Source organism: Adiantum capillus-veneris, chromosome 22 (genome assembly GCF_014529385.1).
Source record: "Adiantum capillus-veneris isolate H3 chromosome 22, ASM1452938v2, whole genome shotgun sequence".
In the NCBI taxonomy this organism is placed as follows: domain Eukaryota; kingdom Viridiplantae; phylum Streptophyta; class Polypodiopsida; order Polypodiales; family Pteridaceae; genus Adiantum; species Adiantum capillus-veneris.
In genome coordinates, this window is record NC_140952.1 from 8,604,813 (window position 1) to 8,676,901 (window position 72,089).

The 72,089-nt window shown below is 40.1% G+C and overlaps 1 pseudogene; it reads left to right on the forward strand.

Moving 5' to 3' along the window:
- The first annotated feature begins 23,602 nt into the window (after window positions 1-23,602).
- On the forward strand, window positions 23,603-24,218 carry LOC147428887 (uncharacterized; annotated as a pseudogene).
- The last annotated feature ends 47,871 nt before the right edge of the window (window positions 24,219-72,089 follow it).

Below are 72,089 nucleotides of genomic sequence, written 5' to 3' on the forward strand. Positions count from 1 at the left end.
ACCTCCTAAAGAGGGAAAAAATGCCCCGACGGTCCTAGTGTGTTCACACACATCACTACCACATGTATATGGTAACAAATCCCCCCTGGAGTGATGCGGTGAACGAGAGCTAGCACATGAGTAAAGGGAAGTGCCATGCCCTGAGGACAGGATCAGTCCACAAAGGGGAGTAAGCCCAAAGCTTTGCGGAAAGCTTCAAGCTTCTCACGAGACAATGCCTTTGTGAAAAGATCTGCAAGGTTGTCCTGTGTTGGCACATAAGCCAAGCTGATCTCTCCTGCTGAGAGCCTCTCCCTGACATAGTGGTAATGCACCTCAATGTGCTTTGTGCGAGCATGAAAAACTGGGTTCCTCGCAACTGCCAATGCGCTCTGACTGTCAGTGTAGATAGTGTTGGCAGTGTCCTATCCAACACCCAAGTCAGCCATAAGGCGTCTGAGCCATACACAGTCAACCGTAGCTGTGAAGACTGCCCTGTACTCAGCCTCACAACTCAAAGTGGCCACAGTAGGTTGCTTCTTGCTCAACCATGATATACATGAACTGCCAAGCATGAAACAAAAACCACTTGTGGACACTCGCGTGTCAAAACAACCAGCCCAATCTGAGTCCGAAAAAGCATGTAAGTCTGGCGGCAATGATCCCCCCTTGGGATAAAACAAACCAAGATGTAAAGTGCCACTAAGGTAGCGGAAAATCCTCTTGACAGCCTGCCAATGCTTAGACCCTGGGCTATGCATAAATCTGCTGACCTGCGAGACTGCAAACTGAATTTCTGGCCTCGTGTTGCCTACATAAATGAGGCAGCCAACAACAGTTTGGTAAAGAGTGACATCAGCAGGATCGCCAGCATCATGTAGACTCAACTTCAAACCTGTTTCCATGGGAGTGGCAATAGGTTTGCAATCCTCAAGTCCAAACTTACATAGCAATGTCTCTATGTAACTTTTCTGACACAAGGCAATACCACCATCACACTGCTTAAACTGTATACCCAAGTAATGATGCAACAGCCCCAAATCTTTCATCTTGAAAGTAGCATTCAAATCAGCCTTAAATTCAGCAATATGTCTCTCATTTGGTCCAGTGATCAGCAAATCATCAACATAAAGAACCACAATGAGAAATACATCATCCTCACGGTTTACATACAATGTGCTTTCTGTTGGACTGTTACGAAAGCCTCGTTTAACCAAATGAGTGTCAGCTTTCTCATACCAAGCACGAGGAGATTGCTTCAACCCATACAAAGCCTCCTTACATTTGCACACTTTGTCCTCTTGTCCTTTTATGACAAAACCGCGAGGCTGCGTTACATAAACTTCCTCAAATATGTCACCATTTAAGAAAGCAGTAACAATGTCTAATTGATGTACATCCCAACCAAAATGAGCTGCCAATGCACATAGAAAATTCACAGTAGTCATACGACAAGTGGGAGCAAAAGTCTCTTCATAATCTATGCCTTTTTGTTGTGCATAACCCTTTGCAACAAGTCGAGCCTTATGGCGATCGATCTCACCATCCGACTTGCGTTTCAACTTGTAAACCCACTTCGTACCAATGGCCTTTTTGCCAGGAGGCAAATCACATAAAGTCCATGTGTCATTCTCTATAAGTGCATCATATTCTGATTTCATGGCAGCAATCCAATTTTTTGAATTCTGTGCTTCATCAAAAGACAGAGGCTCCTCAACATCATGTAAACTAGACACAGCCAAAGCATAACAATCTGATGCATAAGATGCATGGCGAGAGCTTGAACGAGTACGACTAGATAAAGGTGCAGCCAATTTACTGTCACGCAAAGTGTGCACCAGCCATTTTGGCATACCTCTAGCCTGCTCATTTTCAGCCCTTTCCTCAAGTACATCATGTACATCTGCATCAGTAATAGGCTGTTCTAAAACATTTTAAGAAACCCCCATAGGCTGTACATTTGCCTCATTGGAACTTACATTCGTATTTCCACCACTGAAAAGAGGCAACAAAGTGTCATAAATGTCCTGTGAGCTTACATTACTGTCTCTAGTACATGACAGCAAGGGCTGAACAGAGTCTTCCACAAACACTACATCCCGTGAAACGAGAATACGTTTTGTTTGCGGATGATACAACCTGTAACCTTTGCTTTCAGCACTATAACCAACAAAAATACATTTGACAGCCTTATCATCCAATTTTCTGCGCTGCACTTGTGGCCCCAAAGCATATGCCAAACAGCCAAAAACACGCATGTGCTCAATAGAAGGCTTTCTATCATGCCATGCTTCATATGGAGTAATAGACTGCAAAGCTTTCGTAGGACACCTGTTAAGTACATAAGTGGCACACATGATGGCCTCAAGCCAAAAAGAATGCGGCAAAGCTTGACTTTTGACCATACATCGTGCCATTTCCGTTAGTGACCTGTTTTTCCTCTCAGCAACACCATTTTGCTGAGGTGTATAAGGCACTGTACATTGGTGTTTTATCCCATGACTAGCCAGAAATGCATTAAATTCATGAGACATATACTCCCCCCCTCGATCGGAACGGAGGGTGTCCATAGTACATTTTGAGACATTTTCAGCCATAGCCAAAAATTGTTTGAAGCACATAAAAACTTCGGACTTCGCTTTAAGCGGAAATACCCATGCATGCCTGGAGTAATCATCAATGAAAGTCACGAAGTACAGGTAATTGCCCAAGGACGGAGTTTGCATGGGCCCACAAACATCACTATGCACAAGCTGCAACCTGCATGTGGCCCTAGCTGAACCATCCTTTGGAAACTTAGAACGCTGCATTTTACCCAGAATACAGCCTTCACAAACATGTTTGACAGGTGCTTCAAGAGGCGGCAAAGAAGCAACCATATCAGATTTCTGCAAACGCAACAAACTGGCAAAATTCAGATGACCAAAATGTGCATGCCAAAGTTTTGCATCTGAAATAGCCCTTGAATCTGCAACAGCATTTGCAAAATTTTGTCCACACTTGTCATACAAAGTGAGCTTATACAGCCCACGGCACAAAAGCCCAGATGCAACAATTTCATCACCAAAACTGAGATCATGAACTGTACATCTGTCATCCACAAATTTGACTACAAGTCCAAGTCTAGCAAGTGCGGATACAAACAAGAGATTCTTCTTGATCCCAGGTACATAAAGTGCATCAACAAGTGTGAAGGAACTGCCATTAGCAACAGTGAGCACAATCTTTCCAACTCCCTGAACTGGATAAGAGGTGTTGTTGGCACAAGTGACTGAATTCCCATGAGGGACAGACTCGAGAGAGGTAAACAATTCACGATGTGAGGTAATGTGCTTTGTAGCACCACTGTCGAAATACCACACATGTGAATCTGCAGCAACTGACAAGCATGCATCATGGACAGCAGGATTGTAAGTGCACTCTGCGCTAAAAGCCCATTCTGCATCAACATCAGCATCACAATCTCCTTTCACAGAAGACTCAACAATGGCTGCATTTGTAGTGGAACCAGCATTTGCAGTGGAACCACCCTCTTTCTTCTTAGCCTCTTTGGCCTTCAACTTAGGACACGACTTGATCAAGTGATCATTGGCTTTACAATAATGGCAACGCATCTTCTTTTTGCCCTTATCACCAGAATTGCCAGACGAAGTGCTGCCAACAGAAGCATTAGGAACAGAATTTTTGCCACTCGCAGCAGAACCATAAGAAGTGGCTGCATTACTGTTACCACCCTTTCTTTGAGAAGCAATAAAAGCCTGTTCAATTGCACGCTGCCTAGTCCTGTTTTTTCTAGAAAGTGACTCTTGCAACAGCAATGTGCATAATGCATCAAACTTGACAACTTCAAGATTTCCTTGGGTCATCAATCTCCAAGTACTAGCAAAAGTCTGGTAGGAATCTGGTAAGGCATCAAGAACAGTCTGCACAAGGGAACTGTCCGAAATGACTTCACCTGCAGAAATGAGTTGCTCATTGATATCCTTGACACTAGCAAGGAAAGTGTCCATATCATCTTCCTCATGCATAATCTTCGACTCTAGCTCTTTACGCATCAAAGCAATTTTAGCCTCATTGCGGCTTGCATAAAGACCTGCTAGAATATCCCAAGCCTGTTTTGCAGATTTTGCTGAACGGATGTGAGGAATAATGGTGCGCTTCACACTCAACGCAATCAATGCATGAGCCTGCACATCCTTACCATCCCAACGAGCTTGTTCTGCCGTAGGCAAAACAACTCTAACAGCTGCAAGTAGTTTGATAAAGAATGTCAAGATGCTCGAAAGTCCTTGATAAAGCTTGATGCAACTATGGACAAAGACAACTATCAAAGTCATTTGCGTACATACAAGGCATTGATTCAAAAGAAGAGAAGAAGATGGGAAGTAAAGCAACAAGAATTTCAAGTCCAAGAAAAGGCACATGCATGTGGAAGATTTCAGAGAAACTTGAGAGGCAAGCGGGTTGAGAATTTTGGTAACTTGAGTCTAGTGGATATGTACACACATTGTAGGCAATTATATGAGCAAGAAAATACTGAAAAAATGCCATTTTATGGTTCACTCCCATGTATGCCGTCTTTTCTTACTATTGAGGATGTATGCGGTGGGCTTGAAAAGTTGGCCACTCGCAAAGCGGGAGATCTTCAAGGTATCAAGCCGGAGATGATCAAATGGACGGGAGATTTTACCCATGAGTGGATGTGTGATATGTTCAACCTTGCACTTCAACATGGTATGCCTTATGATTGGAGTACTAATTGGGTTAAGCCTTTGCATAAAGGAGGGGATGTAAAGAATGTAAGCAACTACCGGACTATAATGATTGGGTCTATTATGGCAAAGTTGTTTGGGTGCATAATGGAGATGAAATTGAGTGATTGGGCTGAAGAGAATGACAAGCGTGCAAAGGGACAAGCGGGTTTTCGTCGATGCCATAGCACCATTGATCATCTTGTCACTCTTCGTGTTCTCATGGAGGAAAGTCGGTTGAAAGGCAAGCGATTGTATTGTTGTTTTGTGGACTTTAAGAAAGCCTTTGATATGATTCCACGTAACAATTTGTGGAGAAGGATGGAAGAACTCCAAGTGCCAAGTGAGTTTATGCTTGCGGTTTCTCGAATCTATGAGAAGGTGATTTGTCAATTGCGCATGGGAAGAGAAATTTCAGAAATTTTTGTAAGCACTATTGGGGTTAAACAAGGATGTCCATTGTCACCAACTCTCTTTGGTCTATGTATCGATCAATTGGAACAAATGGTACTTGACTTTATGCAAGAAGAAGGCATTGAAGAGGTCACTATTTGCAATGCAGTAATCATGCTTTTGTTGTATGCGGATGATGTAGTGCCTCTAGCACACACTTTAGAAGATGCACAAAAGCTTATGGTTGTCCTTGAGAACTTTTGCTTGCATAGTGGGCTGATTGTAAATGAATCCAAAACAAAGGTTATGCTTGTGAAAACCAACCATAAGGAGAAGCCATGCATTGTGTACAACAACGAGACACTTGAAGTTGTTGAGAGCTTTAAGTACCTTGGCCTTGAGGCTCCATCCAATCACAAGTGGCATGAATGTGCTATGCGTCGTTTGGAAGCGGGAAAGAGAGCATATTATGCATTTGAGAACATGTGTAATGCGGGAAACATCAAGTGTTGGGTTCTCAAGAAGTATCTTTTTGATGCATTGGTGACACCTGTTCTTCTTTATGGAGTTGAAGTGTGGGGCGGGAGCATCTCAAAGTCTACTTGGAAAGAGTTTGAGAATGTCCAAAAGCGTTTTCTTACAAACTTTCTCCAAGTTAAGACACAAACACCATATATGCTCTTACTTCTTGAGTCGGGATCTCTTCCAATTGAGGTTATGGGCATGGAAAGGATTGTGGAGTACATGATAAAGATGCGTCAAAACCCCTCACATCGACTTCCTACAATTGCATGGGAAGCAAGCAAAAAAGTTCAAAAGACGCATAAAAGCAAGATCTTGAGCACGGGATGGATGCAAGACATAAAGAAGTGGTTTGGGAGATGGGATGCATTACACTTGCTACATGATGCTTCAATTGACTCTCAAGTGAATGAAGCTTTTCTACAACGCCAATGTATTACGGCTTGGGAGAAATCCGGTGGGTCACGCTTCATACATTACACCACCTATATTGCCCCCAACTACAAAACCATGTTCTTCGCTGAGAGAGGAAACCGTACTCACACTTACATGCTTGAGCCTATTCCCTTGTCCGCGATACGCACTATCGCAGCAATTCGGCTTAGCTCCCATTTCCTTCGATGCGAGATAGGGCGTTGGGGCAATGGAGAAGAGTCAAATCGATTGTGCACATTATGCTCACTGCAAGTTCGAGAGTCTGAGTACCACACACTACTAGAGTGCTCAGCTTTTGATCACATCCGAACTTACTTCTCTCACATTTTCAGCCATAACTTAGACCTACACACTTTCCTCTCCCAGCCAAAGTGTGGGCTCTCCATTGCGACTCTCATCACTACAATTTTGGAGCATCGAGAGTCACTCATCAGCCATACACATACTACATCACATGTAACTTTGGTCCCATAGGTCATATTTGACCTCCAAGGACGATAATAAAATCTATCTATCTATCTATCTATCTATCTCTCTCTCTCAGATGTAGGTGTTATGTCGCGAAAATCAATTCCCATTTTGTAGGAGTCGTATCGTAGATTCTGTACGATTTCTCTAGCAAAATCTCCGTACTTGTGCGCATGCTCATTACATATCCTACGCTTGAGTAGGATTTGATACTTGCAGAGCGTGCACGAGCATGCAATCTTTTCTTCCATGTTAGTTGATGACGTTGCCATCTACAATGATTATGAATGTTGTTTTAATATATATACTCCTCACAATGTAAACCACCTCGCATTCTCTAGCCTTGCCCGATCTCCGTACACCTCGGTCTAGAGGTGTACGGAGATCAGGACCACCGAGTCAAAATCTCGTCTTTATTGGTCAAATCCTATATGGGTAGACACATACGTGCTCTCCCAGGTGTAGATGACAATGCATGTAGCGGGCAAAACCCCTTTGCCTCTTTTAGTTCCATAGTTTCTTCTAGAGGGAGAGAGAGAGATAGAGAGAGTTTGTGTCCTTTTCACACAATTGGTCAGCCAAGATAACTCTTTCACGCTGACTTTCTCTATCTACTACTATCTCTCTCTCTCTCTCTCTATCCATCTCCGTAGTTATCTCTAGTTAATTCTCTCTCTTTCTCTACCTCTATCTCTTGCTCTCTCTCTCTCTCTCTCTCTCTCTCTCTATATATATATATATATATATATCACTCTCTCTCTCTCTCTCTCTCTCTCTCTCTTTCTCTCTCTACTTACCCTCTCTCTCTCTCTCTCTCTCTCTCTCTCTCTCTCTCTCTCTCTCTCTCTCTCTCTCTCTCTCTCTCTCTCTCTCTCTACGTACCCTATCTCTCTTTCTCTCGATCTAGCTCTCGCTATCTCTCTTTCTCTTTCTCTCGCTCTCTATTTTCCTATCTCTCTCTCTCTCTCTCTCTCTATTTCTTTATTTTCCTCTCTCTCTCTCTCTCTCTCTCTCTCTCTCTTTCTCTATCTCTTTTCCTCTCTCTCTATTTTCCTATCTCTATCTCTCTTTCTCTCTTTCCTATCTCTTTCTCTCTCTCTCTCTCTCTCTCTCTCTCTCTCTACTTCCCTATCTCTCTCTCTCTCTCTCTCTCTCTCTCTCTCTCTATTTTCCTATCTCTTTCTCTCTCTCTCTCTCTCTCTCTCTCTCTCTCACTCTCTCTAATTCCCTTTCTCTCTATATCACTCTCTATCTCTGTATTTCTCTCTCTCCCTCTCTATTTCCCTCTCTCTCTCTCTCTCTCTCTCTCTCTCTCTCTCTCTCTCTCTCTTTAATTTTAATTTCCTATGCATACATTTCTCTCTCTCGCTCTCTCTTTAATTTCCTACACACACACACACAAATCTCTCTCTCTCTCTCTCTCTCTCTTAATTTCTTACACACACACACATACATTTCTCTCTCTCTTTCTCTCTTTGATTTCCTACACACACACACACACACACACACACACACATTTCTCTCTCTCTCTCTCTCTCTCTCTCTCTCTCTCTCTCTCTCTCTCTCTCTCTCTCTCTCTCTCTTTAGTTTCTTACACACACACACACACACACATTTCTCTCTCTCTTTGATTTCCTACACACACACACACACACACACATTTCTCTCTCTCTCTCTCTCTCTCTCTCTCTCTCTCTTTCCTACACACACACACACACACTTCTCTCTCTCTCTTTCCTACACACACACACACACACACACCGATCTCTCTCTCTCTCTCTCTCTCTCTCTCTCTTTTTCCTACACACACACACACACACACACACACACACACAATGTAGCTTGTGTGTGTGTGTGTGTGTGTGTGTGTGTGTGTGTGAGAGAGAGAGAGAGAGAGAGAGAGAGAGAGAGAGAGAGAGAGAGAGAGAGAGATAGATAGATAGATAGATTTTATTATCGTCCTCGGAGGTCAAATATGACCTATGGGACCAAAGTTACATGTGATGTAGTGTGTGTATGGCTGATGAGTGACTCTCGATGATCCAAAATTGTAGTGATGAGAGTCGCAATGGAGAGCCCACACTTTGGCTGGGAGAGGAAAGTGTGTAGGTCTAAGTTATGGCTGAAAATGTGAGAGAAGCAAGTTCGGATGTGATCAAAAGCTGAGCACTCTAGTAGTGTGTGGTACTCAGACTCTCGAACTTGCAGTGAGCATAATGTGCACAATCGATTTGACTCTTCTCCATTGCCCCAACGCCCTATCTCGCATCGAAGGAAATGGGAGCTAAGCCGAATTGCTGCGATAGTGCGTATCGCGGACAAGGGAATAGGCTCAAGCATGTAAGTGTGAGTACGGTTTCCTCTCTCAGCGAAGAACATAGTTTTGTAGTTGGGGGCAATATAGGTGGTGTAATGTATGAAGCGTGACCCACCGGATTTCTCCCAAGCCGTAATACATTGGCATTGTAGAAAAGCTTCATTCACTTGAGAGTCAATTGAAGCATCATGTAGCAAGTGTAATGCATCCCATCTCCCAAACCACTTCTTTATGTCTTGCATCCATCCCGTGCTCAAGATCTTGCTTTTATGCGTCTTTTGAACTTTTTTGCTTGCTTCCCATGCAATTGTAGGAAGTCGATGTGAGGGGTTTTGACGCATCTTTATCATGTACTCCACAACCCTTTCCATGCCCATAACCTCAATTGGAAGAGATCCCGACTCAAGAAGTAGGAGCATATATGGTGTTTGTGTCTTAACTTGGAGAAAGTTTGTAAGAAAACGCTTTTGGACATTCTCAAACTCTTTCCAAGTAGACTTTGAGATGCTCCCGCCCCACACTTCAACCCCAATTTTTTTTGGTCGAAATACGCGTTGAAATACGCATGGTAACATTAACCTTTTGACAGGCATTGCCACACGAATTTTGACGCCTCTATCGACGAGTAGCATGCCCGTCGAAAGACGCGTGGAAAGGTACGATGCGTTGAAATGTGGTGCATCAAAATCTGGGTGTTATGTTGTAGTGTGCAGCACTTGTGGAGTAGGATGTAGGTGATCTTTGGGCTTGAGCTGTTTATATAATTTGTAAGAGATTAAATTTGCTTGAGCTCCAGAATCAAGCAATTCTGTCAATTCAACTTGATTGCTACCCACTTTGACTGCAATTATTGGTTCCACTGTGTCTTCACCAAAATTCGTTAGTCAAATAGCATTTATTCGCAACGGTGATCACTTTGTTGTTGTTGTCGTAGAAGTTTTCTTTTTGCAATGCGTTCTTTTGCTTCTGCTTGGGATTCTTCTCGTACCCTCTTTTTCTCCTTCATCCGTTGTTTTTCTTGATGGATTTGTTGAAGCATATCCTGTGTTAGTGGTAAATGATACTTTTTTAACTGACATCCACTAATCCAATTTGACATTTCTTCTCCTGCCAATGTAGCAAGTTTGACAGCCCCACTTTGTGATAAGTCACTAATCACAAAGGGTCCCATCCCTCACTTTTTAAGTTTCTTGGCATGTTGCTTCAAAGTATAAACAAGTACATAATCACCTGTTTTGAACTCTTTCGTATGTACATGCTTGTCAAAAAACTCTTTTTGTCTTCTCTTTTTAGCATAGATCGAAGCTACAGCTCTCAGTCAAAGTTCATCTAGCTTTTGAAGATCATCTATTCTTGAAGAGAGCTCATGCCCTGTCCATTCTAAGCGTTTCGCTACTCGTAGAGTTGGAACTAAAAACTCTATGGGTAATATAGCGTTTAGACCAAACACCATGTTATATGGTGTTGTTCCGATTGATGTTTTGTAATCTACCTTGTATGTCCATAGTGTTGAGTGTAACTGTTGATCCCAGCCTGTCCTTGACTCTGATACAATTTTAGTAAAAACAGTACATAGTGTTTTATTTGTGGCCTCAGCTTTTGTCCATTTGCCTGTGGATGATATGGAGCAGATTTTCTATGTATGACCATGAATTCCTCTAGCAGATATTCAATGACTTCATTAAGAAAATGTGTTCCTCGATCCATTGACAATTTCTATTGGTAATCCGTATCTTACAAAGACATTCTCATACAAAAATTGTGCAGTGGTTCTTGCGTCTGCTTTTTGTGTTGCTTTGGATTCCACCCATTTTGTGAGATAGTCCGTAGCCACAATGATATATTGGGTATGGGTGCGATATGCAGGGGGTGAAATAGGCCCCAAAAAATCAATGCCCCATTTTGAAAATGCCCGTGCCCCCATCATTGCCCTTAGTGGCATCTCATCTCTCTTTATCGGCACCGTAGTGCACTGACATGCATCACAACGCTTTACAAACTCCTTAGCATCCATGTGCAATGTAGGCCACCATATTCCTGCGGTTAAGACAATTTTTGCCGTCTTATTGCCTGAAAAGTGGCCTCCACTAATTCCTCCATGTGCGTGTTCAAGAATCAGCAGGTATCCGCTTTCACTTGCACAGATTCTAAGTTGATTGTCCTTTCCTCGCTTGTAGAGTTGATTTCCAATTAAATTAAAGTCGCGAGCCTCCAGCTCTATAGCCCTTTTTTATGCTTTTGTTATGTTTTCAGGAAATGTCTTTGTTGTTAAGAAATCAATGATATATTGACTCCATGCAGGTGCAATGTTTACCTGAAACAATGTCGCGTGATCCACCGGTCGTTTGACACTACATATAGTACAATTGTTAACATAAGCATGTGTGTTAGCATACATAGTTGGCCAATAAACTCCTAATTGTTTCAGTTTTTTTTGTGTATTTTCATTGTTGAACAATGAAATGCATAATCTTGGATGTGTGCTTCTTCAAGATAACACTCAAATTCCTCTGGATTTATACATAATCGTAGAATTTGGTCCGAGCCTTTATGGTACAGTCGTCCTGGAATCAACTGAAGTTTTTTGTTTGTCGAAATGTTTGTTGTTTGGATCTGTCTTATCAAATCTACCTCCAAAGGAAAGAATGCTAACAATTTCCTGAGATCATTTGGGTATCATTTCAATATTGAAAAGATAAGCATCAGGTATGTCATCGTCTACTCCTTCAGGAGCTTCCCCATTTTGCAGCCTTGAAAGATGATCCGTCCGTAGATGAGTTTTACCCTTTTTTACTACCACTGTGAAGTCAAACTCTAGCAATATAATAAACCAACGTACAATTCTTTCAGTATTGCATGGTTTATTTACTAGATACAAAAGAGCTTGATGATCTGTGAAGAACACAAATTTTTTGCGAGCAAGTAATGCCGAAATTTCTTTATAGCATAAATCATTCCTAATCCCTCTCTTTCAGTGGTGGTGTAGTTATTTTCTGCACTATTTAGCTGTCGGCTCGCATAACAAACTGGGAAATCCATTGTTCCGTCTGCAGGTTGAGCCAGAATACTCCCAATTGCATATGCAGATGCATCAATGTGAACATGGAATATCTTTTTCCAATCTGGTGCTTTAAGTACATGTGCTGATACAAGGTTTTCCTTAAGCTTTTGGAATGAAGTTTCACACTCCTTAGTCCAGTCGAAACTGACCTATAAACGATACAGAGGTTGTGCAAGGACTGCATACATATATATGAATCTTTGATAATATCCGCAGTGTCCCATGAAGGATTGTACTTGTTTGGCATTAGTAGGCCTGGGCAAGTCTACTATGACTCTTATCTTGTCTAGGTCAGTGGTTATGCCATTTCTTGAGACAATATGTCCTAAGATGCGGCCTTTCCTAACCATAAAAATGCACTTTTTCAGGTTGAGACAAATTCGATATGTTCTGCACTTCTCAAATACCATTTGTAAATGGTCAATATGTTCTTCTCGTAGAAGAGAGTGGACACAGAGATCATCCATATATATTTCTAAGAATATTCTTAGGTATTCTTTGAACGCATGAGTCATTAACCTTTGGAAAGTAGCTGGTGAATTGGTTAGGCCAAAAGGCATTACTCTATACGCATATGTTCCCCACTCTGTGGAAAATGCTCTTTTGTGTTGATCCTCTATTGCAATTGCCAATTGGTTATACCCTGAAAACCCATCTAGAAAGGAATAAGCCCGTTTCCCAGCCACCCTCTCAAGCACATGTTCTGTGATGATCGGCAAGGGATAATTATCCCTTATTGTGGCTGCGTTCACTTTTTTGAGGTTCACACACACACACGCAGCTTTCCGTTATTTTTGGGGACAACCACAATGGGTGACACCCAATCTGTATACTCGATTTCATAGATGAATTCAACATCCATCAGCTTGTCAATCTCCTCTTTGATTCGTTTAGAGAATGTGTCATTATATGTGTAAGGACGCTGTTTGCTAGGTTTGGCATCTGATTTCAACGGAATTGTATGTTGGCATATCGATGGATCAACTCCTTTGAGGTCTTTGTAGGACCATGCAAACACATCTTTATACTTCTTGAGAAGTTGTGTTAGTAGTTCTTCTTCTTCAGGCTCTAAATCAGTTGCTATATAGACACGCTGAGGCTCTTCGCTTGGCGCAGCAAGGTCTATCCGTTTTACATTATCCGGCCCATCGTAAGATTCCTTGTTTATTCTTTCCCTTATTCGTGGTGTCATTATGATTTTTCTGTCCTGGATGGTGAATTTTCGATAGTGGGATGGTACATTCATGTTTTCTTTTTCTGACTCCTCTTTACATCACTTTCTCCCTCAGTAGTCTATACCTCTCGTAACGACCGTTTTAGTTCTTGGTATTTCTTTTTACGCTCCATTTTGGTCCACTCTGGGTCTTTTGTTTTTTCCTGTTTTGGTTGTTGAGTTTTTTTTAATTTTGTTTCTGTTTTAGTCTTCCGTGCTTGTTTTATTTCCTCATGCATCCTTTCCCTTCGAACTCTTGAGAATCTTCATGATATTTGGTCTTTTACACAATCCTCTACCTTGACAAGCATGAGATAGTGAGTTTTATCTTTTATCCTGGGCATCAGGCTCTCTAATTTTGTTTTTTGCTCTTTTTTTTCTATAGCGTTCCTGGCGTCTAGGGTGTTGATTTGCAAAATCATAAAACTTGATATTTGCTGTTGTCTCCCAACGCTCGCTTGAGCTGTCTGAACACTTGTTATCTGCATCGTTATTTAACTCTAGATGCTCAGAGGAGTCATAAAACTCTTCTTGTTCTGGTGCATCTACATTCTCATCTCTTGCTGGTATAAGGCTTACCATGTAATAGGGTAGCACATCATAGCCATCCTTATCGCAAAATTTTATCGCAGGGCTATCTGTAATGGTACAAACATCCAATGTTGCTAGTATGTGTTCCCATTCCAGAGGTTCTAAGGCATCTTCAGGAAAAGGTTTCGGAATGTAATCCTTGTCCTCAATAGCTCTTTCTAAGACGCATTCCTCTCTTTTTAAGCTCCCACAATGTGAAGCTCCGCACATCTATAGCTCTTTTTTTCCCTAACCATGCTGGGAGTTCGGACCCTGTCAATGTAGCTGAATCAAACTGTTCCACTGGTGTCTGGTTCACATCTTTGTAACTATAAAAGGTATATTTTGGTTGTAGTCTCGCCATGTCTGAGGTATATATGGTCGTAACCCCAATCCTGGACCATCTTTAATTGTCTCATGAATGGTCTTCCCAAGATGATCTCGTAATTGTTCTTTTTGTCGAAATCAACTATTGCAAATGTATGCTCATACTCGATTCTGCAAGAGGTGACAATTACTTTTTCTAAAAGTCCTAGAGGCTTTTCCATGAACCCACCTGCCAGTTGCAATTTCATTCTGGTAGCTCTCAAAGCCGATTTTCCCCATTTTTTCCAGATTTCCTTGGGGGCGATAGCGACTCCTGCTCCACTGTCAAGAATAGCTTTGGAAACTACTCCTTGGAATTCTACAGGTAGTGTGGTATTTCCATCTTCTCCTTCGCAATATTCTCCAACCTTGTTTAAAGGTACTGGCCTAGTGTTTAGTTGAGGCTTGTCCAATTCTCTGATCCCTTCTTGAAGCTTCGAGGTGGGCTCTTTTACTCCAAATTTTCTAAGCATTTGCCTACGGTGGTCCAACCTCAGAAGTTTGGCTAATGTGATTGTGCATGCCACAGGGGTGGTCAATAACTCAATCAACCCTTGTGAATCCATCACTTTGTTGGAAGAAAGTCTTTGAGATGGGATTGCTCTCACCTCATACTTAGCTTCATACTCCCCTAGGTAAGAGGGTAGAGTTTTTAGCGAGTCTGGTTGGCTGTGCCCCGAACTAATTGAACCCTGGTCTCCCCCTTGTGAATACATATCAAAGTTCATTTGTGATCTTGCCTCAAATTATTCAATGGGAGGTAAGATCTCATTTTTCTCCTTTCTCGTGCTATTTATTTGGTGGCTCACCCTGTTAGCTTCATTGGCGTCATGGACTTGCTTTCACAGGTCATCTAGACTGTTACAATCCTTACCCATTTCTACCAATGATTTAGGCTGAAAACCATCAATTGTCTCATCTGTTGTATTTGGCACTATGATAGGTTCTCTCCTAGACTCAGAGGCAGTCGTGAGTCTCTCCTTCGTGTCTACTTGTTTCTCTAAAGTTGGTTTAATAGGGGTTGGAGCTGGTACCTCGTGCCAACTTGCAGGTTTACCAAGCGGGTTTTCTATCAAGGATTGGGCTGTTTGAATCATCTTTTGACACATTTCCAACCTCTGTTTTTCTTATTCTGCATATGGATAAGTCATCCATCTTTGATCTTGGGTTTGGTTGTTTTTGAGTCTGGCTTCGTATGCTTTTAAAAGTGCGTCTAACTGCCCATTTACTTTTTCTGCCAGCACTGATCCTCCTGATCCTGCACTTTTGGGTTCTACTATTTCCTTGGGCCCTATGGTTGCCGCAGTGTGTGAGCTTAGACTAGTTAGATTCTCTAACTGCTCTAATCTATCCTTTGTGTGTTTTAACTCCTCGGATAGAGCCATTTGCTCTTGTTCTCTCCTAGCTCTCATACGCGACTTTCTAGCTTTCCAAGTGCTTCTATGATTTTTCATTTCTGTACTTGGGATAGCGGTCTTTGGCTCTTCAATTATGGGTTCATTTGTCATTCTTTGAGCTTGGGCTCGTGTCACTGCCTGAATAGGTATTACTGCCTCGTTTTCTGACCCTCCACTAGAAGGCACTGCTTCCAGCATGTTCAAAGTAGTTTTTGCTCCTTTGCTAGGGTTCTTAGGGAAATCAGGAATCAAATGAGTAATTCCACACTCGGTGCAATATGCATTGACTCTAACAATTTCATCATGAGGACAGTCTCTTAGCCAATGGTCTCCACCACACTTGTAGCAGGGTCCTTTAGGCTGTTGAGGTGCTCCTTGATCTCCTCTTTATTGGTATGCATGCCTCTGCCCACCCATGCCTCCGTTGGCTATGAACAATAGTGTTCATTCATCCAAGCTGTATCTTCCTTCTCCTACTACCTGTGCAGCTGTTGGTGGTCCTGTACTTCCCATCATGCTCCAAGGTTCTGGTGTTGGGGGTTCTTCCGGTGGATAATAGACATGATTTGCTGCATATCCATTGGAATCTTTGTAATATGCATGCATAGGTACCAAAGCCTTCTCTTCTGGTTCGTTTACTGTTGGTGTGTATCTTATGCCGACTGGTCATAATCCTGGTAGGGGTGGTTGTTGCCCCAATATAGGTTGTGGTATTTATACACCTACAGGTCCTGGTAGGTTGCCTGCTTGATACCTAAGCATCGATGGAAGTTGAGGAGATGCTACCTGAACTTGGGGAGCATATGGTCGCTCTCTCACGTATCTCTTGTTAGAATAACATTCCTCTGTCACATGGTTTGTCCATTTTTGTTCAATAGCACACCACTTTGGCTGTTTAGCCTGAGGCTTGGCATACATATTAATTTTTTTTAGCACTTCCTTCACAAGCTACTTCTAGCTTACATCTATTTCTCCTTTCGGTGTTGTCTTAGCGAACTTGCTTCCACTTTGTTTTGAGGATGAGTCTTCATCAAGATCCTTGAATTCACATTCCTTGTAGACCGCATAATTTTCTACAAGGTAAAGAGCCTCCTTAGTTAATTCATTTAACGTTGTGCTCCTCTTCATATGTAAGTCATTCTGGAGATCTGTGTTTCTTAGTCCTTGAATAAATATAAGTATAAGTCTGGACTGAGTTGGCGGTTCTTCCACATGGCAGAACTTCACATATCTTTCTAGTCGCAGGGCTGCCTTTTGCACTGATTTTCCTTCTTTGTGTTTGAATTTATGGATTTGTGAGACTGTATTATGAGCTATCCCCCTTTGTGAGAATTCCTTAATAAACTCGTCAAACACCTCCTCCATAGACTCAAAGTCTCTACACTCCATAGAGTCAAACCAAGTAGCAACATCCTCCTCTAGGGTAAGTCCAAACCCTGCAAATTGGGTAGGGAAGTCTAACACCTCTTCAACTCTAATTACACGCACAAAGGCTGCTACATGATCCCTAGGATCTCTATTTCCCGTGTATTTCTTGTTTACCCATTTCTGCACCTGAGAAGGTCTAATTCTACGATGGTCTACACATCTCATCATTGGTTCTCCTCGTCCTACTCGATATACCTCCTCTGGCCTTTGGTAGTGGGAGGGTTCCTCTCCTAGAGGTTCCCCTAAGCCATAATTTCTGATGGTTTTTACAAGAGGTGGTTCATCTCTTCGAACTCGTTCTATGGGTTGTCTTCCAGGCTCTGTCGCTCTTGAGTTTTTGGCTTACTCTTGCCTTGATACTATGAATAGAGTGGTGGTTCTTGTAAATCTCTTAGCCCTCGTGCGGCTGGATAACCATCTCGGTTTCGGTCTTGTTCTAATGTCGCACTTTGTCGAAGCCATGCTTGCAATGATGGTTGGGTTGCTTGTTGGTTCTGGTAGTTGAACGTCTATTGTCGGCTAGAATGTGATGTTGCGTTGTACTCTTCTGAAAATGGATTTGTCGACTTGCTAGGGGTATAGGTGAACCTTGGCACTTCTTTGGGGGCATATGTTGATGTTACTGGAACTGTTGCCTTTTCTACCTCCTCTGGGAGGATACGTTTGTATTCTCACCCGTATCTATCAACAAAAATGATATCTTTCCCCATCGCAATTTCATAAGAGAATAAGTAAAGAACCTTGTCTTTGCTTAATTTGTTTGGGTAGGGTTCTTTGCATCAAAAATAAGAGACTACTCCCTCGCTCTCATGCTTGTAAATTCCCACATTCTCATTATAGGTAGAGACCCTGGTTGTTTTTATCATACATAAAAAGAGCTCCAGGTCGATCAATTTTTGGAGGCAGTTCTTGAGTTTCTAAGACCATTTTTCCTTTTGCCACATTATCCCCATATCTGTTGTAATCCTCAGGGTTACTAACTATCAGATAGTGGTTCCCCTTTTCGTCTTGGAATCTATCTCCATCATCATAGACTCGAATTATCTCCAGTCTCTGAGCAGGTCTTTCTTCTATACAAATACACTTGCGTCCTCGATAGTCAGAATAAACTAGGGCTCCCCTAGAGTTTATTTCTTCTACAAAGATTATAGTGAACTTGGCATCGTTCAAAGGGTTTTGGGAGGTACTTCCTCCTAGCATTGGTCCTTCACTAGAGAAACCTCCTGGCTGTTGACTACCCATCATGAAGAAGGACTTATCTGATGAAGTGTCAGTATCACTACCCTCCTCAATGATCGGTGCTAATGGATGTAGCCTTGCCTGAGTTACACTCTCCTCAGTGGACATTAAGCTACCCTGATCACCTGCCACTTTTTGGTCTCTAAGAATGTGTTCCTAGTCTTAAATTCATCAAACTTAGCAATGCAATTTATCACAAATCGAACCACTCACCTGGCAAAGGTTTAGTTTACGTACAACTTCTTGCCTTGCCGCTGAATATACCTATACACAAGCGTTTAATTTTGACAATCGAATCAAAGCATTTAACCGCTAGAGGTGGTATTAGTAATGATTGGTATAATTGGACGGTTAAACTCAACCAATATTGTAATTTATACACTTTGGATGTTCTTGATTAGGTCTACTAATCTGGAACTGTACTTCACTTGAATGTTTGTCAGGTTTGAAGGGAAAGTCTTAATTCAGTCTTTGCTCCGTCAAAAGGTCAAACAAGGTCCAATTTTACTTTTGAAAGAAGTTCTGGAACTCTTAAGTCAATTGGAACATCACTCTATATCCACAGTCAGATTTTCACTTCAATAAGCCCCTGTAGACATCCTACGCGTAGGATGTCTACCTGCTATGTTTTGGCTGAATTTTGCACTATAGATTCCCCTTGATGTGCTGAGTCCACAGCTGTTTTTACTTTTTGATTTGGAAACTTATAAGCTGGTCAATTGATCAGAAATCTGTTCTAGCAGCCTGATGTTGGTCGGACCAGTCAAATCAACTCCAATTTGGACCAAAATTGACTAGGAGGCTTGCCTCAGGCTTTACAACACCCTGCTATGCCTACAATCAGTTTTTGACTTCAATATCATGTAGTAGACATACTACGCATAGGATGTCTAACTGCTCAAAATTGCTTCAAATGCAAACCAAAGACTCCTCTTAAGGTGTTGATCACTTTGGTATGCTCAAGTTGGATTTGGAGTGCTAACTCACACAGAACACATACTACATGTAGAATGTCTAAGTGATCTGTTTGACCCCAAACTTGAGCCACAACTTCCCCTTGATGTCAACAACCCAGTGCTATGCTTAGATTTTAGTTTGGATTTCAAAAGACTCCAATTTTAGCTATCCTAGCCCTTTTCAGTCAAAAATGCTAAAGTCTGCTTAAAACCCAATTTTCTCACCCAATTGAGATGAAACATTTCTCATGCACTCAATAAATCATGTAGATCATGCTCATGCAGCCATCCTATGGTTTTGGTCTTAAAACATTGCCTTGGCACAATTTGGGTAGGATGTCTGGCAATTTCTTTTCTTTTGGCCTTATCCTGTCAAGATATGGTAAAACTTCCACTTTCCAGGTGAAAATAGGGTAAAACCTATCTTCTAAACACACTGGTCAACTCAGATTTTCAAAATATCCTAGGCGTAGCATGTCTACTGGCTTAAAATTTAATTTTTTTCTGACAGAAGTACTCCCTATGCTCTGCAGATCTTTTAGAAATACTCACAGAAACTTTTGAACTTCACTTCAGCTTCTAACACTCTTTTCCATCTTTTACAACTCTTTGATGAGCCTAATCAGCAAATATAACATGTATGAAGTGCTCCAGGTCATAAATCATGATGTCCTACTTACCCTACTCCTACTCATCATGTGAGATGGTGATTTAGGTGTCTCAGTTGCTTCCTGGCCTCTCTGAACTCTCAAGATATCCTTTCACCGCATCTACCATTCCAACTCCTACTCTCTACACCACAACTTAACCAATACCTAAAAATACCTAAGTCTACCTGAGTCTACCTAAGTCGAAGGATCTAGGCCAGACGCTTGCTCCCTAGACTCCTCCTAAGACCTAGAGAGTCCTCCACCCTTTGATCCTATCTAAATGTAAAACAAGACTCTGGCAAGCCAGAGAATCCCTATCCTCAAGAACTAGTCTCGGTCACCTACCTAGGGTTTTCGTCCCGGGCAGTGGCGCCAATGTTGGCGGATACGCCACGACGAACGTCAGCACAACGAGAACTCACCTAACAAGATTTGTCAGCTAAGGACAAAGCTCGACCCTCAGGCGCGTGGAAGTAAGCATAGGGTGTCAACCTACACTCGACTACTTCCTACAGAGGTCTCTACCCAATGTCTAAGCTACAGTCTTCATGAGTACATAAGAGGAGATTTCCTACGACGTTTTCAAGAGCCAAATACCCATCAAACATTCTCGAAACGCCACAGAACTTGAAGGAAACCCTATTAACACCAATAGGTTGCTCTCCCTAAGGTCCATGAACCAAAACCCCAACCCTAAACACTTGGTGCAAAATCACGTAGGATGTCTGGTAGAAATTTGCAGGTTGTCGTTTCCAAAAACTAAAGTGCCTAATGTGTAGCTCTACTCAATGCAAACGCCTGGATATGCTGGAATGCAAAAACAGACAACGTATGCTCACTGAATCACTAGATATAGCTTGTGGGTAGATCTCGCGAAGCCGAAGCGTACACCCGCAATGTAGGTGTTGGCACGTAGCTCTCTTCGGGGGCAACACGTTGCACTTCTCCGCACTCGATTCCGACCACCGGTGCGCACGTAGCGTCAAGATAAAACTCTCACTCTCTCTCGTACACAGAGTACACTCACTCACACAGACAAAACTTATAAATGACAAAAGGATCTTTTCGCATTAAGGTCAAAAGTGGTATAAATACCTTACAATCTCAAACCCTAATGTTCTAATTTAACCATTCACTGAGTGTAAATGTCAAAAATGGGATACAATCTGGAAGCTTCTGCAAGCCCCACTATTTACAAAGGTAAAATGAAGGTTTTTCTCAATTAAGGAATAATTACAAAAAATAATATCCTGCCGGGCAATCATCTTCCGTTGGGTGTGTCCAGCCGCTAACACCGTTAAAAATAGCCCTGAGCTTCTTGGACCTGCCCAAGTTAGACATACCCCGCAATCAGTGCATTCCAATAGATGACATCTCGGACAGGAAGCTCCTCAAGCACTTTCAATGCTTTAGGAATTGCACCATATTTGACACACATGTCGACCAAGGCAATGCCAAACGTAAGTGATTGTATCTAGAGAGACAACCTCGCTTCACATTCGCCGAAAACTGCCCGGAGCTTCTTGGCCATGCTGAATTGGGCATATCCCGTAATCAATGCCCTCCAAGAGATGACATCCCAGACAAGAAGCTCTTAAAGCACTTTTTGTGCTTTATGAAGTGCACCACATTGGCATACATTTCGACCAAGGGAGTGCCAAGTGTGTGATTGCATCTAGAGAGATACCCTTGTTTTGGATCCGCCGAAAATAGCTTGGAGCTTCTTGGCCCTGCCCAAGTTGAGTGTATCTTGCAATTAGCACCTTCCAAGAGATGAGATCCCGGACATGAAGCTCCTTTTGTACTTTATGAAGTGCATCATATTTGGCGTACATGTTGACCAAGGCAGTGCCAAGCATATGTGACTACATCTAGAGAGACACCCTTGCTTTGCATCCGCCTAAAATAGCACAGAGCTTCCTGGCCCTACCCAAGCTCGGCATATTCCGCAATTAGTGCCTTCCAAGAGACGACAACCTAGCAAGGAATCTCCTCAAGCACTTTTTGTGATTTATGAAGTGCATCACATTTGACATACATGTCGACCAAGGAAGTGCCAAGCATATGTGATTGCATCTGGAGAGATACCCTCGCTTTGCATTTGCCGAAAACAGTCCACAGCTTCATGGCCCTGCCCAAGATGGGCATATCCCACAATCAATGCATTCATAGAGACGACATCCGAGATAGGAAGCTTCTCGAGCACTTTTTGTGCTTTATGAAGTGCACCACATTTGGCATACATGTCGACCAAGGACCAAGCATGGCGTTTTCTTTCAACAACATCATTCTGAATTCTTTTGGCCAAGTAGCATCTTGGACATATCCCACAAAGTGCATTCCAAGAGACGACATTCCGGACAGGATTGTAAGTGTACATGATCGCATTTGGAGAGATTCCCATGCTCTGCATGTGCTAAAAATAGCCCAAAGCTTCCTCAACCCTTGCCTTTAAGATGCAAGCGTATGTAATTTCATCTGGAGAGACATCCTCGCTTCGCCAAAAACAGCCTGTAGGTTCTTGGCTTTGTCCAAGTTGAGCACATCACACAAACAGTGCATTCCAAGAGATGAAATCTCAGACAGGAAGATCTTCAAGAACTTTTTCTTCTTTATGGAGTGCACCAGATCTGGCATACATGTCCAAAAAGGCAATGCCAAGCACGAATTTTTCTTTCAACAACTCATTGTGATTTCTTTTGCCCATATCAACATCTTGTGTTATGCTACATGCTCTCAAGGTGCGAGCGTACATGATTACATTTGGAGAGATGTCCTCTCTGTGCATTTGCTAAAAACAACCCCAGAGCTTCCTGACTATGACCCTTGCCTTCAAGATGCAAGAGTATGTTATTGCATCTAAAGTGAAAAGCCTCGCATCGCATCCACCAAAAACAGCTCAGAGCTTCTTGGCCCTACCCAAGTTGGGCATATCCCGCAATCAGTGCATTTGAAGAGACGACATGAAGCTCCTCAAGCATTTTTTGTGCTTTATGAAGTGCACCATATTTGGCATACATGTCAACCAAAGCAGTGCCAAGATTATTTGATTGCATTTGGAGAGACATCCTCGCTTCACACATGCCAAAAATAGCTTCTTGGCCCGGTTGAAGTTGGGAAAATCTCACAATCAATGCATTCCAAGAGACGACATCTTGGACAGGAAGTTCCTCGAGTACTTTTGTGCTTTATGAAGTGCACCACATCTGGCATACTTGTCAACCTAGACAATGCCAAGCACGACATTTTCTTTCAACAACCACTGACTAACAATATCATCGTGAATTCTTTTGGCCATATGAGCATCTTGGGCACCACCCACAATCAATGCATTCCAAGAGACAGCATTCCAGAAAGGATTTCAAGTGTGCATGATTGCATTTGGAGAGATTCCCTCACTCTACATCTGCTGAAAATAGCCTAGAGCTTCCTCACCTTGATACCTTCAAGATGCAAGTGTATGTGATTTCATTTGCATCTGCCAAAAACAGCCCAAAGCTTCTTGGCCCTACCCAAGTTGGGCATATCCCACAATCAATGCATTCCAAGAGACGACCTCCCATACAGGAAGCTCCTTAAGAACTTTTTGTGCTTAATGAAGTGCACCACATGTGGCATACATGTCCAACAAGGCAGAGCCAAGCATGATGTTTTCTTTCAAGAACCATGCCTCTCTCTCTCTCTCTCTCTCTCACACACACACACACACACACACACACACACACACACACACACACACACACACACACACACACACACACACACACACACACACACACACACACACACACACACACACACACACACACACACACACACACATACACACAACACACGCTCATGTGTTTTGAGTATGCATGTCATTTATGCATAAGGGCGTATAACCATGGCAAGCCACGAATGCTATTACATTATGGTTCTCATGCCAGGTCACTGATTGTTTACAAACATCCCTTGGTGTCTCAACGCATATATCTTGCTAGAGTGAAAAGACTCGCTTCGTATCCGTCGAAAACAAACCAGATTTTCTTGGCCCTGCCCAAGTTGAACATATCCCACAATCAGCACATTCCAAGAGACGACATCCCGGACAGAAAGTTCCTCAAGCACTTTTTGCACTTCATGAAGTGCACCACATTTGGTGTAAATGTCAACCAAGGCAGTGTCAAACTTATGTAATCTCATCTGGAGAGACATCCTTGCTTCTCACCTACCAAAAACAACCCAAAGCTTCTTGGACCTCCCAAGTTGGGCATATCCCGCAATTAGTGCATTCCAAGAGACAACACCTGGGATATGAAGCTACTCAAGTACTTTTTGTGCTTTATGAAATGCACCACATTTGGCATACATGTCGACCTAGACATCGCCAAGCACAACATTTTTTTTTCAACAACCACTAGCTTACAATATCATCGTGAATCCTTTTGGCCACATCAGCATCTTGGGCACCACCCGCAATCAGTGCATTAGACGACATCTGGGACATAATTGCAAGTGTACATGATTGCTTTAAGAGATGCCCTCACTTTGCATCTGTTGAAATAGAGCTTCCTCACCCTAATGCCTTCATGAGGCAAGTGTATGTGATTGCATTTGGAGAGACATACTTGCTTTGCATCCACCAAAAACAGCCGAGAGATTCTTGGCCCTTCCCAAGTTGGGCCTATCTCACAATCAGTGCATTCCAATAGACCACACCCCGAACAGGACCTCCTCAAGCACTTTTGTACTTAAAGAAGTTCCCACATATGGCATACATGTACAACAAGGTAGAGCCAAGCACGACGTTTTATTTCAAGAACATAGGGGCAATGCCTGTCTCTCCTGCAGTTCAAAGCACCCCACCTCTTGATCTGACCTCATCTTGTCGATATTGCACAAGCATGCAAGCTGAGTCAATGTATGTGGTTTGTACATGAATGGATCTACGTCCTAGGATCCCATTGGCAGATGTTCCATTGCATCTAAAGAGACATCTCACTTTGCATCAATTGAAAACAACTCTCTTCTTTACTTGACCCTGTTGGACATATCTACCAATCAACGCACTCCATGAGACAACGTTGCATCTAGAGAGACACCCTCGCTTTGCATCAACTGAAAACAACCCAGAGCATATGTGATTGCATCTAGACAACTTTGGTGAAAGGAACCCATAAAGTTGAAAGGCCCAGACAAAACGCCAACCTCTAGGTGTTTAAGCTAATGAAAGGAGGCCGTCAAACAACTACTACTTGACATTAATAAAGATGACTCGTGAAGAAGGTGGAGGGATTTTAGGGACAGTCATCCTGAGGAATCCATCCTGGCACACATTTGAGATGTTCTCCACATTTGCATCGCTAGCAAAGTGAATTTTCTCATGAATTTGAGAGTTTTCCGCTCCATCGATAAGTACTTCACCTTCACATCTGCTGCTTCTTCCTCCTCCTTCCGCTCCCTTGAGAGTAGGCATGCACCTCAGATGTTATCCACCTTTTCATTACTTGGCAAATTGCATTTCCTCATGTAATTGAGAGTTCCTTGCTCCAGCAATAAGTACTTCACCTTCACATTAGTTGGTTCCTCCTCATCCTTCTGCTCGCATGAGAGCAGCAACACATTTCCACTCTCCACAGTCACCTTAATGTCTAAGGATTTGAGGCCAGCTATGAATTGGGGTACTTATTCATGTCAACAACTATGCTAGCCATCACATTGAGCTCACGTAGGTAAGCTCATGCACGAGAGGGATTGGAACTACATATAGGTGGCCATGCCTCACATGCTTGACAATAATGAAGTAATTCCCTTGCACTATCTAGTGTAGACAACATATTGCAATCTTTTGTGCATACACCGAAAGAGACCATATCATCACATAATTACACACACATGGCTATAATTGCAAGTTCCACATGAGTGTATGCCACATACACAGTCTCTAATATAATCTAGAGCTCTTCAAATTGCAAGTCAAGAATCTGGAAGCCCCAATCTATCGTCTAGAAATTTGGCAAAAAAAATTCTCAAAACTAATAGCATCGGCTCTTGTCATAACATATCTTGTCCAGATTGGGTAAGCATGAAAACTTAATCATCAGAGGTGGTCAGCACATGAATGCAGCTACGTCCGGCAATCCCATTGGTAAATGTTCCCTCAAAATTATCTCTGTTATAAATCCAACCCTATACTTCCAATTCTTTGGAGATTTTTTCACTATATTACACATTGATTAGCAGTTCAGAGCACCCTACCTCTTGATCTAAGCTCATCTTGTCAAGATTGGGCAAGCATGCAAACTGAATCAATAGAGGTGGTCCGCACATGAATGTAGCTACATCCTAGGATCCCATTGGCAGATGTTCCATTGCATCTAGAGAGACACCTCGCTTTGCATCAACTGAAAACAACTCTCTTCTTGACTGGACCCTGCTGGACATATCTGCCAATCAATGCACTCCATCAGACAATGTTGCATCTAGAGAGACACCCTCTCTTTGCATCACATAAAAACAGCCCAAACAATGTTGGTGAAAGGAACCCACAAAGTTGAAAGGCCTAGATAAATGCCATCTTCTAGGTGTTTAAGCTGATAAAAGGAGGCCGTCAGACAACTACTACTTGACACTGATAGAAATGACTCGTGGAGCAGATGGAAGGATTTTAGGGGCAGTCATCATTGTGAGGACTCCATCCTGGCACACAGCTGAGATGTTTTCCAGATTTTCATCACCTGGAAAAGTGAATTTCCTCATGAATTTGAGAGTTCTTCGCTTCATCGATAAGTACTTCACCTTCACATCTGCTGCTTCCTCCTCCTCCTTCCACTCCCTTGAGAGTGGGCATGCACCCGAGATGTTCTCCACATTTGCATTACTTGGAAAATTGAATTTCCTCATGTATTTGAGAGTTTTCCATTCCAACAATAAGTACTTCACCTTCACATCTGCTGGTTGCTCCTCGTCCTTCCGCTCCCATGAGAGTAGCAACAGATTTCCACTCTCCACAATCTCCTTAATGTATGAGGATTTGAGGCCAGATGTGAATTGGGGTACTCCTTCATGTCAACAACTCTGCTAGCAATCACGTTGCACTCACATAGGTAAGCTCAGGAAGGAGAGGGATCGAAACTACATATAGGTCGCCATGCCTTACATGCTTGACAATAATAATGAAGTAATCCCCTTTCACTGTATAGTATAGACAACTTATTACAATATTTTGTGCATACAATGTAAGAGACCATCTCATCACACAATTACACACACATGGGTATAATTGCAAGGTCCACATGAGCGTATGCCACATACACAGTCTCTAATATAAGCTATAGCTCTTCAAATTGCAAGTCAAGCATCTGGCAGCCCCAATATATCTCACAAAAGTTTTGTCATCTCAAAACTAATAGCATCGGCTCTTGTCATAACCATCTTGTTAAGATTGGGTAAGCAACCAAACTGAATCATTGGAGGTGGTCCGCACATAATTGTAGCTACCTCTGACAATCCATTGGCAAATGTTCCCTCAAAATGCTCTCTGTTACAAATCCAATACTATACTTCCAAATCTTTGGAGCTTTTTTCACAATACCACATATTAAAGTTGTCATGCTTTGCTTCCCACTCATCTAGCTCCTTTCTCAACATTTTATCCTCCTCCGTTCTGTTTTCAACAAATGCAATTCCATTTGGTTGTCGAGGTTCTTCGATATAGCTCTTATGAGTAGGTACATGGGAGCAATGCCTATCGCTCTTGCCACCATTGCACATTTCCTCATATAGGAGGGTTTCCATTCAATATGGTATTGCACACCCCCCATGTATTCATCAATGTGTCCCAATGGCCCCTTCACATCCACAGCACCTACCCCCACTTCAAATGAATCCAAATGCTGAGACGTCAAGTTGCCATCTGGAAACTTGGAATAAACTACCTTGAAGCACACCTTGATCATCAATTCAAAGTACCCCACTTCTTCATCTAAGCTCTCCATTGGAGCTGTGAAGTTTGGTGGAGGGAGGGCGGGTATTGTCATCGGAGAGATGAGCTTTTCCGATGAGGGAGGAGGATTTTTCATCGTCGGAGAGATGAGCTTTGATGATCCTGCGAGGAGAGAAGGGAGCTATTGGAGGTATGAGCTTGGATAGAAGAGGAGACATCCGCATTAGAGCTGTGAAGAAAGCGAGGGGTTTTTTGGGTGGGGTTGATGAGCTATACCATGGTGGCATAGGGAAAGAGGGGGTGACCTTCTCCATGTGGGGTGGACAAGCAGCAACATTGATGTTGAGAGAGAGAGAGAGCACAAAAATAGAATCCTAATGTGTGTAGAATACACACATGAGATGATGTATATATAGAGGGGACCTGGGTGCCATATATAGAGAAGCCATATATTGAGTAGCTTCACATATATGCTCAACACCCCCGCCCAAATAAGGGTCCCTAACTGTGGATGAAAAAACCCTTGGGGGATCAAGGGAAAAATCCACAGCTCTATATACACCCACGTTATATTATAAAAATCATTGAATATACAATTGTTCATGAGGAGCTACATCACTCCTTTTACAATGAATATTTTATGAGAAGCTACATCACTCCTTTTACAATGAATATTTTATGAGGAGCTACATCACTCCTTTTACAATGAGTGCTTTATGAGGAGTTACATTACTCCTACCCTATCAAATACAATAATGAATACAAAGGTTCAATAAGAGGTGTAAATGCTATCAATTAACTTGTAATCAGAAGTGTCTCCGTGAGTCTGCTATGTAGTTGTCATGAATATTGCATCACCAAACATGTCTTCATGTTGTCATCAATACGGCATCACCCAACATGTCTTCATAAATCTTTTATTGTCACCAAGTTTGTCTTCAAGAAATCAATTCTTTGATCAATCCTACATAGATCATAGACTCAAAAAACATAGTCATGAAAATTATTAGCATTGTTAGTGAAATAGTTACGTTCACAATGCCATAAGAGATGGTTCGCAATGCCACTCTTTTGACGACATATATACGCACGGCAACATATGGTATATAAAGTATGAACGTAAAAGTACAAGATGCGTGATTACGTGATGCAAATGACATGTGTATATACTACACAAAACGATATTTATCAACATAATGATATCAATGAGTATCATCAAAGTATTAACAAAATATCATCATTGTATCAATAAAAATGAATAAATCATCATGGTATCAACGAAAAGCATCATAGAATAATCATTGTATCAACGCAACAACATCATGGTATCACCGAGAATAACCATGGTATCAACGAAACAACATCATGGTATCACCGAGAATAACCATGGTATCAACGAAACAACATCATGATATCACCGAGAATAATCATTGTATCAACGAAACAACATCATGGTATCACCGAGAATAACCATGGTATCAATGAAACAACATCATGGTATCACCGAGAATAACCATGGAATCAATGAAATAACATCATGGTATCACCGAGAATAACCATGGAATCAACGAAATATCATCATGGCATCACCGAGAATAACCATGGTATCAACGAAATATCATCATTGTATCAACTAAAATCACCACGACCAAAGTACTAAAAAAACATCATCATGGTACCATCAGGATCACTACGGTATCAACGAGAGATTATCAATAAAATGACGTAAACTATATCTCTAGAAGAATAATTATACGAGAATCAATGAACGAGTATATTATATAACAAAAGAGCATGTACCAACAGTAAGTCGATAGAATTTGGACGATCATCAACGGCTCGACTGAATCGAAACGATATGTAACTTGCTTCTGCAGCAAAGTTACGTCAGTAACAAATATACGATTGATCAAGAGAAAATATAATTGAGAAGTTTTCAATTATGAGAAAAATCAAAAGCAAAAAATAAAATTTTGCTTTTCAAACATATTCGCAGTCCGAGAACGATAACCCAAAATCGGTGCAGAATTTAGAGAAACTTTCTTCTGCAAAGTTGTACACCACATCACTGTTGATGGCTCAAGAGAATAGTTTCTGCAAAATTGTTTTCAATTAGGAGAAAAATCAAAAAACAAAAAACGAAAGTTTCTTTTCATGCATGTACGCAGTCTGCAAATGATAACTCAAAATCAGTGCAGAATTTGAAAAAACTTTCTTCTGCAGAGTTATAGACCACATCAATTTCAATGTCTTTGCGGGCTGTTTCTGCAAAATCGTTCTTAATTATGAGAAAAATCAAAAATAAAAAAAAAGTTTCTTTTCAGACATGTACACAGTCCGCCAACGATAACTCAAAATCAGTGCAGAATTAGGGAAAAATTTCTTCTGCAAAGTTGTAGACCACATCGATTCCAAGGCCTCATGAAGAGTTGTTTCTGCAAAATCGTTTTCAATTGGGAGAAAAATCGAAATACAAAAATGAAAGTTAATTTTCGGGTATGTACGCAATCCGCGAACGATAACTCAGAATTGGTGCAGAATTTGAAAAAACTTTCTTTTGCAAAGTTGTAGATCACATTGATTCCGATGCCTTTGTTGGCTAGTTTCTGCAAAATTGTTTTCAATCACGAGAAAAATAAAAAACAAAAAGCGAAGTTGCTTTTCGGGCATGTACGTAGTCCGCGAACGATAACTAAAAATCGATGCAGAATTTGAAAAGAATTTCTTCTGCAAAGTTGTAGATCACATCAATTTTGGTGCCTATGGCGGGTAGTTTCTGCAAAATCGTTTTCAATCAGGAGAAAAATCAAAAACAAAAAGCGAAGTAACTTTTCAGACATGTACATAGTCCGCGAACGATAACTCAAAATCGGTGCAGAATTTGAAAAACATTTTCTTCTGCAAAGTTGTAGACCACATCGATTCCGGTGCCTCTAGCGAGTAGTTTCTTCAAAATCATTTTCAATCAGGAGAAAAATTGAAAACACAAATGTGCTGCTCTGATACCATGTTGAGAGAGAGAGAGAGAGAGAGAGAGAGAGAGAGAGAGAGAGAGAGAGAGAGAGAGAGAGAGAGAGAGAGAGAGAGAGAGAGAGAGAGAGAGAGAGAGAGAGAGAGAGAGAGAGAGCACAGAACTAGAACCCCAAAGTGTGTAGAATACACACATGAGATGATGTATATATAGAGGGGACCTGGGTGCCATATATAGAGAAGACATATATTGAGTAGCTTCACATATAAGCTCAACAATTGATAGCGAGGAAGATGGTGTAGAGGCTCCGCCGTAGTGACAAAAGAGCACCCAACCGTTGAACTTTGAATCCTGTTTCTCTCTCTCTCTCTCTCTCTCTCTCTCTCTCTCTCGTTTGGAACGTAGCCTTCATTTCGCAACTTACGCCATGTGTAAAGGGAACTCTCTCCTCCATATTATGTTAAATAGATTTCCTCCCTTGTCTTCTTAGAAACTTTTCTTCCAAAAAACTAAAACTCATGATATCTATATAATAATAATAAACATATTATGGGTGAATTTTACCCGTGTCGTTAACTTCAAGCTGAAGGCTAAATTCCAAAGGAAGCTGCCATCACCTTTAAATGTCCAAGCCCTTTCATGTTCTTTCTCCCCTTTGCTGAGCAAGGTCGACATACACCCTTGAATTCTCTCTCTCTCTCTCTCTCTCTCTCTCTCTCTCTCTCTCTCTCTCTCTCTCTCTCTCTCTCTCTCCCCTGCCCTTTCATGTTCCTTATTCGCTTTGCTGAGCAAGGTCGACATGCACCCTGAATATGCTGTGTGTGTGTGTGTGTGTGTGTGTGTGTGTGTGTGTGTGCTGGGCAAGGTCCAGTGATGATCGACTCAAGCCTCGCCAAGTCGCCACTCTGCACTCCCGCTAGCCAAGGGTCAGTTTAGACTCTGACTTTCAAAACTTAATTGGTACCAAGATATGAAGCATGAAGACGACGGTCATGGCCAGTCCCCAACACCCATGGATGCTAATGCTCATGTCGACCTTGCTTCCCCATCGTTGTGGCTGCGGTAGGTGGTTAATTGCAAGCTAATGCAGGCCCATAATAGACGTTAGAAAGTATGCCTTGCTTCCCCATCTCCAAAGATGTCAAAAATGGGCGTCAGGTGCTGTGGTTGTGGCATATGGTTCTTTGATGGCATCACCGAGTTGCAAAAAACATTTATTGCACCATATAAGTTATGTCATTGCGCGGTCGCAAGTGTTTGCGGGGCTCAAGTTCATGTGGGCAATCCTCAATATCATCATGTGAGGGAAATGGTGGCACCAATGAAGCACATAATCATGACCACCAGCTCCCACCTGTGGGCTGCTTGGCAGTTTATGTTGGCTGCGAGCAAAGACGCTTTGAAATTCGCACAAAGCGCATCAATCACTTGATGTACCGAGGGATTTTGGATCGGACGGAGGAGAAATTAAGGCTTAATCAACGGGGGCGGTCTTGCCATACCGGCATGCAAGGTCGTCCTGTTTGCGCATATTTTTTGGATGGTGGAGAATCTATATAGTCTATATACCTATATCTTCCTTCTCCGCTTTGCTGGCGAGACACCCTTGTCCCCCATCTGCCTGCACACTTTCTTCTACCTTGAAAGATGCATTTACACTTTCTTCTACCTTGAAACATGCATAAATGCATCGTGACAAGGAAACCATCCATTCAACTTTTCTCAAAACTTGGGGATGAAGTAGAAGCCTACATGGTGTATTCATGGCTGAGGTTGAAAAACCAATTGGCATCAGAGAAGAGCTTTTGATTTGTGGGGCAAAAGAACTGATGGCCGTAGCATATGATAAGGGCATGCAACTAGCTGCGATGAAGGAAGGTAGATCTACGGGCGGGATGTTGTTGCACGACGAGCTACATTGCACAGTATTTAGCATTTCATCGAGGTATGTCGACAAGAGCTTGGCTTGCAAGCAAAGTTGGGCTCTTAAGGAAGTCATTGGGTAGAATTTAGTACCAAGTTTCCCATCATATCCATGGGATTCCACACCAAATACTTGCATCCAAGGCGACTAACCTACTATTCTCATGGCTATCAGTTTGCGATTCTTGGTCATGGTGCCGGCTTGAAAGTAGTGAAGTAGCGATAAGAGTTTAGTGGGCGGATAATGCTTACACTACGTATTCTTGCAGAAATAATTTTGTTGAAACTTGCTCTGACATTCGTTTTGGAGGCCCTGGATCGGAAGGCAAAGTGTGGTAATGTTGGCTTTCCACGACCATTTTGCCCCCCGTGAGCTTAAATGCACCGCAATCTATTCATAAGGAATGTGGATATTAGAAAAGAGCTTTTACAATTGAATTGTAACTATGGAAAGAGAGCATGGCTAGTGGGGGTGCCTATACACTGTCCACCCCCAAGTTAAAATGTAGAGAATGAGTCATTAACACTAATGTGTGAAGGCGGTAGCAACAACATTTCGTGAAGCAAAAGGAATGTCCTTTACACGTGTCGTAAATTGGAAGATGATGGGACATGAGGCTATTAACTAAATAGTGACTGTCACCTGCAAACATATCTCTCTCTCTCTCTTCAAGTGTTTTGATGGCCAACTGTTGATTGCACCTAGTTTTAAGACATGGTTAGTATGGCCAAGTAGTGGATCTTTGATGCACCTACTTTCCAATTCTTTGTCTAAATGGCCAAGTGGTGGATCTAGGATCTACTCATCCCACAAACATTGTATAAAATCATAAGTGTTATGATGGACAAGTGTTGAATGCACCTAACTTTAAGACATGGTTAGAATTGCCAAGTGGTGGATCTAGGAGACATCAACAATTGGATCTATAATTCAAGCCTTTGATATAATGGCCAAGTGGTGGATCTTTGATGCACCTACTTCCAATTCCTAGTCTAAATGGCCAAGTGGTGGATCTAGGATCTATTCATCCCACAAACATTGTGTAAAATTACAAGTGTTATGATGGCCAAGTGTTGAATGCACCTAGCTTAAGGACATGGTTAGAATGGCCAAGTGGTGGATCTAGGAGACACCAACAATTGGATCCACATTTCAAGCCTTCGTTATAATGGCCAAGTGGTGGATCCCAATTCTAAGTCTAAACGGCCAAGTGGTGGATCTAGGATCTACTCATCCCACAAACATTGTGTAAAATTACAAGTGTTATGATGGCCAAGTGCTGAATGCACCTAACTTTAATTCATGGCGAGAATGGCCAAGTGGTGGATCTAGGAGACACCAACAATTGGATCCACAATTCAAGCCTTCGTTATAATGGCCAAGTGGTGGATCTTTGATGTATCTAATTCCCAATTCTTAGTCTAAATGACCAAGTGGTGGATCTAGGATCTACTCATCCGACAAACATTGTGTAAAATTACAAATTCTTTGATGGCCAAGTGCTTAATGCAGCGAACTATAAGACATGGCTAGAATGGCCAAGTGGTGGATCTACGAGACACCAACAATTGGATTGACAATTCAAGCCTTGGTTATAATGGCCAAGTGGTGGATTTTTAAAGTATCTAATTCCAAATTCTTAGTCTAAATGACCAAGTGGTGGATCTAGGATCTACTATGTTATAGAATTGATATTTTATTATCCATTGCATCTGACAGGTGGCAAAAGCATCAGAAGATAATGGATTATGCAGAAGGATGTTACATTTTATGTATATTTGATTATTCAAGTGCTCTTTATGAGATTTGGCCAATTATGTCCGGCCGGCCAGTTTGTACTCACATTGACCATTGAAGAAATCTATAAATGAAATACGTGCAAGAGGGAAATGGTCACTCTTGCACGAGGGGAGATTGCACCCAGTGTCCATCTCATTCTTCTCTCCTCTCTTCTTTCCTCTCTCGCCGTGCCAGGCGTAGCACTCCGCTCTAGGAGGTGCGCTTGCACGTTCTCGCTCGTTGTATCTCACTCTCTACCTCTCTTTGTTTGCATACGTCATGGTTATGTGCTATGCGAGTCGACAGGTACGTAGATTTAGTCGTTTATGTCTTGTTATGTGCTATTTTTCAGTATGTTGTAGAGCAGCCATGGTTCCGGATGTAGCAGTGGTATCAGAGATGTTATAGAATTGATATTTTATTATCCATTGCAGCTGACAGGTGGCAAAAGCATTTGAAGATAATGGATTATGCAGAAGGATGTTACATTTTATGTATATTTAATTATTCAAGTGCTCTTTATGAGCTTTGGCCAATTATGTCCGGCCGGCTAGTTTGTACTCACATTGACCATTGAAGAAATCTATAAATGAAATACGTGCAAGAGGGAAATGGTCACTCTTGCACGGGGGGAGATTGCACCCAGTGTCCGTCTCATTCTTCTCTTCTCTCTTATTTTCTCTCTCGCTGTGCCAGGCGTAGCACTCCGCTCTAGGAGGTGCGCTTGCACGTTCTCGCTCGCTCTATCTCACTCTTTATCTCTCTCTGTTTGCATATGTCGTGGTTATGTGCTATGCGAGTCGGTAGGTACGTAGATTTAGTCGTTTATGTCTTGTTATGTGCTATTTTCCAGTATGTTGCAGGGCAGCCATGCTTCCGGTTGTAGCAGTGGTATCAGAGCGTGGGCTACGCTCCAAGACTAAAGATTTTTGTCAAGCCTTAGCAGCTAGGTGTTTTGTTTCCTTATGCTTGTAGATTTCGTTAATTACTTCAATTTATAATAATTAGTGATGATTGTATGAGATAGGTAGTGATCTTTAGAAAATTGAAGAGAACCATTTCTTTATTACGATGAGATAACGATTATTAGTATAATTATGTTAATTAAACATAATAATAGAATGGATTAAACTAAATTATACGAGGACATTAGAGAGAGCGAGGAATTTCGTGGACTATGAAAAAGGAAGATTTGCAGAGCTGCGATCAACTGAGTGCGATCTCGGGCGTGATCATTGTCGGACGTCTTTTGCACGTAGCCTAGATCCATAGTCGCCAAATGGCAAGCAAGACGAGGAGGGTCGGAGAGAGCGTCATGTGAGGGAGGCGGAGGTAGCAAAGCAACTGTATGTTGTTGCTCTCCCGCCCTTGGCAGATATTGCCCAAGCAGACTTACAAAGACCACCAGCAACGTCACTGGCATCTGCCATCCGATAACATTCGCAACCTGCAAGGGTAATCACATGCAACCACCCCCTACCTCTTCCTTTTTGGACTCACCAACTAGCACTCATGGTGCGACACTAACGACGACCACAAGCTCGTGCAACTGCACTGTTTTTTTTGCATGGCGGCGGAAAACCCTACCCACGTACAAACGGTGGTCTCAATTTATATGAAACAATAATAATAATATGAATAAAAGGAGTGTGATTGAGATCGCCTGCGCATGCAGGTCCACAACCTTACTAGCTTACGGCGATCACCACCCCATTCCCCACCTTTTCACCCTATTCTTGAATGCTTCCATGCAAGGTAGGCCTTGACCAGTAAAGGGTGGCAACAGTTGCCCTACACACCAACTCTCTCTCTGGCCACCAACCCATTGTTGATGACTTGCGGTCCCTCTACTTTGCATGGCCATTTTTGTGCATGAAGTGTGCATGGATTGAGAGAAATAGTAGCGATCCACTTGCCAAAGCATTGGCCAGTAATTTCTATCAGTGTAGATCACACTTTCTCACTCTCTCTTTCTCCCCACTGCAATCGCCACTTCGTAGAACGCTATGCCACCCACCTTCTCCACGCATTCCCTTGGCATGCAGCTCCCACCACCTCCCCCTTACTTTGGCATGCTGTGTCTGTTAAATGGCGCACATCTTCAGTAAAAGTCTCTCTCTCTCTCTCCTCCCTAAATTCGATTAATCAAGGCTGCTACAATTTGTTACACACACACACCACTACATCAGCCGCCACCCTTCTCTCACATGAGGTGACAAAACCTCTCTCTCTCTCTCTCTCTCTCTCTCTCTCTCTCTCTCTCTCTCTCTCTCTCTCTCTCTCTCTCTCTCTCTCTCTCTCTCTCTCTCTCTCTCTCTCTCTCTCTCTCTGTTTCTCCTGGTATCCGGACGTCCTGGGACATAGAAGCAAGCCATGGCCACGATTCCTCTTTCTGCGTGCTATTTCACTAACCTCAGCTTGTCCTTCAATTTCTGCTCTTTGGCCTTGGATCTCAACCTCGATGGATAATTCTTTCTCGGCCTCTACATCAACTTTGGCCAATGGCGCAGTAGCTGCTATGGTCAAAGCTTTCGTATTCATGACAATTTTCAGGACTTCCTCCATCGTATCTACACTGTCCTTGCAGTCCATATTACATCAATAGGGCATGCTAACTAGAAGAGCAAACGTTGGGCAGCAGATAGTCGAATGGTGTTTGTTGGAATACACTGGTAGGGAGGACATATAAACTTTAACATGCCTTTATCAGTGAGGAACCAAACAAACCAAACCAGTAGTAGCTCAGCTAGTTGTCATTACGAAGCTGTCGCAGTTGGAAATGATAGAAATCCACAGCTGAGAGCGGGGTCGCTCATCTATGAAACTGTGGTTTAAGAGCCTTGTTATCCATTTTGAAGGCGACAATAAACAATTGATTGTATTTGTTTGCCCAAAGAATCTCTCGACACTTTTGGCTTGCATGTGTTTATGGTATCGAGAGCTGAGCTTCTAAATGTGATCCATTAAAAGAAGACTTACATGGTCCTTGTCATTCTCTCCCAATTAGAGTGCCTTTCTTTTTTGACAAAAGCTGGCAAATGCATTTGCAGTATTTCCTAATGCCAAGTTGGTGCTTATCCTTTTTGGCATGGAAGATGAACTTGACATGCCACTTCTCGGATCCAAGCGACCTCAATTACTTTGATTGTATATGTATGTGAGTATGTACAACATTCTACACTACAAAAGAAACGAGATGCTTCTGACTCTTGCTCCTTATCAAATGCCCCAAAGCACAGGAGTGTACCCTTGTCATCACCACTACACTTTGGAGATCGAAGTAGCTGGACTTGGAGATTTTTTCTAGCCATTGGTGGCTCTTTATAATTGTATAGATGTATGATTGGTTCTAGTCGTCGTATGCATCATCTACTTTTGCGATCTAGTCTCTTGAGTCTAGTATCTTGCATCCAACACCACACAAGTGTAACTGCATAGGTGTTCCTCATTAACGTGTATATTACAATCCTCTATTCCAACTGATGATGCAAATTTTTTATCACCCTTATGGCCATTTGCAGAGGTCCACCTTGGACATATTGACAACGATTGATACAATAATGGGAAATAGTAGACATGAATTGGCATTTACGCCCGTCTAGTTAGCATTATCATCTTACAATTTCCTATGAGCTCTTGATCTATCTAATAAAGAGGATGGCAAAGATGAACATGTGGCATTATGGAACATGGGACCTGTTGTCTTTTAGTTTATTTTGATACTTTCATGTCCTACATTGTCAACACCGTCAATAATCATAACGTGCTAGGGTCAAATTTTCATCCTCAAGATACATCCTGCCTTAATATTCTAGCAATGATGACCCTAGGCGAACTCTAATTAGGTACACGTTTTAGCTACCAACACCCGGATTATTAAGCAATTATCAGCCATAAACAAGAAAATCCCTCTCTCATCATTATTTGCAAGAGCCATTATCCCCATAATGTAATTTTATACCCATTAGCAATGATGTTGTGTAATTAGATTTTCACTTTGATTGCTCTACAAATTGTTTTAAATGTTACATCATATGGCAGTCAAATTGCTTTTGCATATTACTCAATATTATTCCATTTATTTGCTTCTGTATCACATCCCTGCCAATGTTTCTAATACTCCTTTGCAGAGGACTGTGCTTATTGCCCTCTACAACAGAATTTGAATCCAACTACTTTAGGAGACCTGCTTTTGACCTATCCTAACATTCATAAATTGAGGGTGGCCTCACTTTCTCTGAAGACCGATATCCACTGGTAAACCCAGTCTTGCTAACCACCCTGTAAATTTAGATAACACCTCTCTTATCCGCTCATTTGTACTTCAAGTTGTCTACTTTCATTCTCTTTTCTTGGCAAACAGACTTTGCATCAAATTTTTCCTTCATGGTGTTTCAAATGTTAATGCATTTGATATGCAATTATTAAAGTCTTCTTAAATTTAACAAGCAATTGTCTTGGTGCTTTGTTTTTTTTTGAAAAGTTTTGTAGATAAATCTAAATACAATGTTCTCATATCAAACTCCAGGTATGACACTCCTTAGTGCACTATGATAATACCCCTCGTGAAACATCATAAGTAAAATCTATCTATGTATCTTTAGACCTAAAAGTAACATTAATAAATTTTAGATAGGATCAATAGTATTTTATTTTATGGCCAAATTATTAACACAACATTCACACATTTTCGATTTGTTAACTATCCCTTGGTGAAAGTTTGATAGTCAGAGTTTTCTCTTATTTGTACCTCTCTCTACATGCACATATTGTTGTATACATTTTTAAATACGGTCTATTATCCAGTTAAGTACCTCCAATACCTCCTTTCTATTTTCAAGTTATCTTATGAGTTATCAACCCAGTCATCTCTCATATAATGGCTTAAATTTCACACTGAATGGAATTTTATAGCTCCTCACATGAGCTAAGGTGTTTTCCATCATAAAAAAGAGTTTGTAAGTACTTTTCTATTCCACTATACTCCAAAGTGGTGTCAAACAAATAGTAAATATTTTTCTATTTTATGTCCTGTCTAGTCCATTGGTAACATGCACATAGATCCGCCGATTTAGACAGTGTGTAAATACTCATCCTGGTGTAGATTCGTCGATCTAGGCAGCACAATAACAAACTGCAAATTCACACTTTTTCAACAATACCAAATGCAGATTTTCCGATTTAGGCAACATTAATGCAGATTCGTCAATTTAGACAGCATGTCAGGTGTAGATTCGCTGATTTAGGCAACACCGATCACAAAATCATGCTGCAGTGATTGGCCAACACTGTAACTGGTATGATTTGTTACCCGGGTACATAATGAAAGTGAATTGGATTTGGACTTATATTGTGGAATTGGAATTGGATTGGGATTTGATATCTAGTGATTATTATGGCAGTGTTTATGTGATGAGACTTGACATTATGAGATTGATGATGAGTGTGACCAATGATATCCTGATTCATCAGGGTATGACATATACTGCTTATCCTAGTGGTATGGGACACTAGAATCGGTAGTATGCGGATGAAGGCAGGCATAAGCAAATATTGTCTAAGTTTATAAAATTTTTAACTATTTGATACAAATTTCTAATCATTGTTTTTGACAAGTATTGTTTGCAGATTTTTCTCTTTGCAACTGAGGACAGTTGCTTTCCAACGGAGAGATATGTTATATAATTGATATTTTATTATCCATTGCAGCTGACAGGTGGCAAAAGCATCAGAAGATAGTAAATTATGCAGAAGGATGTTACATTTTATGTATATTTGATTATTCAAGTGCTCTTTATGAGCTTTGGCCAATCATGTCCGGCCGACCAGTTTGTACTCACGTTGACCATTGAAGAAATCTATAAATGAAATATGTGCAAGAGGGAAATGGTCACTCTTGCACGGGGGAAGATTGCACCCAATGTCTGTCTCATTCTTCTCTCCTCTCTTATTTCCTCTCTCGCCGTGCCAGGCGTAGCACTCCGCTCTAGGAGGTGCGCTTGCACGTTCTTGCTCGCTCTATCTCGCTCTCTATCTCTCTCTATTTGCATACGTCGTGGTTATGTGCTATGCGAGTCGGCAGGTACGTAGATTTAGTCGTTTATGTCTTGTTATGTGCTATTTTCCAGTATGTTGCAGGGCAGCCATGCTTCCGATTGTAGCATACTCATCCCATAAACATTGTGTAAAATTACAAGTGTTATGATGGCCAAGTGCTAAATGCACCTAATTTTAAGACATGACTAGAATGGCCATGTGGTGGATCTAGGAGACACCAACAATTGGATCCACAATTCAAGCCTTTGTTATAATGGCCATGTGGTCGATCCTTGATGCATCTAATTCTCAATTCTTAGTCTAAATAGCCAAGTGGTGGATCTAGCATCTACTCATCCCACAAACATTGTCTAAAATTACAAGTGTCATGATGGCTAGGTGTTGATTGCACCTGCATTGTGTAAAATCACAAGTGTTATGATGGACAAGTGTTGATTGCACCTAACTTTAAGACATGGTTAGAATGGCCAAGTGGTGGATCTTTAATGCACCTACTTCTCAATTCTTAGTCTACATGGCCAAGTGGTTGATCTAGGATCTACTCATCCCACAAACATTGTGTAAAATCACAAGTGTTATTATGGCCAAGTGTTGAATGCACCTAACTTTAAGACATGGTTAGAATGGCCAAGTGGTGGATCTAGGATCTACTCATCCCACAAAAACTGTGTAAAATTACAAGTGTTATGATGGCCAAGTGCTAAATGCACCTAAATTTAACACTAATCCTATAAGAAATCGGCCACTTTTGTGGCGTTTTGAGACTTTTGTAAAACAATTCTCAACACTATGTTATTTATCTAAATAGAACTTGGTTTCAAGGAATTATAACCAACACTGAATATGAGTTGATAAAAGAATGTACATATCTAAATGAAGGTCTAAAGGTGTCTTTCCATTGCCATCTTCTACAACTAATTTATACGGATTGACCAAAAAAATTATTTTCTTTTGAAAGTAAATCAAATCATTATTAAGCAGGGCCAAACTTCTTTGAAAAATCCCTCAATAGGTGTGTGATAGATGTATCAAGATTTTTTAACCCATATATAAAGTCTGTCGACATTTTTTACTTCTCTAAGTTAAGTAGTGAAGTGTTGTTTTACGTAAAATTTATTAATTTTAGAAAAGTAAATTTTTTTTTTTTAGTTTTGAGATTTTCATATAAATTGTGTATTTAGAAATCATTTTCATATCTTGAACCCATAATTAAGAAGTTTTGTGAAATATTGATGTCATACACAAAAGTTATGTTTCATTCACTAGAATCCTAATGTATGCCATTTTTGTGGCTTCAGCCATTTTTCTGGATCATTACAAGTCCAGTGTTAAGACATTGTTAGAATGGCCAAGTGGTGGATCTAGGAGACACCAACAATTGGATCAACATTTCAAGACTTCGCTATAGTGGGCAAGTGGAAGATCTTTGATAAATCTAATTCCCAATTCTAAGTCTAAATGGCCAAGTGGTGGATCTAGGATCTACTCATCCCACAAACATTTTGTGTTGAATGCACCTAGCTTTAATACATGGCTAGAATGGCCAAGTGGTGGATCTAGGAAACACCAACAAGTGGATCAACAATTCAAGCCTTCATTATAATGGCCAAGTGGTGTATCTTTGATGTATCTAATTCCCCATTCTTAGTCTAAATGACCAAGTGGTGGATCTAGGATCTACTCATCCCATAAACATTGTGTAAAATTACAAGTGTTATGATGCTAAATGCACCTAACTTTAAGACATGGCTAGAATGGCCAAGTGGTGGATCTAGGAGACACCAAAAATTGGATCCACAATTCAAGCCTTCATTATAATGGCCAAGTGGTGGATCTTTGATGTATCTAATTCCCAATTCTTAGTTTGAATTGCCAAGTGCTGGATCTAAAATCTACTCATTCCACAAACATTGTGTAAAATTACAAGTGTTATTGTAAGATCCCCAACCCGCCTACACCAAGATCGGGATGGGATCCTTGACAGGTCTCTAGGCCTTATAAAAATCGGAGTCTCTAGATAAGAAAAATCCAAGGAATAAACCTTTGCCATTGACAATGGCTTGGGTCTATAGCCTTAGAAGAAGACCTAGTCCTATCTCGCAGCGGAAACGGGATAACATATTAACAATCCCAAAAGTCTTTCGGCCCTATAACTTCCACATATTGGACTAAGGTATCCTCAACCAACGCTTTTTTCCCTCTAACAGATGTGAGGGCACAGCCGTTGGTGGACTCCTCTCCAAGTGAAGAAGTTTTCTAAACGTTTTAGTGCGCAGGGATGGATAGTTACCTGACTAATCAGCTCTACCCGTCCATGATTGACAACCTTAGTCAATCCCCACTTACCACCCCGCACTCACACAAGATTCATTTATCTTATTATCACATTGTTTTAATATTTAAAATAATGGTTTGTTTTAACGTTCCATCACAGTAATTCCTTGAAGACAGCATTGAAAGCATTCTTTTAGAAAACAAACATCTTTAAACTTAAGACAGGATATTGTCAATCAAAACATTGTCCATAATAACCATGACCAGTACTCTTCTTGTCTCAAGACCACCTAAGGGTGAAAAACGGCACCCATTTCCTTATTCAAATCGGGAGTGGATAAACCCCCACCCAAGGTTCCAGGTGCCCATACACCAAACCAGTTGCCCATACAACCGGGCGTCTCCCCTAGGATAAAAAACGGTACCCTAACTTATGTAGAAACATCAAGACATGACACAGAGTAGAAACTCATCGTTCATGGGGGTAACCGACTTATCCGTGGCTAGAAAGCCAATCATTATCATCAATTTATACTAAGGAATCGGAGGTGTCTTGAGACAAGCTGTCTTAAGGATGATCAATCATATCTTTCCTAGTTCAACCAGTTTTAATCCAAACAATTCTTTCCTACATTATAAACAAATGCACGTTGGAAGTTACCTTCCGTTTTCAGCCAGTTTATCCTTCTTACGTATGCAATGCTAACTTGTAAAAGAACTTAAACTAATTAAAGACTTAATTGAATAATGGGACACCCACCTGGGATTGATTGGTCCTCTGCTGCTGCGCTGGCGCTTGAAGACTCTCCTCCGTAGGCCTACTACTAGGCCCGGCTTCGTCGTCATGCGACGCTCTAGTTTGTTTTGGAGCTACGTCCTCATCATCAGATGTAGAAATTGCTCGGGTCTTTTTTGGTGCCATAACTTCTTATCCTTATAAAAAGGACGTCTAATCATTAGGTAAATAATTCAAAATCTAGACTTTACCTTTGTATTCAACCGTAACCCATCCAAGGTTAAATTTATAGTCTTAATTGATAAATTCTTGACTTAGTAATTTCTTATTTGTCTATATAGGCATGATAACTTTTTCCACCTCTTCGCTAAGGGTTTTCTAAGCTCTCCTAACTTTCTTATAATTTTCTATATCTTTTTTCTAATTTTCCCATCAACTTTTAAGCTAATAATCTACTTATTTTGGGTTTAATATTTATTGTATTTAATTTCTCTTAAAGATTTCATTTCCAAAACTTGATATATAGGTTTACACTTACTATAATTTTCTGAAAAACTTTTAACCACAAAGTTTATTTATTTATTATTAATCATTTGATAAAAATAGGACTTTTGGTCAATTATAATTTCCTAACCTTACTAATTAACTATGTTATAATTACCACAAGTAGATAAGGATATTTTTGACCTCTGGTAATTATATTATTATTTTCCAACTTAATTATATAATTTTTATCTTCAATTTTCAGCTAAAATTTGGATAATTTGACTTAAATAAATATTTATACAGCTTTTCTAACCTTGAATATTTATCACCGCCTCTTTATTATGTAAGCTAATTGTGATAAATAGAATGTAATCCTAAAGCATGATTTACTAATTTCCCTCTTGAAATTTCAACCAAAATTAGTATATTTTGACTTAGATAAATATCTATACTAAGTTTCTAATTTTGATATAATTATCACGGACTTTTCATCATGTAATCTAACTCTGATAAATAGCATGTAATCATTTAGCATAATTTACTAATTTTCCTCTTTAGTTTTTAGCTAGAAATAGTATCATTTGACTTAGATAAATATCTATACTACTTTTCTAACCTTGGCATAATTATCACGACCTTTTCATCATGTAATATAGCTATAATAAATAGCATGTAATCATATAGCATGATTTACTAGTTTCCCTCTTTAGTTTTTAGCTGTATAGATAAATATCTATACTACTTTTCTAGCCCTGCCATAATCCTCTTTACCATATAATATAGCTCTAATAAATAGCATGTAATTATAGCACATGATTTACTAATTTCCCCCTTTAATTTATCCCTAAAAACAACGTAATTCTACTAAGATAATTCGTTAAACTAATTATCTGAGCTTCTCCTAATTATCACGGGTTTTTTAACACCCAATTAACCAATGATAAATATCTCACAGCATTTGAAATCCGTTTACTAATTTCCTCTATTTAATTTTCTCTAAAAATAGTGTATTTTTGCTAAATTAATTAAGTAAATTAATTATCTCAGATTCTCCTAATTATCATAGGTTCTTTAATATCTAGTTAACCACCACTGATAAATATCTCATAGCATTTGAAATCAGTTTACTAATTTTCCCTATTTAATTTGCTCAAAAAATAGAGTATTTCTACTAAAGTAATTAGCTAGATTAATTATCTGAGCTTCTCCTAATTATCATGGGTTCTTTAACACCTGATTAACCATTGATAAATATCTCACAGTATTTGAAATCATTTTACTAATTTCTCACTATTTAATTTGCTAAAAAAATAGAGTATTTCTGCTAAAGTAATTAGCTAAATTAATTATGTTAGCTTCTCCTAATTATCACGGGTTCTTTAACACCTAATTAACCACTAATAAATATCTCATAGCATTTGAAATTAGTTTACTAATTTCCCCTATTAATTTTCTATAAAAACAGAGTATTTCTTCTAAAGTAATTACCTAAATTAATTATCAGAGCTTATCCTAATTATCACGGGTTTTTTAACATCTAATTAACCACTGATAAATATCATATGGCATTTGAAATTAGTTTACTAATTTTCCCTATTTAATTCTCTCTAAAATTAGAGTATTTCTGCTTAAGTAATTAGCTAAATTAATTATTAGAGCTTCTCCTAATTCACAGGTTCTTTAACACTTAATTAACCACTGATAAATATCCCACAACATTTGGAATTAGTTTGATTATTTTACCCTTTAATTTTCTCTAAATAATAGTGTAATTATGCCTAATTAATTAGGAAAATTACTCAAAAAATTATAGGATAATTTTACTAGCTTAATGACTGTCTAACGTAACTTTGATAATTACCCCAACTTAATCTAAGCTTAATTAGTATATTTCCCATTAATTGATGGTTAATTTGGTTAATTACAGTCCTAATATAATAAGATAATTAATTAGCTTAACATTACCAAGCTTAATTACAAAAATTAGCAGAGAATAATTAATTAAGAGAGGTTTTAAGAGTATACATAGGCCTAATCTTTAATTTATTAAGAAAATAGATTAATCTAGCCTTGCTAATAAATAAGGATTAGGATAATTACCGTTTAAGTTAATCAAGTAAAGCTCAATCTCTAGTGATTTCTGCGTAGCGGCCTTTCTAGATGAGAGAGAGTGTGTCAAGGCTCCGAGTCTGTGTAAAATGTGAAGCTAGGGGTCCTATTTATAGTTTTCTGGCACTCATAAGCTCTCATCGGCTGAAAAAGGCAGTTGCTTGCAGTTCAAGCAATCCCCAACAAGTTAAAAAACGCCCCCTGTTGCTAAATGAGTCTCTGGCAGGTCAGTGATGACCCTCCCATTACCTGCCAGCTTTTAAAATGTCAATTTTTCTATAATTTGACCTATTTTTGCTTAATTGGTAAATACCTTGTAAATATCTGGGAGACCTTTAATAAAGTCTATGCTTAAATGATTACTGCAACCCTTCAATTTTACCTATTTTAATCAATTCACAGTGTAAACTTCCAGGGGTCATAACTATGCCAGTTTTTAGCGGAATTCAATTTTGAAAATTTCTAGCCCGGGGTTTGCTGTGCTTAAGATTCCAAAAATACCAATATTTGCCATGGTCGGACAATCTACATTGCTTTTTCAATAATCATATCAGTTTGATTAAGCTTTATACAACCTTTAAGATTTCAGAAATTGGAAACCTTACAATCACCCCAACTTAAGAATTTGAGATGGCCTCATCTCAACCGAAATTGTGAAAATCTTTGAGAAGAGAAATCCAAGTGGCATCTTTGAAGGGATAACCTTTCCACTTTACCAAATGTTACTGATTACTCTAAGAGTTCTTTCCAGTTTTTGGTTGGAGTTACTTGCTAGCCAATTTTTCCTCGAGAAACTCTTAGGGTTGAGCCCATCTTAAAAACCTTTACAAACCATTCGTATCATCTCAAAAACCAGGTTAATTCAATTCCATAAAGACCCATATATCCACCTTGTCAAAATGAACGCGCTCAGTTTAACTGAGCAATCAGCGTTCGACAAGTATCATGTATTTTAGCTTTGCCAATCTGAACGCGCTCAGCGTGTTCTTGCCATTCTGAGCAATCTGCGTTCGGCACAAGCTCCCACCATTGCACCAGAGGTACCCCCTCTCTGCTCTAACCTGGTTGACCAACAATATGTAAAGGGTTTTAAGAAGCATCATACCAAGAATTCTTTTCGTCTTCCTATTAGTCTTGTTACCTTAATACTTTTATATCTAGGTCATTTTCCAAGGAAGGTTATCGTGTGCACAAGAATGTGAGTTGTTTTCTTGATAACTACCTCATTTCTAAGATTCGAATTTTTCCTTTCTAACGAGAACCTCTTTATCATTTGCTATATCTACCCTTAATTTCTTGATTGAATACTAACTTAACTTTAGATTCATTAAATAATTTTGAAGAAGAAAATCATGTATACTATTACAATATATCAGTAACTCAAGTTTTTTTTTTTTTAATAACATTATTGATTTATAGTGGTTTACAAAGCTCTAAGATTGCTAGCTATGGCCAAGCGAGTGGCTCTTTTATCTTTCTTATTCATAAGGTTGGTTCTCCTATGATTACATAAGATCTGGCTCCTCTTGCTCTTCCTCTACCTCATCCTCCATTTCTACCTCCTCGTACATTATCTCCTTGATTTTGAGGAATGGCTCTAGCAGTAATTCGAGGGTTTTGTTCTTCTGGACAGTTATTTCTATAGTGCCCCATTTGATTGCATCCATAGCACCTAACGTTTGGGAAGGTCTGTTCTCAGTTTACTGCTACAGCTACTCCACGTTGTTGATATCCCTGGTTGGAATTTTCCCTAGCTCTTCCCCTAAAGTTACTAAATCCATTATAGTTCTTTGTAGAGTTGGTTCCTTCAGCTGTGCAAGAGGCTTAGCCCCGAGAAGGCATCTTGTATGGATATATGCCTCATGGCTTGATCCATACCTCTGCATCTCGTTCCACGTTGACCCCTTTACCTTTGAAGTTGGGGGGTTGCGCTTGTTTGAGAAGAAACAAGCACTGTATAAAGAACAGAAGCAGGTATCTACATGGTTTCGTAAGATCGATGGACTGACAATTTAAAGACTTATGACACGGCTAGGATTTAACTTCAGAATAGACACAAGATCAAGATATTCAATCCAAAAGACTTGGTTCTTTATTTATAAGGTGAATATTTACAAGGATAGCCTTACAAAAGAGCCTTAAGTATCTCATCCTAACTTGTTCTAAATTTTTGCGGCCTTTAAAGGATCCACATAGCTGGCTGATTTGAAATATGGTAATACAAACGATAGGTGTTTGTAGTCAGATTTCTACAATCTTCTAATTGATTGGTATAATAGTTCTTATACTCATTGGAAATCGAAAAGTAAATTATAAGGTCCAAATTCTTAGGGGTATTCTGAGAAAAAGTTCTGATTCTTCGATATGGAATTATCTCCAACACTCTATCCCATGCCCATTCGTTCAGGGGTTTTCCCGTGTCTCCTGGGTAGGTGGGAACAGTGATACTCGAGTTTGTACCCAAGAAGTAGTGCAATTGAACCACTCTCAATTCCTCAGCCCAGCGTAGTTTCTTTAAATCCGTGGTAAGACATCCCAGCTTCCAAGTATTGATGTAATAAGTCCCGCCTTCATTGGTCCATTCAAGCTCCCAGCCTTTATCTATCCGAGTCGAATGAGGAGTGTGAGCCTTCATCAGTAGCTCCATCACGATCCATCGGAAAAAATAGTTTGGAGAACGACAAGCACTCTCATAAATAAGCTCAAAGACTTGGAATTTGCGATATTCAATCACAGGATCTTCTTGAATTATCGACGCATAAGCCTTTGGTTAGCGAACCAAATTTATATATATATATATTATTTTTTTTTACATTTTCAGACAGTACCAAACTTTTTCAAACTAACCCAGGCTCCGAAAGCTAGGCTCTGATACCACTTGTAAGATCCCCAACCCACCTACACCAAGATCGGGATGGGATCCTTGACAGGTCTCTAGGCCTTATAAAAATCAGAGTCTCTAGACAAGAAAAATCCAAGGAATAAACCTTTGCCATTGACAATGGCTTGGGTCTATAGCCTTAGAAGAAGACCTAGTCCTGTCTCGCAACGAAAACGGGATAACATATTAACAATCCCAAAAGTCTTTCGGTCCTATAACTTCCACATATTGGGCTAAGGTATCCTCAACCAACGCTTTTTTCCCTCTAACAGATGTGAGACGGCATAGCCGTTGGTGCACTCCTCTCCAAGTGAAGAAGTTTTGTAAACATTTTAGTGTGCAGGAATGGATAATTACCTGACTAATCAGGTCCACCCGTCCATGATTGACAAACTTAATCAATCCCCACTTACCACCCCGCACTCACACAAGATTCATTTATCTTATTATCACATTGTTTTAACATTTAAAATAATGGTTTCTTTAACGTTCCATCAGAGTAATTCCTTGAAGACAGCATTGAAAGCATTCTTTTAGAAAACAAAAATCTTTAAACTTAAGACAGGGTACTGTCAATCAAAACATTTTCCATAATAACCATGACCAGTACTCTTCTTGTCTCAAGACCACTTAAGGGTGAAAAACGGCACCCATTCCTTATTTAAATCCGGAGTGGATAAACCCCCACCCAAGGTTCCAGGTGCCCATACACCAAACCAGTTGCCCATACAACCGGGTGGCTCCCCTAGGATAAAAAACGGTATCCTAACTTATGTAGAAACATCAAGATATGACACGGAGTAGAAACTCATCGTTGATGGGGGTAACCGACTTATCCGTGGCGAGAAAGCCAATCATTATCATCAATTTATACTAACGAGTCGGAGGTGTCTTGAGACAAGCTGTCTTAAGGATGATCAATCATATCTTTCCTATTTCAACCAGTTTTAATCTAAACAATTCTTTCCTACATTATAAACAAATGCACGTTGGAAGTTACCTTCCGTTTTCAGTCAGTTTATCCTTCTTACGTATGCAATGCTAACTTATAAAAGAACTTAAACTAATTAAAGACTTAATTGACTAATGGGACACCCACCTGGGATTGATTGGCCGTCTGCTGCTGCGCTGGCGCCTGAAGACTAGCTCTGCTCTGTAGGCCTACTACTAGGCCCGGCTTCGTCGTCGTGCGACGCTCTAGTTCGTTTTGGAGCTACGTCCTCATCATCAAATGTAGGAATTGCTCGGGTCCGTTTTGGTTCCATATCTTCTTATGCTTATAAAAAGGACGTCTAATCATTAGGTAAATAATTCAAAATCTAGACTTTATCTTTGTATTCAACCGTAACCCATCCAAGGTTAAATTTATAGTCTTAATTGATAAATTCTTGACCTAGTAATTTTTTATTTGTCTATATAAGCATGATAACTTTTTCCACCGCTTCCCTAAGTGTTTTCTAAGCTCTCCTAACTTTCTTATAATTTTCTATATCTTTTTTCTAATTTTCCCATCAACTTTTAAGCTAATAATCTACTTATTTTGGGCTTAATATTTATTGTATTTAATTTCTCTTAAAGATTTCATTTCCATAACTTGATATCATAGGTTTACACTTACTATAATTTTCCTAAAAACTTTTAACCACAAAGTCTATTTATATAGATTCATCATTTGCTAAAAATAGGACTTTTGGTCAATTATATTTTCCTAACCTCAGTAATTAACTATGGTATAATTACCACAAGTAGATAATGATATTTTTGACCTCTGGTAATTATCTTATTATTTTCCAACTTAATTATATATTTTCCATCTTCAATTTTCACCTAAAATTAGGATAATTTGACTTAAATAAATATTTATTCTACTTTTCTAACCTTGAATATTTATCACGGCCTCTTTATTATGTTAGCTAAGTGTGATAACTAGAATGTAATCCTAAAGCATGATTTACTAATTTCTCCCTTGAAATTTCAACCAAAATTAGTATATTTTCACTTAGATAAATATCTATACTAAGTTTCTAACTTTGATATAATTATCACGGCCTTTTTATCATGTAATCTAGCTCTGATAAATAGCATGTAATCATTTAACATAATTTACTAATTTCCCTCTTTAGGTTTTAGCTAGAAATAGTATAATTTGACCTATGCACCAACACTCTAGTGGTGGCGGTGGTGGTTGTTGTGGGGATGCCGCCGTCGATGCTTCGACACCGCCTCGTGTTCGACGAGGCTCTTTACCCTCCCCTTCTTTGCCCGCTCCAACACCAGCCACGACATTGCCATTGACACCAGGTTTTGCGCGGCTGACTGCCGTTCCTAGCAGCTACACACCACTAGCTACTCCTCCAGGAGTCACTCTAGTGGACACTCCTCACTTTGGGGCTTAGACTCCAGTGGAGACACCTAACGTCCGTACCCCCGTCGACACACCGCTAGAGACCCCTGCCGGGACACCTAGGTTCACGCGTCAGCAGCGAGAGGGCTTGCCTTACTCTGTCGACTTCAGCGGCGGCATCATCTTGGATGATGAAGGCAAGAAGGTGATTTCTCTCATGCGCGGTCTTTGCTCTCAGGTGTTTAGACACTATATACTGAACACCTGGGGTGAAGTACCAAATGATTTAAAAGACAGAGTCATCAGCATGCTTCATGATGAGTTTCCTGTTCCAACATGGGATGAGCGCTTCAATGTAGACCTGATCAAGGTTCGAATGCACGAATACTGCAAGCATAAGCGTTTGGAAGCGCAAAAAGCAATCAAGCATGGGTGGAACAGACCAGATTTTTTTGGCCAAAGAAGATTGGAAGAATGCAAAGAAAGCAGCACGCGAGAATCCCGACAAGTGGAAGCAACAAAAGGAGGCAGGCAGAGTGCGAGTAGAGGCAGAGAGCTCGGACCACTTGGGGAGCGGCGGGTGGGTATCGTTTAAGGCCGATTTTGTAAGTTTTTTCACATTGCTCTTTATGTTTGATAGTTTAGGGTTTATGGGTTTTTTAATTCTAGCATAATGGATTCTTTGTATGTTTTGACAGTGGTCGATGACAGAACGTGATCTCACACCGTATGAGCACGAGTACGCAAGCAGGAAGGGCTTAAACGCCCTGATGGACATTCTGAGTTCTCACGGTGGCATGGTTAGTATTAGGGTTTACTCTTTTCTCTTTGTTGTATTGTTTTATAAACGTCGCTATATGCTTATACTTACAAAAAGCTGTCTTATTGTTTTTTTTTGCAGAATCTGACAGATACGCCGCTTGGATGTGACGAGACGTCTGATTAGACGACGTCAGTCTAGCTGTAGCTAGATAGCACTAGTTTCTTTTTGTCATAGCTTATGTATCATGCGACGACTTTTATACGTCTTTTTGAAAACCATGTATATTTTTTCAATAATGACAATGGTGTTGCAACTATTACATTTGCAAAGTTTTACAATCAATTGATTTTGCCTATGATGTGTACAATTGTCATTGATTTACTTTCATCAATTCACGCTTGTCAGTTTTGTATCTTTATTTTGCAAACATTACGTGCTATGGATGATGGAGTTAATGGTTATATTGTCTTGTGGGTGACTATTTTGGGTCTATATCTACCTTTGCACTTTTTTTCAAAGGTGAATCAATTAATGAAACATTCAATATGGTTGATGGGTGAATGCCCTGCCACCAAATTCTTTTCCTCTCGAGTGTCTCTATGAACGTCGCTATATAAGGCTCTACAGCGTCGCTATAAACGTCGCTATAGATGGCCTGCAAATGTCGCTATAATCGTTGCTATATAGAGACGTTTATAGCGATGCATATAGCGACATTCCCGTATCGACACTGTTAGCGACCCCGGGGGTTATAAAAACCCAATGTATTTTCGTCGCTAACAACATCACAAGAGCACACAACCTCTTGTAGTGGTGGCAAGTTCTAAATGGACTACTAACACTAAAACCTAAAACTTTAAACCATAAGCGGCTAGCTCTAAGCATACTAAAATAGCTAACCAGCTCTAAGCGACAAGTTCCAAGAGGACTACTAACACTTAAGCCTAAAACTCTATCTCTAACATAAAGCATCCTAACACTACCATTAGCATTAAATTTACACTTGGTTACGATAAATCCTCAACATAAACCTATAGCTAACATGACTATTAATGTCTCTACTTGATCGACCTTAAATTTAAAAAAAATTAATAGCATAATTTAAAGTGATTGAGTTTAAATGAATTTAAACATAAATTTAAAGTGATTGAGTTTAAACGAATCTAAACATAAACAAATCAATAAATTTTCTTTTTTTAACTAAATAATCATGTTAAACAAGTTTCAATTACTTTGTTCACGTAAACTTTTTGACAAAATAAACAAATAAAAAAATTAATGTGAGTTTTTGTGATTAATTATAATATTTTTTGTGTAAATATATTGTGTGTGTGTGCATAGTGCGTATATTTATGTACAAATGTATATATATATATATATATATATATATATATATATATATATATATATATATATATATATGTGTGTGTGTGTGTGTGTGTGTGTGTGTGTGTGTGTGTGTGTGTGTGTGTGTGTGTTGTTGTATTAAACTTAATACATATACAAAAGATGAACATAACGTTCAAATGATAACTAGATTTAGATAACTGGACAATGATTTGTACAGAAATGACTCAACTTTAGGTTCATTTTTGTACAGCATAATAAGAAAGAGGCATCATTCCAATGATCCTATAGAAAATTAATAGAGCTATGGAGGTCATATGGGTTGACTCATCAAGGATCTTCAAAGTCAGCAGACTGTAGCATCCTAAACCTTTTGAAGCCAAGATAGAATTCTTACCTACATCAATATAGACAAGTCAACAAATTTGTTAGACTTGACTACGTATAACAGGTGTCAAAGAACCTATCAATTGTTATCCATGTTAAACTGAAAATTTATTGGACCAGCAACAATCCTATATGTGCAAAAAAAATGATCCTATTCTTTAAGATTAAATAAACCCATCCTATATAGAATATAAAATTTATTGGACTAGCTAAAATCCTATATGTGCAGAAAATTTGATCCTATTTTTTAAGCTTATATAAACCCATCCTATATAGAATATCAAAAAGCCAAATTCTAATAGGCTATAACAAAAATTTCCAGAACCATGCCTTTTGAACCTAAAGACACATCCACCCTGGTAACAAGAAAGGAGCCAATCAAAAGAACCATGAAAAAATATCTAAGTATCAAGTTGAGACTATCAATCAAAAGACCAAAAATAGCCAAAGTCCGACCATGGAAGAAAACTCCAAATGTCAAGTTGATATTATCACAGCAAATTCCCTATACACTAGTAATCACCTAAAAGGATAAACAATGCTAGTAGGTAACAACTAATCAAATCAAAACCACACTCAAACCTAGAGTGGTAGCATAGTAGTCATAATGTATGCTTCAAGCTAATGTCAAACAATATACTATTAGAGTCAATGTCCAGATCAGAATCCCATGAAATCTCTAATTATATATTGCCAATGTCAAAATTTACCATTTCCAAAAGTAAAGCTAATATGTATAAGCTATAATCATAGAAGCTTGTTGAGGACTACCTACCTTAGCCAAGCAATCTAGGATGAGTAACAACCAGACCCAAGAAATAAAATCCCATCAAGTAGATGACCAGCACATTAGTAAATTTCAAATGGAATAATTTTCCACATCAGATCTAGGGATTAGTTACCTAATTTTCATCCCAAACATAATACTAAGAGAGTGAAGCCTATAACCTAGGATCCATGTAAAATAAATATTAGTAACCAGCTATAGAAATGGTAACCCATACCAAATTTCAAAAGGTATATTTTCAGATGCAACCAATGTACTCAATTAGAAGGAATTAGTATCTTCATGACCAAAAATCAATACCAAGAAAAACTTAGCATTATCATTCCACTAGAACCAATCCTAATCATTTAAGGTATGTTTAAAGACCAAAATCACACTAGTTAACCAGGAGTTCAAATCTCATAGTACTCAAAGTTGTCAGCATAGCATAAGCCAAGACTTGTGGAGCAAGAAGAACATTACACCCTCAAAGAGAAGAAAATCTGCAGTCTAGTAGAATTAAACTATTTTTTTTTTAATTTGTAAAGAATTAGTTCCAAGAATTCCACTGTACACTATCAATCTTCTACTAAAGATTTCAATCTGATGTATGAATACCTGACCTATATATCACCTAGGCCAAAAACCAGAAGCATATATGAGGAGAATCTATGTTTTTGTGTCAAGACACTGGCAAGGCCGGACTAGACAAGGGCAGGGCCGGGCTAGGCGGTGTGGAAAGGGGAGTCCAACTAGGGCAAAGAGCCACGTGCTTTGCTATATAATGGGTGGTTGGGTGGTGGACTCTCAAGCTCTAGCTTCCCTTGTCTTACACTGGTATCAGAGCTAAGTGCCTATTTTGGGAAAGGGGAGGGCGTGGTGCTTTCTAGCCACACAAAGCCTTGCATGTCGTGGTCCAAGACTGTGGGGATCACCCCTTGCTAAGGAAGTCAATGAGGAAGAAGACCCGTGGGCACACGGGCTTGGCAAGGAGAGATGTTGGGTGCAGGAGCACCAAATCAATGGCGCGCAGGCTCATCAGAGGTGCAAGGGCCTGCTGGTCGCTTCTTGACACAGGGCCGAAGCCCATCTTGCATTGCATTGTCCGCCCCCGGCGTTCCAAGCCCCTACGTGCTACCTGCTCAAAGCTATGACTGTTTGAAGCTTCAAGTTCACACTACGGCGCCTAAGGCCCTAAGGCCCTTTGCCTTAGGACTTCAAACTAAAGGCTTAGGGCTGATACACCCCCCCGCAAAGGGTACACACCCAAGGGATACACACCCCGCCACAAGCAACAAACTCGAGCACATCCGAGTGGAATCTATATGGGGTCGACAAGTACACAACTTTAGTTTGAAGTCCTAAGGCCCTTTGCGTTAGGACTTCAAACTAAAGGCTTAGGGCTGATACACCCCCCCGCAAAGGGTACACACCCAAGGGATACACACCCCGCCACAAGCAACAAACTCGAGCACATCCGAGTGGAATCGATATGAGGTCGACAAGTACACAACTTTCACGAATTTCTTGTGTGCTGGTTGCAAAAATTCAGCACGCCAATAAAAGCTTCATAAGCGGACTCATTGGCGACAGTAGTTCTCAAATTGATTGCGATCAAAAGCAATACCCCTCACACTCGATTTGACTGCAACCTGTTCAAGAAAAGTACCTACATGGTTGAAATTTCGAATCATTTTTGATTTGGACAATCCACGTAATTAGCAAGGCTAATTGATCTTAATTAGCGGTGGTGGTGCATTCTACATCTACAGATATTTTTTCTTGCTATTCCGTCCACTACACTGTGTTGCCATGGATTCAGATATCAATATGACATTCGATTTTGAGCAACGTATGCCTGATCCTACCAATGATGGTCCGTGGATGGATCCTCTCAAGAAGAGTACCCACGATGCTACGGTAGGTGAAGATACTTACAAATTGCTTGATATTCAAGAATTTAGTGCACTTCAGACACGCATGACAATCATGGATGAAAATTTTAAAGCTTTAAATGAAAATGTTACTAAGCTATCCACATTAGTAATTCAATTAATGCAACAATAGTCCAAGAGTCCTGCTGACATGCACATGCATGAGCACGTTGCTACACAAGGGCAAGGCACGTCTAATCTAGGGCAAGGCCCAAATGCTAATACGTTGCATACTCTCACTGCAAAAGAGGTGGATGAATTGTTAAAAAACACCCAACCACTGATTTTTAAGGGAGAAGATCAAAACCGCAATAAGGATGTAGTAAATATCTTTCTCAGCAAGTGGGATGGAATTCATGCCTTACGGCGTACTTCGTATGCAGTCAAAGCTCTGCAAACAAGCTTAACTCTGGAAGGCAAGGCCTACAAATGGTGGATGTCTCTCAAGGAGAAGAACATCATACCACAGAGTTGGGCAGCTTTTGAAGCAATGTTTAGCAAGGAATTTTTTCCTACAAACGAGGCCGATCGGAATTGGACGGCTTGGGACACATGTTCCATCTGCCAACACCCATCATCCTTGAATATATCGCTCCCTATCAGAACATTATCCTCAAGTTGGAAGGCTTAGATACCTTTCAACAAGTACGGGGGTTCATACAAGGTCTGACACCCGAGCTTAAGAAGTATGTCAAGACCCAAGACCCTAAAACACTGAGGAATCCATAGTGAAAGCACATATTCATGATGATCCTGATGAAAAGAAAACACACGTGCCTGATAATATACATGGTAATACATGCACTCAGTATGGGCACAATAAAAGAAAATTTCTGTCAATTTAGATGCATCTAAAAAACCCAAGGGGTCCAGGGGTCCTCTCTCTCCTGAGGACTTTGATAAAGCCAAGAAAGAAAAATTATGTTTTCAATGTTTAAGAAGAGGTCATGGAAAAAAGGATTGTCCCAAGGGGAAATCTGCTTCTCAGGGCAAGGAGAAAGCAGTGCACACGGTGCAACTACTACCTCTTGAGTCTTCCTCACGATTCTCTATAGTGGAAGTAACACACACTGAGTTGGTGCATAAATGTTGTCTCACAACTTCCATGTGGCAACCAACCTTTGGACCACACGAATTAGTACGTATGCACGGATATCTGCAAGGGCACAAGGTACACATCTTGGTAGATGATGATGCTACTCACAATTTCATCAATTACGGATTGGTGAAAAAACTGATCAAACTGCCTCAAACTCCGAGTACCCACCACTACAAGGTAGCAATGATGAATGGACATGATACTGAAATATGGGATACTCAATGCCAAACTGTTCCATGGGAAGTACAAGGGTACTCCACATGTTTGGATTTTCAGGTTGTGAACATGGAAAGGGCTGATGTGGTTCTTGGTAGGGAGTGGTTTCATAGCCTAGGACCATCACTGAAGCATAGCTATGAGCACAACAGCTTGATGTTTGAATCCCATGGCGCACATGTGTTGTTGTTAGGAGAAAAGATATACCTTCATCACCACTGATTTGTACCACTGAGATTATGCAACTCATTTCTGATAATGAAATAGATCAGTTTTCTTGTGTTACTCACTGTCTCATTTTCTTTCTAACATTGAGTCTGTTGAACATTCCTGAGCGGTGCATGCTTCTCTCTCCTCTATTCCACCAATTGCTAATTCTAAACAAGCAAACGTTGCTATTCAATTACAAAAATTATTAAAGGAATTTCAAGATGTATTTCTTAATGATTTGCCATCAGGATTACCGCCAACACGATCAGTACAACATAGCATTGACGTGGCTGCAGGCTGTAAACTTGCTACTAAACCACCTTACCGTATGAGTTATTCAGAAGATGCTGAGGTGGAACGTCAACTTGCTGACTACCTTAGCAAAGGGTTTATACAACCGAGTTCTTCACCATGGGCTTTGCCTGTCCTCTTAGTGAAGAAAAAGGATGGCAGTATGTGCATGTGCGTAGACTACCGTGGCTTAAATGCGGTTACATTTAAGAACAAATACCCATTGCCCAGAGTAGATGAGTTGTTTGATAAGCTCACTCATGCTTGCATTTTTACGAAAATAGACTTGCGGTCAGGATATCACCAAGTCCGTATTCGACTTGGTGATATACCCAAAACTGCATTCTGAACACAGTTTGGACACTACGAGTTCTTGGTGATGCCCTTTGGGTTAACCAATGCATCCACAACATTCATGACATTTATGGATAGTGTCTTGAAGCCATATTTGGGCAAATTTGTCATTGTTTCCCTCGATGATATCCTAGTCTATAGTGCTTCTAAAGAAGAACACTTACAACATCCCAGGCAGGTGTTTGAGTTGTTATGCACAAACAAATTATATGCCAAGGAGTCTAAATGTGGTTTTCTAAAAGATGAAATTCATTATTTAGGGCATGTTATTTTAGCTAACGGGCTATACATGGATCAATCCAAAGTGGACACCATCTGAAAATGGCCTCCTCCTAAAAATACGAAAGAATTACAAATATTTTTAGGATTTGTAGGTTTTTTCCGAAGGTTCGTTAAAAACTATGCTCAAATTTCTTTTTCTATGACGGATCAACTAAAAGGCAAAGGTAAAGCTTTTAATTGGGGATCCGCTCAACAACACAATTTTGATACGCTCAAGGATGCATTAGCTACAACTGCTATACTGGCTATTGTAGATCCTTTGAAACCATTTTTTTTGGAAACGGATGCCAGTGACCGTGCTATTGGAGTAGTCCTGTTCAAGAAGGACGGCCGACTCCATTTGAAAGCAAGAAGCTTGATGCAACTCAATTTAACTATTTTGCTTACGAACGCGAACTCTATGCAATAGTGTCTACCTTAAAAACATGGCGGCGTTATCTGTATGGTGCTCAGTTTGAGATTGTGTTTGACCATGAAAGAATCAAATGGTTTACACAACAAACGGATTTGAAGGATCGAAAAGCCAGGTGGGACAAGATTCTTCAGGAATATGACGCCAAACTAAGGTATCGCAAAGGCCGGTACAATGTTGTGGCAGATCCTCTAAGTCAAATTCCAGAGATCAATTCGCTCTTGTTCACGGAACATCGTAGTGAATTTTTAGATTCTCTCAAAGGCAAATATGAGCATGATGAAGCATATTCCAAAGTGTGGAGCCAAGTTCAAAAGAGGGATCCTTCTCACTCCAATGACGGTAGTGTACAGTTAACCTCCACACTTAGTTCTCCTTTATCAAGTGATGAACTACAGCGATGGAAGCATTTCACCATCGACAATAGGTACTTACTCCATAAGAGGAGCGTTTGTCTACCGACGAACACAAACATTCGGTGCCAAATTCTTTATGAATGTCATGATAGTCCAAGTGCAGGGCACCCGGGGATTAGAAAAACTTATGCTCTCGTACGACGATAATTTTATTGGCCAGGTATACATGGATTTGTTCAAGCTTATGTCTTGCATTGCCAAAAATGTCAAGTTAACAAATAAAAGCACCTGAAAGCAGGAGGACTCTTACATCCTTTGGAGATTCCCAATGGAAAATGGGAAAGAATCTCTATGGATTTTATTGTAGGTTTACCAACCACTGTACGAGGTCATGACTCAGTATGGGTGGTCGTAGACAGGTTGACTAAACTATGTAAGTTTATTCTGACCAAATCAATGGTTAAGGCACCAGAACTAGCCAAGTTATTTGTGGACAATCTATACAAATTGTATGGTTTGCCAAGTAACATTGTTAGTGACCGTGATCCCAAGTTTAACAGCCACTTTTGGAGAGCTGTATTTAAACGATTGGGTACACAACTAAATCTCAGTACAGCTGATCATCCAGAAATAGATGGTCAGACGAAATGGGTTAACCAGGTGCTAGAGGATATGCTAAGAGCATACGTCAGCAAAAAACAGTCAGACTGGGAAGAATACTTACCTATTCTCGAGTTTGCCTACAACAGTGCTAAGCATGTCACAACAGGTTTTATTCCTTTCATGCTCATGTACGGGTTTCAACCTAGGTCACCAGCTACGGTGGGGTTGGCAACCGAAAAACTCCAATAGGTTAAGGATTTTCTCCAAGACCACATGGATATGCTGGAACTTGCTCGTCAGAACGTTTGGCAAGCACAGGATCGGTATAAGAAGTACGCTGATGAGAAACATCGGCAAGCTACCTTTGAAGAAGGGGAGGAAGTATTTCTACATGTGCCAGAACATTCAGATAGTCTGAAAACTGTAAATTATCTCCCCGATATTGTGGGCCTTTCAAAATACTCAAGCGAGTAGATGATCGTGCCTACAAATTATCACTACCTTCACATTCTCGCATTCATCCGGTGTTTCATGTAAGCCGTTTACGTAAGCGGTTACATGGGGACGAAAATGTCACTGACCAACAGGTTTTGGTTGATTTCATTGAACCTCCTACCTTATTGCATGAACCTGAACGTGTTCTTGATTATCATGAGATGCGTACACATCACCACGTACGTCAACATGTCTTAATCAAGTGGAAAGACCGACTTGAAGAAGGTGCCACTTGGGAAAACATTAGTGTTCTTAAGAAGAAGTTCCCCACTTTTGTTTTTGAGGACGAAAACTCTTCTTAAGGGGGGAGTAATGTCAGGACACCGGCAAGGCCGGACTAGACAAGGTCAGGGCCGGGCTAGGAGGTGTGGAAAGGGGAGTCCAACTAGGGCAAAGGGCCAGGGTCTTTGCTATATATTGGGTGGTTGGGTGGTGGACTCTCAGGCTCTAGCTTCCCTTGTCTTACATTTTGGGCAGCATGGCAGTGCCCTTTTCAGTTCAAGCTAGATACTCAATTTATAAGAAGTAAACCTCTAGCCCAAGGTAATGAGCATGATTCCCACCCTTATCTCATTGCATCATTTATAGACTATCAATAAAAAACAATCTGCAGATCAATCAAACCAACCACTTAAAGTAGCCAACCAATCATATATCATGAGCCAATATATATTCAAAAGCACCATAAAAACTCAGTAGAACATCAGTATAAACAACAAGGAACCAAGAACTAGTTGTTTCTCAATCTTGAATTAGGTTTTAGATAGCAACATGTGAAGAATAGGCATCCGCCACACAATGCATGTTGAGGATAGAGTGATATAATTGAATGTCTTCAAACCTCATTAGAACACAATCACCATGCTTTGAAATTACTCAAACTCTCTCTGTGTGTGTGTGTGTGTGTGTGTGTGTGTGTGTGTGTGTGTGTGTGTGTGTGTGTGTGTGTGTGTGTGTGTGTGTGTGTGTGTTTAAACCAAGACAAACAGCTTAAAAGTAACCAAAGTCTAGGTGAGGGATTGAAATCCCTCACCTTTAAATAGAAAGGGCAATAAGACAACTCGTCATCCTCCTCCTTCCACATGTAGTGATTATGTTAGGCCATAGGAATAATCCCATTTACTTCAGTAAATGTAGCTATAAGAGTACCTTGAGCAGGATACCAAGAATAAGTGCTACCAACCAAAGTATCTACAAGAGAATGCATGCCTCTATACTTACTACATGAGATTGGGGGCACAATCCATCAAGGAAAAGTCTAAATTAGCTTGGCACCATGTATGCAGTATGAGCACTATGCCCATCTATTTAATTGTGAGAGGAGTCTAGAATGATGGTAGGAGAGTTACCTTTCATGGTGATGTTAGTGCTCCATCATAGGAGGGGAGGTGGCCATTAAAGATGCAATGTGCCCGTAGTGCAGAAGAACAAGGGAGATAGACAGGTTGTAGAGCATCTCGACGAGGGTGGGATGCATTAACCCAAGTAGCAAGGTGAGAACGGATGCCCGATTCTCTCTAAAAATGAAGCAAAATGGGAGTCTCATTGATTTAGTGAGAGTTTAGGCATGCAACCCTAAGGGGTTAGAGTGTGAAGCAAGGCAACCTTGTTAAAAAGTCAAGAATCCTAATGCTTTAAAATCAAGCACACCCCAAATCCTATTATGATTAGAGCATCACAAGGCCATTCTAACCAAGGAGAGAAAGTGCAAGGTAAAGACTTATGGTAATCACCTACCATTACATCCATAGATAAGATTACAAGGTAAAGAATCATGGTGAACACCACAAGACACTGTATTCATCAGTACCATTTTGCATATCATGAGCTAGAATCACCCATTGAGGAAGGGCAAAATAGCTATCCAGAGTAATCCCCCACAAGACAATTAAGCCATTCACTACATCAATAGTTCAAGTATACGTGTGTGTGTGTGTGTGTGTAGCTAGATGTAGCAATCACAAGCATATGAAGTGACCAACTATGTGTGTGTGTACATGCAAGAGAAAAAAAAGATAGAGCACTCACATTTGAACAATGTGGCCACAAAAATCATTCAGGATTGGAGCAAAACCTACCAAAAAACAACAAACACACAGTTTGTTGGCCACACACACACACAATTTCACTCTAACATAATTTTTAAAAAAAAGGAATACCTTTGTTCTCCTAGATGGTGTGTGAGTGTGAGTACAAGGTTGGGTGAAGCGAAACTCAATAGATTTGCAAGTATGGAGGAGCATAGAGAAGAAGTGTAGAAGAGATGAGGACAATTATAAGTGCAAAATGCAAAAATGAGCCTACGGGATATAGGTGACCGTATTTTAAAATTGGATTTTTTCTTCAATTTAAGACTCCCTCCAGTTTTACCAATGCATATACCGACATCCACCACTGATGTTGGTAATCTGGCATCAATAATCCATTGATATTTTGTAGTGGGATCCTTGCATGAGGTCATGATGACCAATGAACCCCCTCCCCTCCCCCCCACGCCATCATTGTTGAAGGAATGCAGGACTTAAAGCTACATCTCACTAGCCACCTTGTTCAATTCTTGGGATCCTCAACTAGTACCGATCTAATAAAAAAGAATTAATTTCCTATTGTTGTAACAAGTCGATGTCTGTATGGGTTGTTGGCTCCTAAAAGTATCTTACCACGTCCATAGAAAACCACCCTTGGATAGGCTAGCTTTGTCTCTTTCTTGTTTTTTTTGATACAACTATCCCACATAATGTGGAAATTGAAAACAAAAAGAAAGTAAAGTAAACATAAAAACTACCAATCCTGAAACGAAAAAAAATAATGAGCATAATTAAATGTGGAGACCAATTTTGTATACCATACAAAAGTGAAACATAATTGGCTATAATGTTTTTGAAATCTTATGTAAGCAAAAGGAAAAAGTGGAAATAGTTACATATAGTAAGATCTAGTGCACGTTGTATGACATCGCTCGCTCTCTGTGCGTGTATACATATTCAAGGTTTAACACAAAAATACATAATCATAAAATATCCCTTGTTCATCTCGTTGTGATAGGTGAAAGGTAGAACTTACATGATTATCTTAGGGTAACCCTCGCTGTCCAATTGAGCCTTGTTGTGTAAAGGACCAGGCTTTTGATACTGTAACATTACTCGGTAACCATCCGCCCTCAAGGTTCAGATGAGCTTGAGGCTCATTTGTATTTTTCTTGGTGGCATTTCAATTCAATCACTCACAATTGTGAGATTTGCAAAAAAAAAATAAATTTACACACCACAATATTTTAAGTAACATTTAATGTTTATGTATAATTTTTAAAATGTCTAAAACTATACTATAGAGAGTTATGGTGTACTTTTGTGTGCTTTGTGCCTTCTCTCTCTCTCTCTTTCTCTCTCTCTCTCTCTCTCCACTTTCCACTTGAATACAAAGTCAACCCATACCTATTGAATGATTTCTACAACGAGATGTTTTATGATTATGTATTTTTGTGTTAAACCTTGACTATGTGTCGTGCAAGGTGCACTAGATCTTACAAGACTATATGTCAATGTTTCCACTTTTTCCTTTTGCTAGCATAAGATTTCAAAAACATTATAGCCAGTTATCTTTCATTTTTGTTTGGTTTACAAAATTGGTCTCCACATTTAATCATGCTCATTATTTTGGTTCTTACATTTAATTATGCTCATTATTTTTCTCATTTTAACATTGGTAGTTTTTATGTTTAATTTATTTTTTTCAATTCTCTCATTATGTGGAATATTTGTATCAACAAAAACAAGAAAGATACAAAGCTATCCTATCCAAGGGTGGTTTTCCATGGGGGGATAGTAGGACTAAGAATATCTAGCTTGTAGAAGGAGCCAACAACCCATACAAACATCTTCTTTTTTGTTAGACTGGTGCTAGTCGAGGATCTCGAGACTTCAACGAGGTGGCTAATGAGGTCTAGCTTTATGTCCTGTTTTTTTTGGAATGATGTCACGAAGGGGGTTTCATTGGTCATCATGACCTCATGCAAGGATCCCACTACAAAAGATCAATGGATTATCGATGCCAAATTATCGACGTTACTCATGGATATCGATATATGCATCGGTAAAATTGGAGGGAGTCTCAAATTGAAGAAAAAATCAAATTTTAAAATACAATCACATATACCAAATTTTATTTGAACGCCTATACCAATGCAAATATCGACTTATCCAATGTTGACAAAAAGGATATTGTCTAAGTGTGATAGGCTACATTGCATGTATCATGGATAGCTACAATTAAACAAGAGAACTTTCACACAAAAGACTTTTAAACACGAAAAGCGTGTCCAATAATCCCCCTCTTAAGACTTATCTAAGGCATGCAAGGTAGTCTTTCAACAACATGAATACTACAATGAAAAATTTTCCCCTTGAAGAATAATGGGTTGGACATAACATAACCATCAAGCAACACACATCCACCCAAATGACAAGGTTAGACTTCTAAAGGACTAAAAAACACAAAAAATTAGGCTATTCTAGTACGCATGCCCCCGGAAATCCACTAAGTATGTGTGGTATGATTTCAAAACATTTGTTTAGCAATAATTATGTAAGATGGAGAACATATCAACAAGATAGGGGTGTTTAATTAATGCTTACCCACTCATGGGGTGGGACACACTCAATTTGGGCCTAGTGATGTGCACATCACACTGGTGGAGTTGACGGGAAAAACCTTCTTGAGGCTTTCACTCTATTTCCTTTATCTTCTTGATCACTAATTAGCTATGGTGTTCATGCTCAACACAAGCTAAATCTTCTTCCTACTTCTATCTCCTAGTTTTGCTTCGCCTCCTGCAATCAATTTTCTCTCTCAATATATGTCGTGCTTTCCATCTCTCAACATGAGTCTTGCATTGGCCATCATTGTCACCCCCAACCAAATGTAAGCATGGCCACGATGGGTCATCATACCGGCTAGAAGAGACAAGGGTTCATCTATCTCAAGCAGACACAAGGGCGTAAAAAATTTCACTGCATTGCCTGCCAAACCTACTCACACTTGCTAATGTTCATTTTTTCAAATGCTAGACAAGCCAAAACACTTGCTGCATCACTACTCCCTCTCTCTAGGTTCTTTTATTTCTTTGATGCATAGGCTTGAGCCTCACTCATCTTCCTGCTCTATTTCTCTATGTGCACAACATCAATTCTAGATAAGGCTGTATTGAAGAAGACAAAGTGCTAATTTTATGGAGTTGGATTTTGTTGTCTAGAATATACGCTATGATCTTGGGTTGGTCTGTTTTCGGTGGAACACTTGCCATCATTGGGGATCTTATGGGCCTTCTCCCTTAGCTTGGACTACATCAATTTGTGCCCACAACAGGATCTCTTCTACTCTCACGATTCTTAGCAATGGCCACAAGATGTTGCTATTTTTCTTGCAAAAATTTTGCATCAACAACATTCTATGTCAGGAGTGAAGACCTTACAATATTTGTCGATGTTAAATTATGTTTTTGGCGCTACTCAACTTTTGCTAATATTGTTTTTTTCTTGCAATCACATTGAAGCATATATTGGGACAAATAGAGTTGTTGCAATATTCTTATAGAGGTGCGTTTTGTCGGTGATAGCATTTGAAAGGTGCATATCTTAATCAAATCAGTCCTATCTATTCAAGTCATTGGTCATTACTCTACCTAGTCCGATAATTCAATGTTCTTCCTTGTTGAATAAAACACCCCCACAAGTACTCAGCTCCTCTATGGAGATTGATGTATTTCACAAAAAAGATGGTTTCCATGACACTTTGATGAACTCCACAGAGTCATTCCTCATGTAGCCATTTGCAGAGGGATAGCTACCTGATGTCATGCATATGTCGAGATGTTTGTCACTCTCTTGTCAAGTCTAGTCCCCCAAGCTCAATACCTAGTCCTTAAGCCATTCTATGATCACTCCCCTTGAATGAGGCATCAAAGTTGATCCCTCTAGTGAAGTTGTCAGTCATCTTGAATACCCAAAAGTCATAAAAAAGTGGTGCATCTTTTTCTCCCTAAGGGAGGAGATATTGAGTGTAAGGTGTGAGCCCGCCCAGACACTCTATGGTGTGAACTTATGATGTAACCAATTTTGAATACACAAAAGTCATAAAAAAGAGGTGCATCTTTTTCTCCCTAAGGGAGGAGATATTGAGTGTAAGGTGTGAGCCCACCCAGACACTCTATGGTGTGAACATATGATGTAACCAATTTTAAGTTAAATAGAGTTGCCCACTTGTGGGATGGGAAACACTTAGTTTAGGCATAATCCTATTTTGCACACCATTTTGCCAGCCTCAAAATAGCCAAATGTAACTAGAAGGATTTTTGAACTCCGATAAAAGATTCTTATGGAGGAACAACACAAAAGACTCGGCGGCATGGCAATGGGCCAAGTGGGAAGTTATCGGTCGACCAGTGGTACAAGGTGGTCTCGGAATTCTCAAACTTGTTGTTCATGTTGAGGCCCTCTGTGCCAAGTTTGTGGTCTCAATTGCAAAACAAGACAGGCTTGGGCTATCATGACCAAGGATATGATAGACAAGGCAAAACTTTTCTCTAAAGGTGGTCAATGGAAAGGGATCAAGGAGCACAACAACTATTAATCCCAAGGTGGTCTAACTTGAGACTGGGTGGAATCCACTACAAGAGGTACTTCAAATTAGAGACGCTCGCAGTGCAACACTCAAAAGTTAAAATCCACGGCGTCTCTATTTTCTTTGTTGCATATTGATGCCCATAGCGACGCTGACAGTGGTAAGAAATAAATTGAGAGCGCCAAAGACTCAGATCTCATTTCTGAGTTTCGGCGCTCTAGCGAAATAGGTAAACCCGCGCTCCCCCCCCCCCCCCCCCCCCCACCCCCACAACACACACACACACACACACACACACACACACATACACACACTTGCGAGGACAGGAAGGAGAGCCAGGGTTGCTCCTTCCCTCTCCTCTCTCTCATATTCCCTTCCCCTCTTTCTCTCTCCCTCTCACTCACACACAAACACACACACACACACATTGTGTCTTTGAAGGTGAGAGAGAGAGAGAGAGAGAGAGAGAGAGAGTACACACATGCATGAACAAAAAACACATATATACACACATACACATGCATAAAAAAAGAATGCATACACACACACATTGAGAGAGGAAAAGAGAAAGAGAAAGAGCGAGAGAGCGAGAGAGATAAAGTAAAGAGAGAGAATGAGAGATAAAGTAAAGATATATATATATATATATATAAAGCAAAGAGAGAGAGAGAGAGGAGAAAACAAAGAGAGAGAGAGAGAGAGAGAGAGAGAGAGAGAGAGATCGATAAAAAAAAGTAGAGAAAATATGAAACGAATTAGGTTAGATTAAGATCTAAGATTAAGTTAGATTACATTTAACTTATATTTAAAATTTATGTTAAATTTAAAGTTAGGTTAGACTTAAGGCTAGGTTAAGATCTAAATTAGATTTAAGATTAGGTTAGATTATATTTAGGTTTATGTTAGATTTAGGTTTATGTTAAGTTTAAGGTTAGATTAAATTGAGATTTACGCTAGATGTAAAAATAGGGCAAGATTTAAGATTAGCTAGGTTAGATTTAAGATTAGATTGGATTTAGATTTAAGTTAGATTACATTTAGGTTTAGGATTTAAGATTAGATTAGATTTAGGTTTATGTTGAGTTTAAGTATAGATTAGATTTAGATTTATGTTAGATTTAAGATTAGCTAGGTTAGATTTAAGATTTGATTAGATTTAGATTTAAGCTAGATTACATTTAGGTTTAGGTTATATTTAAGATTAGATTAGATTTAGGTTTATGTTGAGTTTAAGATTAGATTAGATCTAGATTTATGTTAGATTTAAAATTAGATTATATTAGATTTAGGGTAGATTTTAGGGCATGTCAATGAAGGCTTTTGCCCAAAGAGCAAATACTAGGTACACAACAATATGTATATTCCCATCAGAATCTGACACCTATTAACTCACCCACTAACCATGTTCAATTAGCTCAGAATCACCATATGTTCAAGTAGGTTAGATTTAAGATTAGATTTTGGATTTAGTTTTTATATTAAAGTCTACCTTCAGGATTACGAAAAAAAATAGAGCTAGGCAAACGATGATCCCTCTCTTCCTCTCTACGGATGCAACCTTAAGCTCGAAAGCTTTCAACGGCATGATACTCAAGTTGGAGGCTAACATGTAATGTGCTAAGTAATCCCTCAAACAAAGATGTACTGTGAAGAGATGTTAAGATATTGTAAATTGCTACAGCTAGAGATGAGGCAAAGGGGTTCTGTCCACTACATGCACTGTCATGTAGATGTGGATGTGTAGATTTCTCGTACCCATAAATATAGGCATTATAAAGACAAGATTATAACCTGTGGTTCTGATCTCTGTGTACCTCTAGACGGAGGTGTGCGGGGATCGGACATGACTAGAGAATGTGAGGTAGTTTACAGTGTGAACAGAGAGAGAGAGAGAGAGAGAGAGAGAGAGAGAGAGAGAGAGAGAAGATGAAGGATGCCAATAGAAGATTAAATTTATGTTGAGGTCATAAGGTTTTTACATTCATTATGAGTAGGGGCGACAATGTGGGGCCGTCCAACCGAAACACCTATCTCTCAATAAGGATCTTATATCCTTGTAACCAATGAAAACATGCTGGGCAATGGACAAGACGTGTTTCTTTGCATCACGTTTTCAAATTTGGAGAGTTTGATCCATCTATTATAGATCGAGTTGTTGCCAATTATAACTCGTCAGACTCTAATGCTGACCAATAGGCAACAATCTTGCAATCCAATAGACGTGTTCGCAGGTGCTTTGGTCAAGCAACATACGTAAGGCCAAAAGATGTAGCCTGTGTGACAGCTTGGAGGATGATCATGCAGACTACATTCCCAACGAGGCAATGTTTGAGCCCGAGATCAATGAAATGATCGAGATGATCATGGATTCAAAAAGTATTGTCTATGATGATATGAAAAGTGAAGCCGATACGCCATTGTATGATGGAGCACCTGTGTTTAGATTGAAGGCGCTCCTGGTTCTTCTCAACATGAAGGAAAAGTCTGGATGGAGTGATAGAGGTGATCTATTACAAAATGTGTTTACTTCAATAAAAAACTCTAGATGTATAATGATATGATAGATTACTTACACAAGTGTACCACATTTTTTTCACTGTGTAGATTGCTCAAAGAGCACATACTGCCAGCTAATAATGTGATGCCAGATTCCAGAGAGGAAGCAAGAAAAATCTTGCAAAAATTGGGGATGGATTAAATTCGATCTCGGGGGTTCCACCTCTATGTATGTAAGTATACCATGAGAGTTCAGCAAGAGGGGTTTTTTAATTCAAAAATTTTGGGTAAATTTACATAAATATATTTGAATAAGGGTTTTTTTAATTGCACTTAAAAAAAAACCGCAAGTTCATAAAGAAAGAGGGGTTGTTTATTAGTTCAAGATTCATAGATAAGGGGTTTTTGAAATACCCTTTGAACGCACGTTGTATACATGGTTTACATATAGTGAACCCCCCAAGAATTCAATTCACGCTTGTGCTAATGACTGCATTCTTTTCAGAGGAGAATACATAGACATGGAGAAGTGTCCGAAATGTGATTCTGAGAGATATCGAGTAGATCTCCACGGATAAAAAATTCCACAGAAGGTTTTGCGACATTTTCCTCTGCTTCCTCGCATCAAGCATTTCTTCGGATGTAATTAGTCCATGGCCGCCCTAGCATCATGGAACGAGGAGAATAGATCTTTGATGGTGTGCTACGGAGTCCTGCAGATTGTGCAGCCTGGAAACATATAGACGGTACATGGCTGGATTTTGCCAGGGAAGCTCGAAATTTGCGTATAGGCCTGGCTATGGATGGCGTAAATCCATTTGGTCAGAGATCAACATCTTAGTGTATCTTTGTCCACTATTGGAAGAGCTACAACAATTGTGGATTGACATAGAAGTGGTGGATATGAGCCGACACATAGGTCAACGGAATGCTTTGATCAGACACATTCTAATGTGGATCATGCATAACTATCCCGGACTGATAGAATGATCAGGTGATTTACACTCAAACTCAAACACTATAAATCTTGGTTTTTCTCAAGCTTATCTATTGTTGTTAGAAGCTGGACACGCCCTACGGAAAATGACTGCTCGGCGGATTATTATTTTTTGTAATTATTCATTTATTGAGAAAACCTGACATTTCACCTTTGTAAATATTGGGGCTTACAGAAGTTTTCAGATTGTATCCCATTTTTCACATTTAGATTTAGTAGATGGTTAAAATGGAACATTAGGGTTTGAGATTGTAAGGTATTTATACCACTTTTTGACCTTAATGAAAAGACCTTTGTCATTTAAAAAAAAGTTAAGTCTGTGAGTGAGCGTACTGTGTACGAGAGAGAGTGAGAGCTTCATCTTGACGCTACGCGCGCACCGGTGGTCGGAATCGAGTGCAGAGAAGTGCAGCGTGTTGCGCCCGACGAGAGGTCCGTGCCGATACCTACATTGCGGGCGTACGGTCCGGTTTTGTGAGCTCGGTCTACGAGATTCATCAGGTGATTCGGTGAACATACGTTATCCGTTTCAACATATCCACGTGTTCGCATTGAGTAGAGCTACACATTAAGCACTTTAGTTTTCGGAAATGATGACCTGCAAATTTCGGCCATACATCCTACGTGATTTTGCACCAGTTGTTTTGGGTTGGGATTTTGGTTCATGGACCTTAAGGAGAGCGACCTATTGGTGTTAGTAGGGTCTTCTTCAAGTTCTATGGCATTTCGAGACTGTTTGATGGGTATTCGGCTCTAGAAAGCGTTGTAGGAAATCTCCTCTTATGCACTCCTGAAGGCTGTAGCTTAGACATTGCGTAGAGACCTCTGTAGGAATTAGTCGAGAGTCGTTCGAGTGTAGATTGACACCCTATGCTTGCTTCCACGCGCCTACGAGTCAAGCTCCGTCCTTAGCTGACAAATCTTGTTAGGTGAGTTCTCGTGCTGACGTCCGTCGTGGTGTATCCGCCAACATTAGCACCGTTGCCGGGAACGAAAACCCTAGGTAGGTGACCGAGACTAGTCCTTGAGGATAGGGATTCTTTGGCTTGCGAGAGTCTCGTTTTACATTTAGATAGGATCAGAGGGTGGAGTACTCTCTAGGTCTTAGAGGGAGTCTAGGGAGCGTGTGTTTGGCCTACATCCTTCGACTTACGTCGACTTAGGTAGTTTTAGGCTTTAGTTGAGTTGATGAGTAGTAGTTGGAGCGGTACAAGCAGTGAAAGGAGAGAT